This window comes from Hemiscyllium ocellatum, chromosome 38, assembly GCF_020745735.1.
Source record: "Hemiscyllium ocellatum isolate sHemOce1 chromosome 38, sHemOce1.pat.X.cur, whole genome shotgun sequence".
In the NCBI taxonomy this organism is placed as follows: Eukaryota; Metazoa; Chordata; class Chondrichthyes; order Orectolobiformes; family Hemiscylliidae; genus Hemiscyllium; species Hemiscyllium ocellatum.
The window spans coordinates 24,723,082-24,795,170 of record NC_083438.1 but is presented as its reverse complement, the minus strand read 5'-3'; the positions used below and the strand labels follow the sequence as shown (position 1 = coordinate 24,795,170).

The 72,089-nt window shown below is 44.4% G+C and overlaps 2 protein-coding genes across 2 annotated transcripts; both read left to right on the top strand.

Moving 5' to 3' along the window:
- The first annotated feature begins 15,508 nt into the window (after positions 1 to 15,508).
- On the top strand, positions 15,509 to 59,638 carry LOC132833910 (mucosal pentraxin-like). Its single transcript, XM_060852570.1, has 4 exons — positions 15,509 to 15,684; positions 55,988 to 56,100; positions 56,270 to 56,942; positions 59,578 to 59,638. The coding sequence occupies exons 1-4, from the start codon at positions 15,509 to 15,511 to the stop codon at positions 59,636 to 59,638; spliced, it is 1,023 nt and encodes a 340-aa protein (XP_060708553.1).
- A 4,042-nt stretch (positions 59,639 to 63,680) lies between these two features.
- Positions 63,681 to 67,779, top strand: LOC132833909 (C-reactive protein-like). The gene is made up of 2 exons (XM_060852569.1): positions 63,681 to 63,747; positions 67,166 to 67,779. Exons 1-2 carry the CDS (start codon positions 63,681 to 63,683, stop codon positions 67,777 to 67,779), a joined length of 681 nt encoding a protein of 226 aa, XP_060708552.1.
- Positions 67,780 to 72,089: the final 4,310 nt, after the last annotated feature.

Sequence of the window (72,089 nt, the reverse complement as noted above, 5' to 3'; positions counted from 1 at the left end):
TTTACGCAGCGGGTTGTGAGTTCATGGAATGCCCTGCCAGTAACAGTGGTGAACTCTCCCTCTTTATGGTCATTTAAGCAGGCATTGGATAGGCATATGGAAGTTATTGGGCTAGTGTAGGTTAGGTAGGATTTGGTCGGCGCAACATCGAGGGCCGAAGGGCCTGTACTGCGCTGTATTTTTCTATGTTCTATATTCTATAAAAGGAGACACTCAGCTGAAGAGAGAGAGAATGGCAGAGAGCTGCTGAAGAGATAGAAAAACAGAGAGAGGTAAAGAGATAGGAATGTGTGGGATAGGTAAAGAGGGATAGAAAGGCAATGAGACAGATAAAGATAAAAAGACAGAGATTGATAAATTGAGAGAGAAACAAACGTAGCGAGACAGGGAATGCAGAATATAAAGGGATGAACAGAGAGAGATAATGAGAAGATAAAAGCGAAAGGAGCTGAGTTGTGAAGGGATGGAGAAATTTCTCAAACTTGTTTCCCTCCTGTTTTGGAAGTGTTAAAACACTGCCCTCTGTTGGTGACTGGAGGGATGGACTCGATGGCAACGACACAAGCAGAGGGCAGCGTCACCTAGTGTTCAATCCACAATGGTACATACAATAACACAGCCTCAGGCTCAATGTGGACATTGTGAAATGAGAGGTAATTAGCCACAAAACATAATGCCAGAATCTTAACATTGTTTTTAAATATTTGCTTTTACACACGGGCCGCTTCATGCGGCTGTTTTATTTTCCTTTCAAAACAAAAAGTTTTGCTTGCGTTAAAATCTGTGATGCAAGTATGACTCGAAATCTTTGATAAATCTAAAACTCTCATTTTCTTAAAGAAGCTTAAATGTTTAAATGTTGCATTGATTATAGAAACATACAGGACAGAGGATGCTCTTTGGTTTCAGTTTTTCTATCTATCTTATCAGGGTGCCTGCCTTTATATCTCTCCTATTTAACTGTCTTTTTCTGTCTGTCTTCCTACCTATTCTTATTAGCCTCTCTGCCTTTCTAACGTTATCAATCTTTCTCAGTGCATCAGTTTCTTTACCTTTATCCCTCCTTCCATATGTGTATACCACTCAGGCTGTCCTCTCTTTCTCTCACTGCCAGATCACATCATTGAGTCTGTCATGCCAAAACTACCTACATTAGCCCCACTTCCCAGCTGAATGCCCATAGCTGGGAGCGTGGTGTCACTTCAAGTGCTCAACTAAGTGATAATTTGAAGCTAGCGAGGTTCCCCACCTCAAACCCACCCCCCCTCCCAGTCAGACACTCCTACCTTTTGGATGTCAAGGTCCAGGTCTGCAATGACCTGGTACAGCAACTGCTTTGGTATTGATGCTAAAAAAACTACAGAAGATTGTGAAGACAGCCCAGACCATCTTGGAAGCCAACCTCCCATACATGGAGTCCATTGACACTTCATGGTGCCATGGAAAGGATGCCAACATCACCAAAGATCCCTCCAAACCCAGTATCACTCTCCTGCAATGTCTTCCATCAGGCAGAATATAGAGAAGGTTGTACTCAGTTACCACCAGGTTCAGGAACAGCTTCGTCCCTGCTATTATTAGGCTGATGAATTGACTCTCTAACTTCAAATCATGTTGATCTTGCTCATGTTGATCTTGCTTTGTGAATCTCCCGTACAGTGTAACCTTGTATTCCTCGCTCTGTCTAAGCACTCTATGGTCTGTATATCCTTGTTTGCTATGATCTGCCTGTATTACAAAACAAAACTTTTCACTGTACTTAGATGCATGTGACTACGGCAAATTAAATCAAGGTATCATAGAAGATTTACACACTCTCTTTGTGCATGGGTCTGTCTTTCTCTCTTTCTGTGTCACTCAATGTCATCTGTCTCTTTCTCTCTCTGTGTGACTCACTGTCTGTCTGTCTGTCTCTCTCTTTCTCGCTCGCGCTCTCTGTAACTCACTGTCTCTCTCTCTCTCTCTCTCTGTCTCTGTGTGTAACTCACTGTCTCTCTCTCTCTGTCTCTGTGTGTAACTCACTGTCTGTCTGTCTGTTTCTCTCTCTCACTGTACAACTCACTGTCATTCTCTCTTGCCCTCTGTGAAACTCACTATTTTCTTCTCTCTCTTGCTGGGAAACTCACTGTTTGCACCTGTCTCTGTGTAAGTCACTACCTTTCCATCTCTCTGTGTGTAATTCACTATCGGCACGGTGGCACAGTGGTTAGCACTACTGCCTCGCAGGGACCTGGGTTCAATTCCCGACTCAGGCGACTGACTGTGTGGAGTTTGCACGTTCTCCCCGTGTCTGCGTGGGTTTCCTCCGGGTGCTCCGGTTTCCTCCCACAGTCCAAAGATGTGCGGGTCAGGTGAATTGGCCATGCTAAATTGCCCATAGTGTTAGGTAAGGGGTATATGCAGGGGTATGGGTGGGTTGCGCTTCGGCGGGTCGGTGTGGACTTGTTGGGCCGAAGGGCCTGTTTCCACACTGTAAGGAATCGAATCTAATCTTTCTCTCTCTCTGTAGCTCTCTGTCATTCCTTCTCTTGATGTAACTAACTCTCTTTCTCTCTCCCTCTGTGTAACTCACCATCATTCTCTCTCTCTGTAGCTCTTCTCTCTCTCTTGAACACACTGTCACTCTCTCTGTGTAACCCAGTCTTTCTCTCTTTTTCTGTGTAACTTACTGTCACTCTCTCTCTCGCTCTCTAACTCACTATCTATTTCTCTTTTTCTGTATAACTCACCATCATTCTCTCATTGTGTGTCACTCACTGTCACTCTTTCTCTGTGTAACTCACTATCTTTCCCCCTCTCTCTCTCTGTAATTCACTGTGTAATTCACGATCATTCCTCTCTGTGTAACTCACTCTTTTTCTGTCTCTCTCTCTCACCGTGTGTAACTCACTGTCACTCTGTGTGTACGTGTGTAACTCACTGTCACTGTGTGTGCGTGTGTAACTCACTGTCTTTCTCTCTCTCTCTGGACAACTCACTGTTTCTCTCAGTTTAGTCCGGAGACTTTCTTCCTAACTCATGTGTTTTCGGGAGCAGAAGTCAGGCCGTTCAGCCCATCAAGGCGGTTCCTGCCATTCCCCAGGAATCACATGTTGACCTGATGATCCTTCCATTTGCTCACAGGCACCGTGATTTATTGCTCCATCCAGGTGGCTGTCGTCATGGCGACGTGGTTGTGAATAGGGACCAGATCCCTCAGGGGCAGCAACTGTCACATCTCCAATTTTGGCAAGATTCAGCCACAGGCCCAAATAAAATAAAAACAAACGAAACAACAAACAATTTGACACTGCTCTGGCCTTTCCCCTGTTGTGAGTTTTTGTTCTATTGGGGTCACTTGGAATTGGGTCATACTCAGAATGTAAGAATGTTGTAATTAATAAATAAACCATTACAGGTTCACTTACAGTTGGGGCTTCACTGAGTAAATGGGGGTGGGCACTCACTTTGAAGGGTCGCTCCGTTTCCTGTCACCCCAAATGTTCGAAGCGTCGATGGAGACTTGTGACGGCAAATTACTGCAGATGCTGGAATCTATGCTGAAAACAAGAAATGCTGGAGGTCACAGCAACCATGGAGAGAGCGCCAGCTGATGTTTCAAGACTAGACGACTCTTCATTATAACTGAGGTAAAATGAGGAGGGGGCAGTATCTATGCTATAGTGGGGGAATGGGTCTTGGAGTGCTGGGGGAGAAAGGGGGTTGATAATTCAGATTGAGTGGTGGGAATGTGAGAATGGCACAACCCAGACTGGGATGGAGCAGACAGTCCCACTGGGATGGGGACTGAGGAGAGAGGACATGGTGACTGAGAATGTGACAAGGAAAGCTAAAAGAAAGGAAAGGGATGGGAGTGAGTTAATCAATAGAGAGGGAGTGGACAGATGATTGAAGGGTGGATTGACCAATAGAGCTTGGGAGGACTGGTGAATGTGGGTAGGCTTGACCATTGGAATGAGAGCTGAACATGTGTTGCTGGAAAAGCGCAGTAGGTCAGGCAGCATCCAAGGAGCAGGAGAATCGACGTTTCGGGTATGAGCCCTTCTTTAGGAATCAGTTTGAGGATTCCTGAAGAAGGGCTCATGCCCAAAACGTCGATTCTCCTGCTCCTTGGATGCTGCCTGACCTGCTGCGCTTTTCCACCAACACATTTTCAGCTCTAATCTCCAGCATCTGCAGTCCTCACTTTTCTCCACTGGAATAAGAGAACTGTCGACTGGGATTGGACTGATGACGGTGGGCCTGTTTAACCAATTAAAACAGCGGACTGGTGACTGAAAGCAGAAATAACCAATACATTGGGAGAGGGCCTGTGACTGAAGTCTGGATTAGAGTGGTGCTGGAAAAGCACAGCAGGTCAGGCAGTGTTGGAGGAGCAGGAAAATCGATGTTTCAGGCAAAGGTCCTTCATCAGGAATGTGAATAGCCAAGGGCTTTTACCTTTACTAGGGGAGTCCATAGCTAGAGTGCATAGGTTTGAGGTAAGAGGAGAAGGATTTGAAAGGTATATCACAGGCAACATGGGCTGTGACTGAAGGCAAATCTGACCAATAGAGTGGGAGAAGAGAGATGTCTGTGGACAACTCTGACCATTAGAGTGAGACACGTGGTGGTTGAAGGGGCAGGACTTACCAAGAGGTTGGGGAGAGTGGTGATTGAAAACAGGTCTAACCAATAGAGAGGCAGAGCTCCAGTGACTAAAGGCAGGTCCGACCATTAGAAAGCAGGTGTACAGGGGGGTGAAGGCAGGTCCAAGTATGAAGAGAGCTTACATTAGTTCGGATTATATTCACTGGAGTTTAGAAGACTCGGGGAGATTTAAGGGGAGTTATAGGAGAGGCTGAGTAGTCTGGGACATTTTTCCCTGGAACGTCGAGGCTAAGGGGTATGGATGAAGTGAATAGCCAAGGGCTTTTACCTTGGCTGGGGGAGTCCAGAGATAGGGGGCATAGGTTTAAGATGAGAGGGGAAAGAGTTGAAAGGTATCTCACAGGCAACATTTTCACATGGAGATTGGTACATGTATGGAATGAGCAGCCAGATGAAGTTGCGGAGGCTGATAAAATTACAATTTATAAAACGCAATTTTAGATTGGTATATGAATAGGAAGGATTTAGAGGGATATGGGCCAAATGCTCTTGGTAGGATTAGGATGTCTGGTTGACACAGATAGGTTGTACCGAAGAGTCTGTTTCCATGCTGTATTGCTCCATGTCATAGAAAATTCAACAGGATTAGGAAAAGTAGATGCAGGAAAGATATTTTTGCTACAACAACATAAATTGCGGGATTAAAGGGAGAAAGTAGCAAGAAGGGACTGATTTGCAAGATCAGCCGTCACCATACTGAATGGAATGGCCTCATCCTGTTCTTATATTCAATGTTTCTTCTCTGAGGAAGAGTTGAGCAGATTGGGTTTATACACACTGGCATTTAAAGAACAACGTATAAGATCTTAAGGCAGCTTGACAGTAAAGATGCTGAGAGGATGTTTCTTCCTAGAAACTAGAATGATGGGGCACAGTTAAAGACAAAGGGTCATTCATTGAAGACTTGGTCTTTCTCTGACATTGAATTACCATTGTACTTCTGTTCCCCAAAGGGCTGGACCATTACATACATTCAATTTTGAGTCAGATTTATGATTTAGGGTGGCATGGTGGCTCAGTGGTTAGCACTGCTGCATCACAGCACTTGGGACCCAGGTTCAATTCCAGCCTCAGGCTACTGTGTGGAGTTTTCACATTCTCCCTCTGTCTGGGTGGGTTTCCACTGGGTGCTCCGGTTTCCTCCCACTGCCTAAAGATGGGCAGGTTAGGTGGATTGCTCAATTGCACGTCATACCCAGGGGTGAATAGGTTAGCCATGGTAAATGTAGGGTGGGCAGGAGGGTCTGCGTGGGATGATCTTTGGAGGTTTGATGGGCTGAATGACCTCTTTCAGCACTGTCGGGATTCTCTTGATGAGAGAGTTTAGTCGATAACCAGGACCTGCTGTGATTGGATTGGGGCTGAACGGCCACCATCCTGCTCTTTCTCCTTGGACTTCTGTGCAGGGAATCCACCCCAAGCTATAAAATGGAGGCGTGATCAAATCTCCTCCGTTTCCAACGGGTTTCCCAGCTGTGACAACTGGTCAACATCACCAACAACTGGTCAACATCCAATCATCTTTCTGCTTTCAAAGAGCAACACAGAACTCTGTTCTGTCCCTACACAATACATTGTGAAGCTTGGAAGGCTCAAAACTCAACAAACCAAGACCTTCGGAGACTATGGGAACTGGCTGTCAATCCTTAAGTGGAGCAAAAGATCCTCTCAGAGCACGGACAGAGCCTTGGTTTCACTTTTCATCGTTCTCTCTTTTTCTGTCTACCTGTCTGTCCACATCAATCTCTCTGCCTTTCTACCTTCCTCTAACACTCTTTCTGCCTTTCTCTCTCACTTTTCTATCTCAGTTTATCTCTGTCTTTATCGCTCCTCCCATACATTTATCACTCGGGCTGTCGTCCCTTTCTCTGCCTCTCTAACTGCCGGAACAGACCATCAAGTCTGTCCTGACCTACATTCATCCAACTTTCCAGCACAAGACCATCGCTTTGTGCAACTTCAAGTGTGCATCCAAATGTTATTTTAAGATTGTGAGGTTTCCTGTCTCAACTGTGTATGTGGAACATTTCACAATCCCCGGCAGAGGGGATTATGCTGTGACTATCTACGTTGCAGAGTCGTGGAGAAACTTCTACAATGTGTTTCTGTCTTATTTTGGAAGTGTGGAAACGCTGCCCACTGTTGGCGACTGGATGCAACTCCACAAGTGGAGGGCAGCGTCATCTCGTGTTCTCTTCACAATGGCACGTGCAGTAACATAGCCTAGTGTGGATATTGAGAAACCTCCAGTGTATCTCCTCCACTTGCTGCACCCTACCCGTCCAACCACAACAAAGATAGAACACCCCCGATCCTCACCTTCCACTCCAACAATCTCCAGATACAACGCATTATCCTCCGCCATTTCGAACACTTACAGTCATACCCTACCATCAGAGATATATTTCCCTCCCCACCCCTTTCAGCATTCCACAGGGACAAATCCTTCCACAATGCCCTTTTAGGTCCATGCAAACCTCCCACTCCACCAATTCACCCTCCACTCCTGGCACCTTCCCTTGCCACTGTAAGAGGGGTAAAACCTGCACCCACATCTCCCCCCTCTCACCTCCACCCAAGAACCCAAAGGATCCTTCACATCCAGCAGAGATTTTCTTGCACATCCAAACATCCCATCTACTGTGTGCGTTGCTCTCGATGTGGTCACCTCGACATTGGGGAGATAGGATACCAACTTATGGAACGTTTCAGAGAACATCTCCAGAACGCATGCAACAAACAACTCCACTGCCCTGTGGTCGGTCAGTCCAACTCTCCCTCCCACTCCACCAAGGATATGCAAGTCATGGACCTCCTCCCCTGACAAACCCTAGTCATCTGATGTCTGGAGGAAGAACGCCTCATCTTCTGCCTTGGGACCTTCCAATCATTCAGCATCAAAGTCTGTTTCACCAGTTTCCTCATCTTCCCTTCCACCACCTCACCCCAGATCCAACTGTCCAACTTGGCACTGCTCTCTTGAACTGTCCTACCTGTCCATCTTCCTTCCCACCTATCTGCTCTGACCTATCACCTTCCTCCACCCTTTTATCTCTCAGCACCCCTGCCCACCCACCCATCCACATTTCCGATGCCCAAAACGTCAATTCTTCTGCTCCTCGGATGCTGCCAGATTGGCTGTGCTTTTCCAGTGCCACATCTTTTGACTCTGATTGAAAAATGAGAGGTTTATTGCCAGAATCTTAACATTGTTCTTCAACATGTGTTTTTGCAGATGGGCAGCTTCATGTAGCTGTTCTATTTTCCCTCCGGAACGAGAAGCATTGCCTGTATTCAACTGTGTGACGAAAGTCTGACTCCAAATCTTTGATAAAACCCCATTGGAAATCCCAAACTCCTATTTTATTAAAGAAGCTTAAATGTTGCAATGATTGTGGAAACATACAGTACAGAGGATGCCATTTGGTTTCTGTTTTTCTGTCTCTCTTTATGTGGATTTCTCTGCGTTTGCATCTGTCTTTCTCAGTTTGTCTGTCTCTCTATATCTGGAGGCAGTGGAGTAGGCAGTGTATGAGCTCCTCAACCTGGGGCTTGTCAATTGTCCGCCTCCTTCACCCCCCCCCCCACTTTTCTTCCTTTCTTTCTCAGATTTAAAAACTTTTTTTCTCTGCCAGGAAAACTCACCTTGGAGAGGCTGAAGGCCTGGTGTAGAGCATACTGGAGGCTTGGAGCGGAGTGTGCTGGAGGCCTGGAATGGAGTGTACTGGCAGCCTGGAATAGAGTGGGCTGGAGGCCTTGAGTGGTGTGTGTTGGAGGCCTGGAATGGAGTGTACTGGCAGCCTGGAATAGAGTGGGCTGGAGGCCTTGAGTGGTGTTGTCTGGAAGTCTGGAGTGGAGTATACTGGAGGCCTGAAATGGAGTGGGCTGGCAGTTTGGAATGCTGGAGGACTGGAGTGGAGTGGAGCAGACTAGAGGACTGGAGCGTGCAGAGCGACTGGAGGCTTTGAGTGGAACATGCTGGAAGCTTGGAGTGGGGTGTGCTGGAGGCCTGGAGTGGGGTGTGCTGGAGGCCTGGAGTGGGGTGTGCTGGAAGCTTGGAGTTGAGTGTGCTGGAAGCCTGTAATGGAGTGTGCTGGAGGCCTGGAGCGGTGTGGGCTGGATGCCTGGAGTGGGGTGAGCTGGAGGCTTGGAGTGGTGTGTGCTGGAGGCTTGGAGCGGAGTGTGCTGGAGGTCTGGAGTGGAGCGTCCTGGAGGACTGGAGCGGAGTGTGTTGGAGGCCTGGATTGAATGTGCTGGAGGCCTGGAGCAGTGTGTGCTGAAAGCCGGGAGTGGAGCGTCCTGGAGGACTGGAGCGGAGCTTGCTGGAGGACTGGAGTGGAATGTGTTCGAGGCCTGGAGTGGATTTTGCTGAAGGCCTGAGCGGAGCTGGCTGGAGGCCTGAAGCATGTGCAGTAGCTGAGAGCAGAAGTGGGACAGGAGTTGAACTGGGGTCTGCGTGGGCAATTAGTGGCTTGTGGTGAGCTACTGTAATTTCATGTTTATTTGTAATCTGTTTAACAAACTGTTTATGCCTTTAACTAAGTCTTATTTTCTAACTTTTACTGTGAATAGTAAACGTAATATAACTCAGTTTCTTGTTATTCCTCTTTTTATATCTAAGTTTTGTACCTCGGTATTCTGTACCTCAGGTGGCAGCCTGATAAGTGACACTGTACATTTTTCACTGTACTTGAGTGTACATGACAATAAAGGATATTCTAATTGGTATTTACCTCTCTTTTCCTATCTCTCCACCTTTCAATTTGTCCTTGTTAATCTCTCTGCCTTTCTATCTTGTTTCATCAGTCTTTCTGCTGCTCTCTCACTCCCTTCTGTCTCAGTTTATCAGTTGCTCTGCCTTTATTTCTCCTTCCCGATATCTACCACTCTGGCTATCCTCTCATTCTCTCTCTCTCTCTGACAGATCATCAGGTCTGTCCTGACAAAACTCCCCAGCTCCCTACATTAGTCCCACTTTCCAGCCCATTGTCTTGAATGTTTTGCCACTTCAAGTGCTCATCCAAGTGTTATTTTAAAGGTTGTGACATTTCCTGGCTCATCTCCCCTCCCAGGCCGTGCATTCCAGACCACCCGACCCCCTGACATTTGGGTGAACAAGGTTCTTGAAGCTGTCTTCCTACCTAAGCTTGGATTTAGGATTCTAAATCACATTTTCCCACAATGACATTTTACCACGTTAACTCTTAAGAAAAAATAAACACTCCAGCAACACTTTCGATTCAATAACGTTTTTGTTCCAAGTTGTTAATATACTTGTATTCAGCTCTGAGTTGGCTCCATTTCGGTGAATCCATCTTGATATCATTTCCATTCAATTGCAGCGTATTCACTGGGCTCCTGTCCCTGGGCTGGAGGGTCACGTTTGCGAGCGTTGAAAACACAGACCGCTGAAGACAGAACCTCCTCACTTTCATCTGACTTGGTCTGTGACAGAAAACTATGTGTTAGTTATGCATCTGGTGGGACAGATAGGAGTATTACCTGAATCAGGGGTGTATCTTGCTAATGCTCTGACCAACACAAGGACCGAGAAATCTCGAAGCCCCACTGCGGTCACTCACCAAAGCTCCTTTGGCAACACCTACCACCCAGAATGACAAGGGCAGCACATGCATGGGAACACCATCTCCTGCAAGTTCCCTGCCAAGCCACACACAATCCTGACTTGCAGCATCAGCATTCCTTCCTAGTGCTTCGATATAAAATCATCATCTGTCTTCAACATAGCATTGTCCCTCATTCGAAAGACTGAAATGGTTCAGGAAGACAGCACATGGCCACATTATTCAGGGCAATTAGGGATGGGCAATAAATGCCAACCGGCCAATTATGTGGTGCCCCAAAACTCATAAACAAAAGTGACAGGGCAGTACAGAATGATGCACCTACGCAGTTCAGTGAAGAACCAAAAGGACGATGGTGGGTTACAGGATAATGTACTTCAATAGGTGAATGAAGGGATTATAGGAATTTCTACCTGAAGGTGTGAGTGAGGGAAAGGCAAGAGAGATGGCGGATACCATTGGATGGTTCCATGATGCGATTGCCAGAATCACCTCATTGCCTGAAGTTTCGGATCAGCCCCAAGGAACAGCATGGGTAGTGGGAAGAAGGGCCTTCACTGACCGTTCCTTCTTGTATGTCCGGAATAACACCCACTGAGCTCGGTGCCCTCGAGATGTCTGTAGCTAGGAACAAATCATGGCCCGGCAACATGCAAGGAGCAGGAGAATCGACGTTTTGGGCATAAGCATTTTTCGGCTCTGATCTCCAGCATCTGCAGTCCTCACTTTCTCCTAACAAATCATGGCCCCTCCAATGCCAATGCTTCCGCAATTAGTTTGCAAACCAGGTTTAATAAGAGAAACATGATGGTTTTTATCAAGGTTCATCCCGATTCTGGACTTTATGTTTGACCATAAGCCCATAAGACATAGGAGTGGAAGTAAGGTCATTCAGCCCATCGAGTTCACTCCGCCATTCAATCATGGCTGATGGGCATTTCAACTCCACTTATCAGCGTTCTCCCCGTAGCCCTTAATTCCTCGAGACAACAAGAATCTATCAATCTCTGATTGTCCTTTGGCTCCCAAGGACAGACACGGCGATAAACGTCAACTGCATGTGGAGGATGATCTAGTTGGTGAGACCTGCCCTTTAAACTGCATCGACCTGATGGGTCCTTCAGTGCAAGGAGGGTTTACTCATGACAATTGCAAGCGGGTTCATTCCAAGATTCAGGAATTCCAAGCGACATCTCCTTCGAAGGATTACACACTATGAACACGAAGAGTATTGATATTTTGTGGGAGTATTTTAGAGTGGAATATGCAATATGGAAACCTTTTGAGACAAAAAAAAAATGGTGCAGCAAATTTTTGGAAGTTTCTCCAATATTTTAACAAGAAATCCCTTTCTGTTCTGCGAGATTTTGTTTTCCATCCCATCTGACTGTGCACCGAAATGGGTAGGTGGACAGTGCTTTATTTAAAAAAAAACAGTGTGGAAGAAGCCTGTTTGCAACTTGTTCAAGGCAAGTGAATCAAATCGCTGCACTTCAGAAAAAGTAGTTTGTTTTGGGAGAGTGAGTCCAGACACATTGGAGAAAGTGAGGACTGCAGATGCTGGAGAGCAGAGTGGAAGAGTGTAGTGCTGGAAAAGCACAGCCAGTCAGGCAGCATCCGAGGAGAGTTGACATTTTGAGCATAAGCTCTTCAATAAGGAATGAGGGGGTGGCCCAAGGGGCTGAGCGATAAATGGGAGGGGACGTGGGGCTGGTGGAAAGGTAGCTGGGAATCCGATAAGTAGATGAACGGTGGCACAGTGGTTAGCACTGCTGCCTCACAGCGACTGAGACCCGGGTTCAATTCCCGACTCAGGTGACTGACTGTGTGGAGTTTGCACATTCTCCCCGTGTCTGCGTGGGTTTCCTCCGGGTGCTCCGGTTTCCTCCCACAGTCCAAATATGTGCGGGTCAGGTGAATTGGCCATGCTAAATTGTCCGTAGTGTTAGGTTAGGGGTAAATGTAGGGGTGTGGGTGGGTTGCGCTTCGGTGGATCGGTGTGGACTTCGGTGTGGGCCGAAGGGCCTGTTTCCACACTGTAAGTAATCTAATGAAGATGGGGATGAATTCCTGGAATGGAGGGATTACCTTACACTGAAAGACTGGAGCGACTGGGCTTGTATACCCTTGAGTTCAGAAGACTGAGAGGGGATCTGATTGAGACATATAAGATTATGAAAGGATTGGACACTCTGGCAGCAGGAAACATGTTTCCGCTGATGGGTGAGTGCCGAACCAGAGGACACAGCTTAAAAATACGGGGTAGACCATTGAGGACAGAGATGGGGAGAAACTTCTTCACCCAGAGAGTGGTGGCTGTGTGGAATGCTCTGCCCCAGAGGGCAGTGGAGGCCCAGTCTCTGGATTCATTTAAGAAAGAGTTGGATAGAGCTCTCAAAGATAGTGGAATCAAGGGTTATGGAGATAAGGCAGGAAGCGGATACTGATTAGGAATGATCAGCCATGATCATATTGAATGGCGGTGCAGGCTCGAAGGGCTGAATGGCCTACTCCTGCACCTATTGTCTATTGTCTATTGAAGGTTATAGGTCAGAGCAGAGGATGGACTGGATAGGTGGGAAGGAAGATGGACGGGTAAGACAGTTCAAGAGGGCAGTGCTGAGTTGGGAAGTTGGATCTAGGATAAGACGGGGGTGGGGGGAGGGGAATTGAGGAAACTGGTGAAATCCACATCGACACCATGTGTTTGGAGGGGCCCAAGGTGGATGATGAGGTGTTCTTCCTCCTGGATGGCTAGAGTTTGGCAGTGGAGGAGCCATGTTCTTGGCAGAGTGGGAGGGGGAGTTAAAGTGCTCGGCCCCAGGGCGGTGGAGTTGTTCAGTGTGTGGGCCTGGGACACATGGTGAATCCAGAGACATTGGCCGCACTTGCTGTGGGTTCGGGAGAGCTGAGCGAAGGAACAGGCTACTGATTGTTCAACCTGCAGCTTAACTCAGCCCCCATGAGTGAAATGCCGAGAGAAAGCTCAGAGGGTCAGTGACAAACAGTATCTCTCTGTCACTTTTCACTGTAAGATTTCTCTCTCCTGCTCTCTGTCGAAAGAAATGGGAAAAAGATGACGACTTTCAGAGCTGCTAACAGAAATAACTCTCGAACATAATGCAAAAGGGAAGACTCCGGGTCCAACTGATCAATCAGTGAATTAAAGACGGCTCATTGCTTTGCAGACAATGTTTAATCAGTAGGAATCAAGAAAATTCTGAGAACCATTTTACTTTTGTGGTCTGAAATTATGGTTGAGAATTGTGGTTCCTATGACTATATTTCCCCCCACCAATAACATTTGTATCACACTGCTTTGTTATTCTGTTACTTGTGAACAAGTGGATCTTGGGACTAAAAGGGTTTAGCTTAAGTGTATATGTATAGCTTAAACAGACCTATGTTGTAGTTGGTCAGTAATTAGTGATCCATCTTTTTTTTATAGCAATTAGAGTGATTTGTCCTCTTTATGACGAAACAGAATGAATATTCTGTGGGGTTCTGAGTTGCAGTCAGTCAGGTAAATTGGTTTTTGTGGTATACACAGTAGAAACACATGTCACGGTTTGTGGAATAGTGGGGCTCAAAGATCAGCCCAAACTGAGTGGCGATAAGCCAGAAAACCACAACACAAGTCTCACTTGTTTTATAAGTGCTTTGAAGGGTGGCATGGTGACACAGTGGTTAGCACTGCTGCCTCACAGCGCCAGAGACCCGGGTTCATTTCCCACCTCAGGCGACTGACTGTGTGGAGTTTGCATGTTCTCCCCGTGTCTGTGTGGGTTTCCTCCCACAGTCCAAAGATGTGCGGGTCAGGTGAATTGGCCATGCTAAATTGTCTGTAGTGTTAGGTAAGGGGTAAATGTAGGGGTATGGGTCGGTGTGGACTTGTTGGGCCAGTTTCCACACTGTAAGTAATCTAATCTAATGAAGTCCTGCAGGATGTCCCAGACTGGAGTCAAAGCAATTGAGCAACATTTGCACTTTTTTGTGAGATCGAACTGGAACTATTGTAAAATGCATGATGGCATATGCTGTAAGTTTCTTTTGAAAGCTTGTAAAGAAGTTCAGTCTTTTTTTTTCTGCATGTGGAGGATACATCTATCTTTGGGCCATTTTTAAATGTGTGACTCAGAACATATCGGTGACTCATTTCCCAGAGCAATAGTTCAATGAGTCACCTCCAAGCTTTGGAGTGAGGTGGGCAGTTGTTAATGCATGAGTTCCATCAAACAGGGATTTTCCATTGAATTGGTCAGAACCAGAATCCAAAATGATGTGATAGCCACTTCTGACTTGGGTACTTTCCATGTTCTCACTTACCTCTGTGTTCAGTGGGTGCTGTGTCAAACTGGCTGCAGGAGGAGCAACTATATCTATTTATTTCCTGCTAAAAACAAAAATCATGAAAGAGTTCCAAGTAACATTCTTAAAGTAGGTAACATGGTGCACGCAAAAATCAGGAGAAGTGAGTCTGACAGGTTGCTGGGATTCTGCATGAATGGGAGAAAGTGAGGTCTGCAGATGCTGGAGATCAGAGCTGAAAATGTGTTGCTGGAAAAGCGCAGCAGGTCAGGCTGCATCCAAGGAACAGGAAATTCGACGTTTCGGGCATAAGCCCTTCTTCAGGAACCCTGAAGAAGGGCTTATGCCCGAAACGTCGAATTTCCTGTTCCTTGGATGCCGCCTGACCTGCTGCGCTTTTCCAGCAACACATTTTCAGCTTTCATTCTGCACGACTGGCCAGCCTGAACACATCAGGCAAAAGTGAGGACTGCAGATGCTGGAGGTTAGAGCGGTGCTGGAAAAGCGCAGTAGGTCAGGCAGCATCCGAGGAGCAGGAAAATCGACACCTCAGGCAGGAGCCTTTTACCCTTTCTGATGAAGGGCTCCTGCCCGAAATGTCAATTTTCCTGCTCCTCGGATGCTTCCCAGCCTGTGCACAGTGCACATTCTAACCAGGTAACAAATTGCTACCAAATATTTCTGGGTGAAGGAGGTTACCTTATGAGGAAAGATTAGACAATTTGTGCCTGAAGCAATTGGAGTTCAGGAGAACGATCAGTGATTTTATTGAAGCAGCATAAGATCCTAAGGGGTTTGACTGAGTGGACAATGGGAAGATGTAAGTTCAACCAGGTGGACCTCATAGAATAGGAGTTCCCCGATTGGGGCTGTTAACTTGGTCCAATCAGGGAGCCCTGCCTGACACATATAAACAGGAGTGTCACCCGCTAAGGAGGGGGCAGGGCAGGTCTGAGGACCACCTCATGGGTCTGCTCCTGGGCCTGGCCAAACTGGCCATAAACAGATCCAGCCAGCGGGTCGTGGAGGAGGTCATTAGGCCCAACTACCTGTCCCTCTTCCGTGGTTATATTAGAGCCCGAGTGTCTCTGGAGAAGGAGCACATGGTGTCCACCCACACGCATGAGCTGTTCAGGGAGAGGTGGGCACCGCGGGGAGTGGAGTGTATTATTTCCCCCTCTAACTCTATTTTGATTTAGCCCCTGCCCTCCCCTTCACTGTTTGATCACACAGCATTGCCCTTTGATGTGAAGAGCACTGCTTATCACTGGCCACTCGGGTGCTTTCCTATCTTCCTGGTGGTGGAAATTGAATAAAGATTTGTGCACTTCGTGTCTCTCACTGTGTCTCACACCTGCACACACACAAAAAAAGAAAAATGAAAAAACAAATAAACAAGTGTCAGGGCTTCTGCTCACCCTGAAAGCTTGCTCTGAGCTAGCTGGGTCAGTGTCATGTTCCATACACATGGAAATAAAGGGTGACCTGCTGACAGGATACTGACCTTTGTGGAGTTATTTCAGTGACCCCTTGAGGAAGAACCTAAGACAGAAGATACCGTGGACCTGTATTCATATTAAAAGTACTTCCATATGATGGACTTTTTCCTCAGTAAGAGATTAATACAATTCCCTTTTGAAGACAAGAACAGAGTCATCATCCACTGAACTCTTAATACTTTTCATCTCGGCCTCCCTGTGAACATCTACATAGTGCACTGCAGGACTTCACTAAACCTCCTCAGACCTTCCAAACACATAACTCCTTCAATCAGGACAGCAGAGACATTGGAACACGACCCCCTGCAGCTTCCCCTGCAAGCCACTTACCATCCTGATTTGGAAATATATCGCCTTTCCTTCAGAGTCACTAGGTTAAAATCCTGGAGTTCACGCGCCTAACTCCATTGGGAGTCTACCTACAGCACATGGACTACAGTGTTCCAAGAATGCAGCTCATCATCACCTTCTCAAGGGGCAATGAAATGCTGGCCCAGCCAATGGTGGCGAAATCTTGTGAATGTGCCTTTTTTTTTAAAGAAGGGCGCGACAACAACGTGGTCCTTGAGTATGGCAGTCAAAACCAACAAGATTGACTTTGCATTGAAATCTCACTCCGACTTGAGGATTCCTCCCAAAGACATTTTCAGTCATGTAATGAATTTGGAAACTGTTGTTTGGACAGATGCTTGCAATAACAGGAAGCCAACATGCATTGAGAATGGCTTGAGCAGACAGACGGTATTACACTTGACGTGCTTATTGTGAGGGCATTTGTCTCACAATTTCCCACTGCTGGGGTGCATTCTCTTGCCATTCTGCTGAAACTTGAATCAACTCTGCAGGGAATCGAACCTTGTGAAGCCAGGACAGCAATTTCTCCCTCTTGGTCCTGTGGCTGAGAGAAGTGATCGGCCAGTGGTATGCCCACCGGAGGTGGGGGAGGGTCAGAAAACTTCCGTCATCCCCCTATTTTCAGCAGTTCGGAGCATTAGCGCCTGTGGTCCAGTCACTGTCTCCCTACTACTGGACTAGAGAATTCTAGGTTCAAGTCCCATCTGTACCCAGAGTATAGACAATACACTTGAAAGTAACTTGTAACCTACAAGCCCACAAATGAGGACATCCCTTCTTTATGGGGATCATATGACTGATGTGGTAGTGTCCCTACGTTTGGTACAGAAGGCTGGAGGCTGAAGTCCCTTTTCACTCCAGAGAAGTGTGACAACAGGTTGAATTGAAACACTGAGAAATAATCTCTCCTCCATTGCCCCCCTTTTAATTCTCAACTCAGTTACAGTGTCAGGAATCTCAGAGTAAACCATTCTAACTAAGCCCTCCATATATGCAGTCATCTGGTGCTATCAGCCTGAAAGGGCGGTCTGTGATACCTGAGTTTAAACATACCGACCGAAAGGGCAGTCTATGATACCTGAGTTTAAACATACCAACCGAAAGAGCAGTCTATGATACCTGAGTTTAAACATACCATACCTAAAGGGCAGTCTGTGATACCTGAGTTTAAGCAGACCATACCTAAAGGGCATGCCAAAATAAACACATACCTCCACACCTTCACTGCAATCCAAATCAGACTGATAACGGCCAAAGCTGTTCCGACGGAGATGGAAATTATCCAGGGAAGGCTTCCTAGAAATATTCAGAAAAGGCAGTGCTCTAAGATTATGAGTTGGTAGTGACATAACATTTATCTGAATGATAAATATATGATAACATAATAAAGTTGCTGTATTCCTCAAAGGTGAGATGGCCTCGCAATCCTGAGATTGTAGACAATGTTTTGGAGATATTCGTTAAATTAGGCAGCTGATGGAATTCAAATATATATACATATTTTATTTGGGATTGAAATGTAGTCTCAATAATGCTGTGCGTGACAACCCATGTAGATCAATGGAGAAAATAAATATTAAAGTCATGAGAATGAAATCTACCGTCCCAATGCTGTCTTGCCATATGTGACTTCACATCCACAATAAAATGTTTCCCACTTGTCTCCCTTCTGAATTAGACCAATATGGGTCGCTCCCTTCAGTTTAAGGGGTTAGATTCAGGTGGGAATGGGGTAACAAGTGCTGATGTATGAAGCATAACTGGATTGCATTGGAATATAATCCCTTACACTTAGTAGAGTGGGAGAGAGAGGGATCTCACAGAAACCTATAAAAGTTTAACTGGGCTAGACAGTGCAAATGCAGGAAGGATGTTCCCCATGACAAGGGAGCCCAGAACCAGAAGGGGTCATCGTCTAAGAGTACGGGTTAGGCGACTTAGGAATAAAATGAGGAGACATGTTTTCACCTGGAGAGTGGGGAGCCTGTGGAATTTCTGTGGTCAAAACTTTAGATGTTTTGAAGAAGGAGTTAGATATCGTTCTTTGGTCGAAGGGGATCAACTGGTACGGCTGAAAAGTCCAAGGGGGCTTAGTAACTCCTTCACTCTCTTTCTCGCAATCTTTGGAACACTCTTCCCCAGCCAGCAGTGGGATGTGGCCATTGACTAAATTAAAGTGCTTGGTAAATTTCCACTCAACAAGAGAGACATGGTCTGCAGAGTGGACAGACAGAAAGGGGGAGTTCAGTCCAGAACCTGAGCGACCATGGTGTGATGAAATGGTACAGGAGAGTCGATGGGCCAAATGGCCAACTCCTGCTCTAATTCTTTAAATCAACTGAATGACAGCCAGGAACATAGTCCATAACATTGGGAAGATTTCTGGCATCAGAAAGACCCAAATTAACAGAATGATTCCTGTCGGTTTAATGGACAGAAGAGCCATCTCCCACTTCATATAAATTCATTTTGATCAAAATGAATAAAAGTTACAATTATCGCAGTCATACCTTCAGAGAAGACATTGAGCTGGGAATTATATGTGCATTAACATTATACCGAGAGAAAGCAGATGAGGCAAATGAATTGAGTGCTTTTTGTGAAGGAGAGCGATTTTGTTCTTACTGTTAAAGGGATCAGAGGGATTGGGGAGAAAGCAGGAACAAGGGATGGACTTGGATGATCAGTCGTGATCATATTGCAAGTCGGCACAGACCAGAACAGCACTTGGTCTACTCCTTCAACTATTTTCTATATTCTATGGTTCGCATTCACAGTGATAGTGGTCAGTTGGGGCTGGACACAGACACACCTGCCCCAGAGGTTGGAACAATATCTCTCAATACGTTAGTTACAAAAAATCAATACTGCATTTAATAACGGGTTCAGTAAAATATTATATATAATTTTGGTTTGCTATGCTTTGCGGAAAAGAGACTACAAATTTACTACCACAGTTGACTTTGAAACACGGTAAGCTGTTTCTAATAATTCCATGTCAGGACATTCAGAGGTGTACCTGTTGAATGGAGCTGGTACCTGCTGACACTAACACCCTCCGCATTCTCAGCCGTGCATGAGATTAGTTTTTCAAATCCAGTGGGATGAATCAGTTTGAGGGTGCTCTGAAACAGGCCACTATTCATCATCCATGAATGAACTCTAACATCTGAAGTGTTTCCCGTGATCTTACTCCCATTGAGGGTCCATGTGACGTTTCCTGGGGGATTGGCTCTGACTCTGCAGGCACAAGCGAGGCCATTCTTGGAGTTGGTGCATGTTGGACCAGAAATGATGCTGGGTCTCCCTACAGAAAAGAACAATGGTGTTCAAATTATGTGCATTTTAATCAAGGAGTTGTTTTATTTACATTGAAGACCTCTTTTTATTGACTAACTAAGGGAGACAATGACATTATGTTATCTAATCCCTACAGTGCAGCAAGAGGCCATTCGACCCATCATGTCTGCACCAACTCTCTGAAAAGCATTCCATCTACCCCCATTCTTTCCTACCCCTCCCCCAATTCCCCATGGCTAATCCACCACGCCTGCACATCCATGGACAGTTCAGGACAATTCCTATGGCCAGTCCACCTATTCTGCACATCTCCAGGAGGAAACTGGAGCAACTGGTGGAAACCACACAGACACGGGGAATTTGTACAAACACCACATAGAGAATCACTGAAGGCTGGAACCCAGGGCCCTGGCACTGGGAGGGAGCAGTGCCAACCACTGAACCACCATGCCACCCTATTAATTGATAACAAGCTATTGATTGAGGTTAGGAGTAAGTGAGGACTGCAGATGCTGGAGAGTCAGAGCTGGTAAAGCATAGCGTTGGAAAAAGCACAGGTTACTCGAGTGAAATCTCCCAAATCATTTCAGATCCATGTTGTTGAGTTATATTTGAGACCAGCTTCAGAAGCTACAGGGACAATGGATTATGTTCCCAGCTAACTCAACACAGAACATTATATTTAAATCATTCATGATGCCAGCAGTAATTACAGACTATGGAAGACAGAACCATTCATCCCTCAGAATCTCTGCTGATATTCAAATAGGTCATGCCTGTTCAGCACTTCAGCGTTGTTTCTGCCGTGACATTGGTGGTCTCCTTATGTTAAAAAAGGAATTGAATTCTGTCAAATCTCAGTTTTGAGTGGTTCATTTTTCCAGTTGAGCTCTAACTTCACTGAAATCAATGACCAAAGTTGGTAGCTCCCAGGATGGTTGAGGAGAAAGTGAGGACTGCAAATGCTGGAGATCAGAGTTGGGAGTGTGGTGCAGTAGGTCAGACAGCATCTAAGGAGCAGGAGAATCAATGTCTCAGGTATATTCCTGATGCTTATTTCCACAACATCGATTCTCCTGCTCCTCAGATACTACCTGATCTGCTGTGCTTTTAGATTTGATTAGATTTCCTACAGTGTGGAAACAGGCCCAACAAGTCCACACTGACCCTCCGAAGAGTAACCCACCCCCCTCTAACTAATGTACATAGTAACTATGGACAATTTAGCTTGGCCAATTCACCTGACCTGCACATCTTTGGAATGTGGGAGGAAACCGGAGCACCCGGAGGAAACCCACACAGACATGGGGAGAATGTGCAAACTCCGCACAGGCAGTCGCCTCAGGCTGGAATCGAACCTGGGACCCTGGTGTTATGAGGCAGCAGTGCTAACCACTGTGCCGCCCGTAAATACCACATTCTCAACCAGGATGGTTGGGTCAAGCAGAAAGCCAATACATACACAGTGTGTCCAGGCATTGTGTACTAAATGGCCATAAGCTGCTGAGATCCATTTGGCATACAAGTTTAACACTGTATGTATAGTGTAAACATACCTTCATCAAACATCTGGCAAGGTGCACTTTATGGCATTTTCTTCCATTTTCAAGGAGAAATGTCTTGTAATGCACTAATTTTATGAGCAAAATGCATGTTTGGAAAATAATATCGGTCTCAGAAGAAATGATAGACCCAATTGTCTTAGTCATGGAGTAAGCTGTCTGCAGCGTAGAATTGTGCAGCTTGGAAGCAAAATCTTTGTTCCAGCACATCCATGCCAACCAGATATCCTAAATTAATTGAGTCCCATCTACCAACATCTGGCTAATATCCCTCTAAATCCTTCCGATTCATGTCCCTATCCAAGTGCCTTTTAAACAAATTTCAGGGCATTTCTGAAGCAGTCATTGTTTAAATGCAGCAAAACATGATCAGGCAGGCTTGGACTTACAAATGGCAAGGAACCAATCATGTCACACAAATACCATGCAATGTCTATCGCCGATAGAGACAATCTAACCATTACCATAACAATAGACAGCATTACCATAATTAAATCGCTCACTGTCAACATTCCAGGGATTACCATTGAGCAGAAATTCAACTGGATTTGCCAAACAAATACAGAGGCTGCAAGGACAGTCAACAGGTTGGGAATACTGCATTGGGTAATCACCTCCTGCCTTGCCAAAGCCAGCCCACTACCTACAAGGCAAGTCATGAGTGTGATGGAATACGCCCCACTTGCCTGGATGAGCGCAGCTTCCCACAAAACTCAGTAGCCTTGAACCCATCCAGAACAAAGTATCCCACTTGATTGGCATCACACCCACTCCCTCTACTATTGACGCTCAGTAGCAGCAGTGTGCAGCATCTACAAGATTACTTGCAAGAATGCACCAAGGCTTCTTAGCCAGCACCTTCCAAACCCAATGACTATTACCATCTAGAAGGACAACTGCACAAATTCATGGGACCATACTGCCTGCAAGTCTTTCTACAACTTCCTCACTATCTTGATTTGGCGACACCATTAGTTCAGTGTTGCTGAGTCAAAGATCTAGAAATCATTCTTGAATGGAATTCAAGGTGTATTTACAGCACGGTTGTTCAAGAAGGCAGCTCATCACCACCTTCTGAAGGGCAGCTACGGATGGACAAATAAATGCTGACTCAGCCAGTGATGCCCACATAAAGAAATTAGGATGTACCTGTTGAAATGAGCTGGTATTTCCTGACACTAACGCCATTTTCGTTCTCTGCCCTGCATATAATCAGCTCGTCAGATCCATTTAGGCGAGTCAGTGTCAGAGAGCTCTGAAACAGATCATTATTCTTCATCCAGGAATAGAATGTAATATCTGAAGTGTTCCTTGCGATGTTTTTCCCACTGATGTTCCATGTGATGTTTGCTGGGGGATTGGCTCTGACAATGCAGACACAAGAAGTCTCATTCTTGGCACTTGTGCAGTTCAGATCAAAGAGTATTGTGGGTTCATCTGAAGAAATGGAGCAGATTCATATGGTCATAATTGCAATCATCCACACGTTATGTCTAGATTGTGGAGTGTATTCTATTTAACTAATTGGAGAAGTTATCAAATTTTCACTGACAACAATTTAAATGCCAAAAGATATACCAAAGGGCGTTGTTGTCAAGCCAAAATTAAGAATTGTACGATATCAGGTTTACTATAAACTGTTCTCTCACTGTTCCCAGATATAATCTCAAAAATCTTTTATGAATACCTCATTTCGGTGATCGTGTGAAACTTGAAAAGGTTCAGAAAAGATTGACAAGGATGTTGCCAGGGTTGGAGGATTTGAGCTATAGTGATGGCTGAACAGGCTGGGGCTGTTTTCCCTGGAGCGTCGGAGGCTGAGAGGTGACCTAGTAAAGGTTTACAAAATTAGGAGGGGGATGGATAGGTTAAATAGACAAAGTCTTTTCCCTGGGGTCGGGAAGTCCAGAACGAGAGGACATAGGTTTATGGTGAGAGGGGAAAGATATAAAAGAGACCTAAAAGGCAACTTTTTCACGCAGAGGGTCGTGCGTGTATGGAATGAGCTGCCAGAGGAAGTGGTGGAGGCTGGTACAATTGCGACATTTAAAATGCATTTGGATAGGTATATGAATAGGAAGGGTTTGGAGGGATATGGGTTGGGTGCTGGCAGGTGGAACTAGATTGGGTTGGGATATCTGGTTGGCATGGATGGGTTGGACCAAAGGGTCTGTTTCTATGCTGCACATCTATATGACTCTAGGACTCTATCTGTCATTAGTTGTCTACATATGAAATCCCCCATGATTATCACTGTACCTTTCTGACTAGCTCACATATTTCTTTAATTGTGCTCTAGCCTCCCATGTTCTTACAGTTAAGGTAACTGCGTAAGAATGCCATAATTGTTTTTGTGTCTTTATAATTTCTCATACATATCAAAATCCATTTCCACATTGTGATTTTCCGAACCTAGGTCATCCCTGTCTGTTGTGTTAATGGTCCTTATCCTAGATTTCAGTCATTCCTACATATCCTAAAGCTGTCAAGACTCAATTGTTCTGCACCTCTCACTCTTATTGAGATAAGTTGAAATATCCTGAACTGTGCAGACAATTGTAAATGGTGAAACTCCTGTGCCCATGCCCTCTGGCTCCTCTTACTTGCCTGATTTGTGGTCATGCTCTCCTGCCTCTCAACCATGGCCAGATCAGATGCCCCAAACCCAAGACATGTGCATGCCCCCGCTTCCAAAAGTCCAGGAAATATTTCCTCCTCCAGTGTCTTCAGTGACATGTGAGCCAAATGTTTTGGAAATTCAAATATGAATTTCAGACATGTTTTCTCCAGACAAACAGACAACCTTGAACTCTGATTATGATCCATCACCAATCCTGCTATCCTTAATGTGTTCTTATTAACCACATAATTAATTCATATATTTAGGTCTGTTGTTATACGTTTTACCAACCTTACTGCCAGTTGATGTACTATGTTGAAACTTAGGGATACAAGAAACGGTGGCACAGTGGTTAGCACTGCTGCCTCACAGCGCCAGAGACCCAGGTTCAATTCCCACCTCAGGTGACTGACTGTGTGGAGTTTGCACGTTCTCCCCGTGTCTGCGTGGGTTTCCTCCGGGTGTTCCGGTTTCCTCCCACAATCCAAAAGATGTGCGGGTCAGGTGAATTGGCCATGCTAAATTGCCCGTAGTGTTAGGTAAAGGGTAAATGCAGGGGTATGGGTGGGTTGTGCTTCGGCGGGTCGGTGTGGACTTGTTCGGCCAAAGGGCCTGTTTCCATACTGTAAGTAATCTAATCTAATCTAAACCTAGTCACTTAAAAGACGCTCAGCAAATAAGTAGCTATATCTCCTTATTAGCAGAGTAAAATGCATTCCTGAGGCTGGAAACATTTAGGTTAAAGTAAAACCAACAGAACACCTCTTTCCCTTCCTCCTCATAACTCGCTTACTCACTGAATTCCAAAAATCTATTAATGTTGTACTCGAGATTAGTGGCACTCAACTAACTGTTTCTATATGCTTCCAAGACATCTTAATAGAAAGCCAATTTTATTTGCCTCTTACTTCAGCTGTCCTTTCACTCGTTAAAATTATTATTATGGATTCACAATAAAAATCTTACATTATAGTTTTCAGTTTAAAATGTAAAGTAAAAAGAGAAATGTAGTTAGATTTGTAGAAATCAAATGTAGATTATTTTTGACCAGCAACCGAACACACTACACAATCAAATAGATAACAAATTAGTTAATTTGTCTCTTAAATGTCATGACCGGTCAGAATGCATTTGCCTGTTTCAAAATTTAAACAGAGCTTATTAATTAACTGTCAGCCAACACTAACTGGTATATTGTATAAGGCAACATCACAACCAATCAAACTCCATTTGGCAACCAATTAACACTTTCCATCAAACAGTTTAATAATGGGTACTCTCCCAAAATATGCCATTTTTGAAATTTGACCTGATTTGTGCATGATCAAATATCAGGAAAAATGTTCTGAAGAAGGGTCACTGGACAAGAAACTGAAGTCCACTTTCTCTCCACAGATGCTGACAGACCTGCTGAGTTTTCACAGCAATTTCCAGCATCCCCAGTTCTTTGGACTTCTGTTTGAACAAATGTTTTGTTTCAGCAAAACTGAAGATTTGGGCCAACAAATCAGCATGAACGAAATATTTCTTGGGAGAAAATAAATATACTCACTGGTTTACCATGAGGATTACATTTGTGTTAGGGATGGATTAACTGTCTGAAGTAATTAAAATGCAATGCATTGAGAGAGTAACTGTTGAATTGAGTTGGTATCTGCTGACACTCATGCCCTACTAGTTCCCTCTTATGCATGACATCCGTTTATCTAATCCCTGCTGGGTGAGTCAATGCCTGCGAACTCTGAAGCAGCCTATTGTTCATCGTCCAAGAATGAACTGTAACATCTGAAGTGTTCTCTATGATGTTTCTGCCACTGAGATTTCATGTGATATTTGCTGGAGGGGTGGTGGGGGGTGGGGGGGGGCGGGGGGGGGGGGTTGTTGGCTCTGACTCTACAGATACAAGATATCCCATTCTTCTCTCTGCTGCAACTTGGATTTGATACAACTCTCGGTTTATCTAAAACAAAGCAAAATACAGGATTCTATTTATCAGCATTTAATTCCTCCAGGTGCAAAGTCAGAAGTTAGTCAGTTAATGTTTGGAGGAAATGAATGGCACCACCAATATTATTCTAGTCCAGATCAAATCCCCTCAAAATATAATAAGAAGAAAGCTTTTCGTATTTGAAAAGTAAGTGCAAGAGGTTGTGTTCCAGATGCAATTTGATTGGCCAAACTACTTGACTTTAACTACAACATACTTTATCCTTACACTACAGTTAAAATACAGACAAAATAAACAAAAAGAAAGGGATTGGCGTAACTGTAAATCTATCAGAATGCTTAACAATAAAGCATATATACTAAATACTACTAATTAACCATTCCAGTACTGTAACATCCCATTAACACACCCTTGGCAAGGGCAATTCAATAAAATAGATTAATCAATGTGAGGTGTTGCATTTTGGGAAAGTAAACCTGAGCAAGACTTATACACTTAATGATAAGTTCCTATTGCTAACAAAGAGACCTTGGAGTGCAGATTCATAGCTTCTTGAAAGTAGAGGCGCAGGTAGATACGGTAGTGAAGAAGGCATTTTGTATGTTTTCCTTTACTGGTCAGAGTTAAAAGTCACACAACACCAGGTTAGTCCAACAGGTTTATTTGGAAACACTAGCATTTGGAGTGCTGCTCCTTCATCAGGTGATGGTGGAGTATAAGATCATAGGACAAAGAATTTACAGCAACATTTTTCTATATATTCTGCATCATATGATCTTATTCTCCGCAATCATCCAATGAGGGAGCAGCGCTCCAAAAGCTAGTGCTTCCAAATAAACCTGTTGGACTATAACCTGGCGTTGTGTGAGTTTTAACTTTGTACACCCGAGTATCTGAGCTGGGAGGTCATGTTACAGCTGTGCAGGACATTGGGTAGGCCACTTTTAGAATATGGCCTGCAATTCTGGTCTCCTTCTAACTGGAAGGATATTGTGAAACTTTAAAGGGTTCAGAAAAGATTAAAAGATGTTGCCAGGGTTGGAGAATTTGAACTGTAGGGAAGAGATTGAATAAGCTGGGGCTGTTTTCCCTGGAGGCTGAGGGATGACCTTATAGAGATCTATAAAATCATGAAGGAAATGGATTGGATAAATAGACAAAGTCTTTTCCCTGGGGCGGGAAGTCCAGAGCTAGAGGGCGTAGCTTTAGGGTGAGAGGGGAAAGATATAAAAGGGATTAAGGGGCAACGTTTTCATGCAAAGGGTGCTGCGTGTACAGAATGAGTTGCCAGAGAAAGTGATGGAGGTTGGTACGATTTAACATTTAAGAGGCATTTGGATGGGTATATGAATAGGAAGGGTTTGGAGGGATATGGGCCGGGTGCTGGAAGGAAGGACTAGATTGGGTTAGGGTATCTAGTCAGCATGGACGTGCTAGATTGAAGGGTCTGTTTCATGCTGTACATCTCTATGACCCTATAACTCTATGTCTCAAATGCAATTCTAGCAGCAGGAAGAGAATCCCAGCTTTTGGCTGTTACGGAGAGATGAATAATAGATTCCATGTCTATCTTCAAGATCCAGCAATAGCGGGAAGCTAAATCTAAAAATCCTGGTTCTGTGGGAGCTCGAACCCACCCGTTCAGGCCACTTCTATTGTTTCGACTTGTAAAAGAATAGGCCTCAGAGGCTGTTTACCTTATTGGCTTTGAGCATTCCACTCGGCACCTCTATCTCTCCCTTTCTCCATAAAAGAAGCAAGTAAATGTACCTCTTAAAGCCATAGGATTGTCACAATATTCATCTGTTGTGTTAATTGTGTGAAGGGTTTCAGTCAATTCAGACCCAGGTTGGACAGGAACCATATAACTCATTGAGGTCTCCAGTTCACTATTATCCCTAAGTGAACATAGAACTAGTGCGGTGGGTAATCTTACAAAATGATCAGAAGAGTCTTAAGATGCAGGTCAGTGATTATTTTTTGAGCCAACTTTGGGAGAGTCCACTTCGAAAAAATTCTGAAGTTGCACTCTAACTCAATGAGAATTCATCAGATATTTTGAGGTCATGTATCACATCGACTTTACGCCAATTCCAAAATGGGTTGTTATTGACAAGCACGTTGGGTTTTATACATTCCTAAAACAAGGTGCCTGCTACCTCAGGTCTCACCACTCCTGATCTTCCCATTTACCAGCTATCTCCTCTCTGAGGGCTGTGCTTGGTTCCCATCCTTGATTAGATCACTTTGCCTTTCTCGATGTGATTAGATTAGATTAGATTACTTTCAGTGTGGAAACAGGCCCTTCGGCCCAACAATTCCACACCGACCCGCCGAAGCACAACCCACCCATACCCCTACATTTACTCCTTACCTAACACTACGGGCAATTTAGCATGTCCAATTCACCTGACCCGCACATCTTTGGACTGTGGGAGGAAACCGGAGCACCCGGAGGAAACCCACGCAGACACGGGGAGAACGTGCAAACTCCACACAGTCAGTCGCCTGAGGCCGTAATTGAACCCGGATCTCTGGCGCTGTGAGGCAGCAGTGCTAACCACTGTGGAAGGTGCTAACCATGTGGTGGAAGGTAATCTTCCCCTTCCATTTCCAACTCATGTCTCAGGGTCAATGCTGATTTAGCCATGTCAAAATGGACAAAGAACTATTATGTTTAAGTTACTTTCTGACATCAGGTGTTAATGATGAAAGGGATAATATTTGGGGAAAAGAAAGTATAGATCCACTTCTTTACCAGTGGGAGCATACATGATCTAGTTAACAAGAAATCGCTGGCCAATGATTGATAGATTTAGGGAGAGACTGATCTTTTGCTCCTCTGATCATTATGACCATTCAATGTGTTATAGTCGTTTGTCTAATAACGTCGTTGACATACTGTCCAATTCCAGTTTGAAAAAGGTCACTTTTCCAGGAGAATTGAACAAAAGAGACAAAATCTGAAACTGATTACTGATCGAATGGTTAAGTAAAGCTGAAAAAAAAAGACAGCTACTTACATCTCACATCCAATCTAAGAGTTTCCTGACCGGTCACCACTCCATCAGCCCCTGTAAGTTCACAGACCAGGGTCCGTTCGTGATCATCAGCGGATGGAACGAAGGAGAATGTTGATAAAACAGTCCAGGAAATCTCGAAATTGTTCCTGCTTTTTATTGACTCTGATTGAATAGGAGTTAGGCTCGGCCTTTGTACCCATTTCAGCTCAAAATCACAAGTTGAACAACTATAGGTGACTGAGCAGTTCAGATGCGCTGGTTTTCCAGCAACGAACAGTCCAGAGACTGTGATTTGAGGTTTCTCTGTCAGCAGAAAGGAAAAAATAGGTAGAATTAAAGATTCCAAAGTCTATATTCAGGAGGGATGTGCAAACAATAAATAAATGCATGGCAACACTTGCTTCTGATCTCTGCTATAGCCTAAGCTTCCTCAGAGTTACAGAATTAATAAGAACATACTTGTGCTTTGTTACTAATCACATCCCCCGCCTCCCCCCACCCCTTCCCCCAATGTGCCTTGATCCTGGAGGATTATTTACAATGTTGCTCCCGCTTTAGGCTACAGAATATAACATATGCAGACAGTTCCTTGCAGGCACCGTGTGTTAATTCGTAGGGGGAAATACACACCTTGTGAGGACAATGGTCTCATTTTGACAACAATTAATTACAGGGAGAAAGTGAGGGCTGCAGATGTCACTGCAGAGTCCACAGCATGATGCTGGAAAAGCACAGCAGGTCAGGCAGCATCCAGGGAGATGAATTGCTACAGGGCATCTTGTAGGTGGAGGCACACTGCTTTCAGAGAAGGAGTGTGGAACAAGCAGGCAGATTTGTCCAGGGTGGTGAGAAGCTTTCTGAGTGATGTTGGGATCCGCATCTACGCAGGGAGGTATTTCCTTATCTCCCATCACGAGCCTTCCAGCATCAGTTTGAAGTGGCCCAATGTCTACTTTTGCCTGTCATTTGTTTCTTATGTATTGAACGAAACTTTTACTATCATTTCTAATATTGCTAACTAGCCTACCTTCATATTTGATCCTCTCCTTCCTTACTTCTCTCTTTGTTATCCTCTGTTTGTTTTTGTAGCCTTTCCCAATCTTCTGATTTCCCAGTGCTCTTGGCCACTTTATAGGATCTCTCTTTTCCTTTGATACATTTCCTGACTTCCTTTGTCAGCCATGGCTGTCTAATCCCTCCCCAGATAATCTTTCTTTTCTTGGGGATGAACCTCTGTACTGTGTCCTCAATTATACCCACAAACTCCTGCCATTTTTGTCCTATTGTCTTCCCCGCTAGGCTCTGCTTCCAGTCAATTTTTGTCAGTTCCTCTCTCATGCCCTCATAATTACCTTTATTTAACTGAAACACCATTACATCTGATTTTTCCTTCTCTCTTTCAAACTGCGGACTGAACTCTACCATATTATGATCGCTGCTTCCTAAGTGTTCCCTTACTTTAAGATCTTTTATAAAGTCTGGTTCATTACGTAGCACTAGGTCCAGAATAGCCTGCTATTATCATTGAGAATCCACCAACTACAATAACAGTTCCTTTTGAAGAATTTGAAATATGTACTGAGAATGAATAAACTCCAATGAAAGTGCAAGATATGGAATTTCCAGTGAAAGAGACTGTTCATTAATGGACTCACATACCAACCAGAAATATTTATATACTGAACCGATTCCATATTTCATAGAACATAGCCATAGAACATAGAAAAGTACAGCACAAACAGGCCCTTTGGCCCACGATGTTGTGCCCAGATTAATCCTAACGTAAAATGAAATAACTTAACCTAAGCACCCCTCAACTCACTACTCTCCATGTCCTGCAGTAGCTTAAATGTCCCCAAGGACTCTCTTCCACCACCAGCACTGACAACGCATTCCATACATTCACAACGCTCTGCTTAATGAACCTACCTCTGACGTCTTCTCTGCATCTTTCTCCTAATATCTTAAAACTATGACCCCTCCTGCCAGTCAATCCTGCCCTGGGGAAAAGTATCTGGCTATTGACTCTATCCATGCCTCTCATTACCTTGAATACCTCGATCCGGTCTCCTCTCTTCCTCCTTCTCTCCAGAGAGAAAAGTCCGAGCTTAGTCAACCTCTCTTCATAAGACAAACCCTCCAGTGCAGGCAGTATTCTGGTAAACCTTCTTTGCACCCCCTCCAAAGCCTCCTTATCTTTCGTATAATAGGGTGTCCAGAATTGGACACAATATTCCGGGTGTGGTCTTGCCTGGGACTTGTAGAGCTGCAGCAAAACCTCACGGCTCTTAAACTCGATCCCCCTGTTAATGAAAGCCAAAACACCATACGCTTTCTTAACAACCCTATCCACTTGGGTGGCCACTTTGAGGGATCTACGTACTTTGAACACCCAGATCCCTTATTTCCTCCACACTGACCCATAATTTCCAATAACAGGTTCAGACATTAGGAAGTTATTCCAAAATCCAGCAATTCTGAAGGATAATACTCAACCTTTGTCAAGTAGCAGGAAGAGAGAAAGGAACACGACAGTCTGCATCCCTGCGGAATATATCACAGATGGATTGAAGCTGAAACGTGGCTCAGGATGATTCTCCTCTCTGGTAATATATCACGTATCGATTAGAATCAAACCAGAGTATGGGGGGGGGGATCAGCTGCCGGGCACAGAGGGACTCATGTTCCCTCCAACAGTTCAGAGACCAGGGGTGACTGCTCATCCTCCCAAGCAGCTACAATCATGCTTGGGATGTGGGCGGTAAGGTTACAGGATATAACGCCAAAAACAAACCAGAGGCAAATTGGTCTTTTCCTCTCATCAATTATTCAGTCCCCTGAATTGCAGATTCAGGTACCAAAAATAACCTGACTGAAAGATTCAGCCTCAGATTTCTCGCACCTTTTATTGGCTGGCCTGTCAGTGCGTTGGAAATGTTCTGTTGCGGTTACAGAGGTGTGCTTTTCACACGTTCAGCTGTCCAGGCAGAATGCTGTGGCTGAAACGCCAGTGGTGCAGAGATATGTTTTCTTCAGTAAACAGTTTAAACCAGTCTTCCTTCTATATTTAGACACGACGTGCAGTCTTCACAGTTTCTGTTTCAACTTAAGAGACTGGGTCGGCTCATTTGATGCTAATTCGACCTGCTACAATCTGTCTTTCTTTTCTGATTTCGCTGCTCGATTGGTTTGTGTTTTATTTTCGATTCCAAGGAGAAACACTGCCGAATGAAACCGGGGAACGATCCACACACACACAAAAAAGAGGGTAATTGAGAGATCTACTACATTGTGCATGTTTTGGGGAGACTTAATAGAGACGTACAAGATAATACATGGCTTGGAAAGGGTCGACGCTAGGAAATTGTTTCCATTAGGCTAGGACCCGTGGACACAGCCTTAGAATTAGAGGGGGTCAATTCAGAACAGAAATGCGGAGACATTTCTTCAGCCAGAGAGTGGTGGGCCTGTGGAATTCATTGCCGCAGAGTGCAGTGGAGGCCGGGACGCTAAATATCTTCAAGGCAGCGATTGATAAATTCTTGATGTCACAAGGAATTAAGGGCTACGGGGAGAAGGCGAGTAAGTGGAGTTGAAATGTCCATCAGCCATGATTGAATGGCGGAGTGGACTCAATGGGCCGAATGACCTTACTTCCACTCCTATGTCTTATGGTCTTATGGTTGTAGAAACTTCTACCTGATCTGATTTACACTGCCGCTTACTGAGACACTGCATGAGTTGCAGTGGGATGGTCTGATCTGCAGTCAGTGCATTAAGGAGTTGGGACCAATCCCCACTCACTAAGGCAACTGGTGGAAATTGAATTTGAAAAACGCTAAAATTGAAAGCTCATCTCTGTGATCCCGAAACAGCATTTTCCTGCCTTTGTCATTTACATATGGATAATCAGGAAAACTCTCCCCAATATTATTTCCACCTACAGGTGACTCCAGACTCACAGTTGTGTGACTTTGAGCTGCTTTGTCGTCAATCACTCGGATTGAAAGCGATTGAAACTGGCCGCATCAGCAAATTGAAAAGTCTCTGAAATACCGCTGTTTTAACACCAACCCTCGCCTTTCCTCGCCCTTGCTGAAACGATTACATTCCCCCTTTCTCGAAGGAAGAACTGGAGAAGGAAATGAAGTTTTCTGAGTCGAAGCGCCCAATATGAGGAATGAGACCCACCAACAAACATGGGGGAGAGGAGAGTTGAGGAGGTGAGGCAATTCTCTCGTGAAAATCAGGCAGACTCGAAGCAGAAAAGGGGAATGGAACATTTGCAAATTGTGTTTCATTTTGATCAATTCACTCAGGAATGGACTGTCCTCCAATAATTCGAAATCCTCACTGTCTCACCGCTTGGCACTGTTTCAGATCCTCCACTTGTGTTTTGGTAGAGTTCGCTTCCCAAAACATTGGATTCACAGGCATCATCAACCACCTCAGTCTGTCCTCCTGCTGAGTCTAACACATGTCCCTTTGGTTAACCTCTAGTAGACCATTACATTCCTCATCTATTTTCACATCCTCTCCCCTCTGTTCCCCATCAGTCTTCATATTCAAATGAGGGTCGGGTTCAGCTTTAGTGCATCATACCCCACCCCACTCTCAGGCGGTGCATTCCACATCCTAAATGCATTGTGCCTGAATGGTTTACTCCAATCAAGCTTCTGCCTCTTTTCCTGGGATGTCAGAGCTGATGTATGAAGAGGGAATGAATCAGTTAGCACAGTGGAGAATTATGAGAGTCTAACCACATGGAGTTCTAAGAGGCCTGGAAAGGCAGGACGTTCCCCATTACCAGGGAACAAGGTCATTTAGGGCTGAGCTAAGGAGATATTTCTTCACTAGAGAGTGAGGAGCCTGTGGCATTTTCTGCCACAGAATGGCGTTGAGGTCAAAACATTGGATGGGTTCATGCCAGGTGTAAATATAGTTCTTAGGGCTAAAGGGGTCAAGGGGTATGGGAGATAACTGGGAACCGGGGACTGAGTTGTGTGAGCAGCTATTCTCATCTTGAGCTGTGGATCAGGCTCTAAGGGCTGAATGGCCTCCTCCTGTTCCTTTTTCCCATGTTTCCCAATAGTTCTAAACCTGAACCCTCTACTTCTCATTTCTTTAAGCAGTGGGAATTGATTTACCCTATTTATTCACGCTAGAACCCCCCCCCCCCCCTTCATACTGAATACCACTGCCTTCTCAAGGGGCAGTTAGGGAGAAAGATGAATGCTTACTTAGCCAGTGATGCTCATATCCCACGAGTGATTAATAATAGTGTTTAAATGAACAGATTTCACCTTTTATTCTTTCCATCTGATATCCTCCATTAAAGTGCGTGGACACATGGTCTTATAATCAATGCAAACATGGTCTCCTTATCTTCTTTTCAAAATGTTACATAGACTTGAAAATTAACTTTCCATTCTTGGATATGCTTCAGCCAGATTTCCATTATTAGAAATTATATTTTGACAACTCATATGCTCCCTGAAATCATCTACTGAATTGTAAAAACTGCATGCATTCACATCAAGTGGTCCAATTATTTTGGTATTATATTGTATTGCACTCTTAATTGATATTCCCCTTCATTTTACCAGCATTCTAATTTTATTCCCCACTTTCCTATTTCTTATTAACACATGACATTCTCTGAAATTGGGAAACTGGTTGAAAGGAAGGCAACAGCGGATTAGGATGACTGGTAGGTGCTCAGGTTGGCAGGATGTGACTGGTGCCCCACAAGGATCTCTGTAAGGGCGTCAGCTATTCACATTTCCAAATTTGCGGATTGCACAAAGTGAGGCAAGTTTGTAGACGATAGCATAAAATGTGAAAGGCATATTGACATTCGAAGTAAATTGGCAAAAATATGCTCGCTGGAGTTCAATAGCAACATTACCCTCACCAATACTTAAAATGTGAATCCAATTAGACAGCATTGAATAGGATAAATACACAAAGTCTTTCCCCTGGGATTGGAGGGTCCAGAACTAGAGGGCATAGGTTTAGGGTGAGAAGGGAAAGATATAAAAGAGACCTAAGGGGCAACGTTTTCACGCAGAGGGTGGTACGTGTATTGAATGAGCTGCCAGAGGAAGTGGTGGAGGTTAGTAAAATTGCAACATTTAAAAGGCATCTGGATGGGTATATGAATAGGAAGGGTTTGGAGGGATAGGGGCCAGCTGCTGGCAGGTGGGACTAGATTGGGTTGGGATATCTGGTTGGCATGGATGAATTGGACTGAAGGGTTTGTTTCTGTGTTGTACCCTGTGCTCTATAACCCTTTGACTGTGGCCATTAGGCTTCTGTGTGGCATATCCTATCATTTATTCACAGGTTGTGGGTGTCCCTCACAATGCCGTTATTATAATTACCCACCCCGAATTTCCCAGAGGGCAGGTAAGAGTCAATCACATTACTATGTGTCTGGAGTCACATGTAGCCAGACCAGGTAAGGATGACAGATTTCCTTTCCTGAAGGATATGAGTGAACCAGATGGGATTCCCACCCCCCACCCCGATAATCAACAGTGGTTTCACTGCATCATTAGAGTCATATTACCAGACATTTAAAAGATCTGAATTCCAACTGGTCTCTGAGAAGCCTAGGTATTCATCCATCTGTACTCTGCCTGCACTTCCCTGATGTGTGATGTGGATCTCTCCATAATAATGATATCAATGCAATTGTACCCATTGTGGATGCAGAATGGTGAATACATTTGTGGCTCCAGCCCTGACAACCAGGAACTGAAGCCTGTAAGGCCAGTCGCAGTCCCTTCATATAGATAGGACACATGCTGCATCCATGATCCCACCCCATATTGCAGGATTTAGCTGCCATGTGACCAAGCTGAACTGCTATACCAGAACTTTTAAAACAAATTACTATGACAACGGTATTGCCTAATAAGCTCACCAATCAGTTTCTTCCCCTGTGCAAAGTCAATTAGCTGCAAACTCCAACTCACTCACAGCTTTGCACTCTCTCCACCCAAAGCATTGTTCAGTTCACTCCAATCACTTTCACTGACTTGTTCCGCTAGACTTGTTTCCAATAGTTTTGACAATTGAACCTGCCAGCACAGTCTCAGATCAATGCTCTTCCTTCTTCCAAGGGACAGTGTTTCATTGGACATTACAGCATCCATCGTCCCTTGTCTTTCTGGGTCACTTCAGGTAGCAGTTCATGGTCAATCGCATTTCTCTGTGGCGAAATGGTGGACAGGCCAGTTCAGGATGACAGTACCCCGCTGCCCCTAACATACATAGGGGAAGCAGTAAGAACTTTATGAGAATTTACAGTGATCCAATGGTCAACATTAGGATAGGCATTAATTCAAGATATTGTTAATGAGTCCATGAGGGGATGCAGTCTCATTTCCCCAGAATATTAATCCAGTTCTCTGAATGAGCAGCCCAGTGATATGACCAAAAATATCCCTAGTGGAAAAAGCAAGAATTCAAACCCTGACCTGGTTATTGCAGGAATTAGGGTGAGAATGAGTTAATTTGACTTCATTTGACGCGGTCAAAGCATGACTGAACAATTGAGGTTAAGTCGAAAATGGCATCTGAACCGCGTCAAGCTGTTGACCAGAACAAAAAAACCCAACCTACAACTGACATTTCAAAGTATGGGTTTCAATCCCAACAACTAAAGGTCAGAAAGCCACTCGTGTATAGGAGCAGTTGCCCAAGTAACCACAGAATATTTGTATCGCATTGTTAGGCCACTGATAAAGATCGGTGAAATATTTGACTAAACATTGTATTTATGGTTATTTTTCTAACCCAGTCTGATGTTTACATCCTGTGCTGTAATGTAAGTCTGGGTGACTGGGTGGCCTTAGTTCTCTGTTTATGAGCTGTTGCCACACATTTGGCGTCGTAATTCTCGACAGAGAAATGCAGGAAGGAGGGTCCTGATGAATGATTAGTCCAAGGCCAGACCTTGCACACGGATTCAGATGTGGAGGAATCTCTTCACCCAGAGAGAGATGAGTCTGTGGAATTCTCTGCTGGGGCCAAAACACTAAAGAGATAGAAGAAAGATGCAGACATGATTCTTAGGACGAATGGGATCAAGAGGTATAGGGAGAAAACAGGAGCAGGGTGTTGAATTGAATGCTCAGCAGTGATCAGATTGAATGGGAAGCAGGTTCAAAGGGCTGAATGGCCTCCTCCTGCCTCTGTGTTCAATGGTTCTATCTCCAGTCACTGGAGGCCTGTGACCAGTGGAGTGCCACAAAGATCAGGGCTGTGTCTACTACTTTTTGTCATTTATATAAATAATTTGGATGTGAACATAGGAGGTATAGTTAGTAAGTTTGCAAATGACACCAAAATTGGAGGTGTAGTGGATAGCGAAGAAGGTTACCTCAGAGTACAATGGGATCTTTATCAAATAGACCAATGTGCAGAGAAGAGGCAGATGGAGTTTAATTTAGATAAATGTGAGGTGCTGCATTTTGGAAAAGCAAATCTTAACAGGACTTACAGACTGAATGGTAAGGCCCTCGGGAGTTTTGCTGAATAAAGAGACCTTGGAGTGCAGGTTCATAGCTACTTGAAAGTAGAGTTGCAGGTAGCTAGGATAGTGAAGAAAACATTTAGTATGCTTTCCTTTATTGGTCAGAGTATTGAGTATAGGAGTTGGGAGGTCATGTTGCAGCTGTACAAGATGTTGGTTAGGCCACTTTTGGAATATTGCGAGCAATGCCAGTCTCCTTCCTACCGGAAGGATGTTGTGAAACTTTAAAGGGTTCAGAAAATATTTACAAAGGTGTTGCCACGGTTGGAGGATTTGAGCTATAGGGAGAGGCTGAACAGGCTGGGGCTGTTTTCCCTGGAGATTCGGAGTCTGAGGGGTGACCTTATAGAGGTTTATATAATCATGAGGGGCATGGATAGGATAAATAGACAAAGTCTTTTCCCTGGGGTGGGGGAGTGCAAAACGAGAGGGCATTGGTTTATGGTGAGAAGGGAAAAATATAAAAGGGTCCTAAAGGGGCAGTTTTTTCACACAGTGGGTCGTGCATGCATGGAATGAGCTGCCAAAGGAAGTGGTGGAGGCTGGTACATTTGCAGCATTTAAAAGGCATCTGGATGAGTATATGAATTGGAAGTGTTTGGAGGGATATAGGCCAAGTGCTGGCTAATGGGACTAGGCTACATTCAGATGTCTGGTTGGCATGGACGAGTTGCACCAAAGTGTCTGTTTCCGTACTGTACATCTCCATGGTTTATGACACTAATCCCGTTCAGATTCATTTTGCCTTTGATTGGAAGGGTTAGCTCGCCTTCTTGTTAAAATATCTGAAGGTATTGGAGGAAAATAGGATTCCCATTTACCCAAGTGGCCAGAAGATCTTCCACCAATACTCAGATTCGATTATAATCAATGAGCAATAAATTGCCTGCAAGCAGGAGCCTAATAACCATTTGCTGTAGTCTTAAATATTGATGTAACCTTCAAACATTCCTCTGTTGTGTATTTTGTGTATAAAAGAGATTGTGACATTGTTTGATTTTCACTCCCTGTCAAAATATTTATGGATCATTACATGTCTGTAAATTGAGCAGTTTATTTTGAGCATACTACATTGGGAAGGTTAACCCACTCAGAACAGAATTTGCCCATTTGTAAACATGCATTCTAATGTGTTGAAATGACGTTTTCTTTAACTGGAGTTTGATGTTTCAATAGCAATTAGATTGGGTCTGTTTTTCTAGTGAGATATCTATTGGGGATGGTTACAGATTAATTCACAATACTTGACCAGAAAACTATGGACTCTTTAAACTGACCGATCATTGCAGAGTTGTCTTGTTAGTTTAGTCCTATTGCTTACTCAGTCTAACTACAGCTCCCCATTCTTCATGAATAGAAAATCTTGCCTGGAGATTTTTGGCAGTGGGCATTTGTAGACAAAATGTTACATCCGATTCTGTCACCAATATCAACATTCATAGAGTCATAGAGATGTACAGCATGGAAACAGAGCCTTCAGTACAATTCATCCATGCCAACCAGATATCAATCTAGTCCCGTTAGCCAGCACTGGCCCATATCCCTCCAAACCTTCCTATTCATATACCCATCCAGGTGCCTTTTTTAGATTAGATTAGATTACTTACAGTGTGGAAACAGGCCCTTTGGCCCAACAAGTCCACACTGACCCACCGAAGCGCAACCCACCCAGACCCCTACATTTGCCCCTTCACCTAACACTACGGGCAATTTAACGTGGCCAATTCACCTGGCCTGCACATCTTTGGACTGTGGGAGGAAACCGGAGCACCTGAAGGAAACCCACGCAGACACGGGGAGAATATGCAAACTCCACACAGTCAGTCGCCTGAGGTGGGAATTGAACCCGGGTCTCTGGCGCTGGGAGGCAGCAGTGCTAACCACTGTACCACTGTGCTGCCCACTGTGCCACCCTGCTTTAATTGTGCCAGCCTCCATTACTTCCTCTGGCAGCTCATTCCATACACGCACCACCCTCTGTGTGAAAAAGTTACCCCTTAGGTCTCTTTTATATCTTTCCCCTCTCACTCTAAACCTATGCCCTCTAGTTCTGGACTCCCCCATCCCAGGGAAAAGACTTTGTTTATTTATCCTACCCATGCCCCTCATGATTTTACAAATCTCTATGCGATCACCCTAAGAATGTTTTAAAGTTGTGGAAGGAATGGCAATTTCAAAAAATGATGTGATGTATTTTCTTCTTTCTATGATAAACAAAAAAATCATTCCAACAAATTTAAATGCATATTTACAAATTGGCAAATCCTATTTTGATAAGTTTAACCTTCCCAATGTAATATGCACAAAACAAACTGCTCAATTTATAGACATTTAATGAACCATGTATTGAATGAAGATGTATTTTCTTCTTTCTATGATCTCTGAGATATCGATCCAACAAAGCTTTTAAAAGAAGACTGAATTGAAGGTAACATGACATATATGGGATGATTAAAATATGGAATGTGAACATTAATTTCAGGAGAAGATCATGGGTCTGCTGTGCACCACAGATCAATGCTGGTACAGAATTCTTGACTCCTCCAATCTTTGGCGAGTAAGTTTTACATTCTCATGTCTGTTAGCTTTTTGAAAAGGCATTATATTCACTGAGGAACAATTTCTCACCAGACAAGTAACTGGTGATGGGTTCAACCTGAGAGGCATCTCTGGCAAGTAGCAACATTAAAAAGTGACTTTCATGGTAACCTTATCCAACTGTGGGAATAGAAAGTGCACTGTTGTCATCATTCAACACCACACAGCAAAAATCCAGCCAAGTGAGCTGATGTGTGGTGGCAACGAAGGCTTCGGTTAATGTCCAAGTTGATGTCCTGGACTTGTTGAATTTCTCTTTCTCTTTTAATTTCTTATTTACAGTTATTCCTGGGATGCAACTTGCATCTTCTCCAGTGAAGAAAGATGCAAATTAGCCGTTTGGCACGGACCTGCCATTTCTTTATCCTCCTTGGCCAATTCCCCAGATTTCTTTCACCCAGGTCCAACATTGACTTTGTTACTTTTAATTTCATTTTTTTAACATACACAACATTTTTTCCTTTCTTGTTTTTCTATTTTTAGCTAATTGTCTCGCACTCTAATTTTCTCACTTTTTATACCTCTGTTGTTTTATTTGTAATTTTTGTCCAGTCATCTGACTTTGCACAATTAAATGTGTTTCTTTGTGTTTAGTAGTACGTTTGAATTTTTCAGTGACGGTTGGTTCGTCCCATAGAATGTTTGTTGTGTGCTGGAATTAATCAATGCACTTTCTGGTACATCTCTTTAATGTTTGCCTTTTCATCTCTATTCTTATACCCTTAAATTAAATTGACAGTTTACTTTCACTAGTTCTGCTTTCATGCCCTCATAACTGTCCTGTTCAAATTGAACATAATCTTAGAATCATAAAGTTCTTACAGTGGGGAGGTCATCCATTTGGACTATTGAGTCCACACCAACTTTCTGGTGAGCATCCTACGTAGACCCCCCCCTTTTACTGTAACCTTTCATTTCCCATCTCTAATTCACTTAAACTGTACATTATGGGAAATATAACACAGCTCATCGACCTGACCTGCACATCTTTGGACAGCAGGAGGGTACTGGAGCACCTGCAGATAACATCCATTTATACAGGGAAAATGTATAAACTCCACACAGGCAGTCACCCAAGGCTGGAATTGAACCCAGGTCCCTGGGGCTGTGAGGTAGCAGTGCTAAGCATTCAGCCACCATGCTGTGCTAATCAGCAGGTCGATGCTTCCCTCCCTTAAACTCTATGTAAATGCAATCATATTAGGGTCACTGCCAGTGAGGGGCAGTTTCACGATAAGGTCAGTAATTAATCTGATCTCAAAACCGGCTTGCTCATTGTTAATATCATACATGCTGGTCAAAGAAATTGCCCTGAAAAAAAATCAATTAATTCTTCCTTTCGACTACTCTATCCCTTCAGTCCATATGTTGGTGGCAATCCCCCAGGATAATCTTTGCACTCTTTTGACAAGCTCCTATAATTTCCTGCTGGGTATTCTGTCCCACCTTATGGTTACAGATAGGCAGCCTGCACAAAATCTCCACAAATTGGAGATGTAGTGGACAGCAAAGGAGGTGACCTCAGAGTACAACGGGATTTTGATCAGATGGGTCAATGCGCTGAGTAGTGGCAGTTGGAGTTTAATTTAGATGAATGCAAGGTGATGCATTTTGGAAAAGCTATTCATAGCAGGACATATACACTTATTGCCCTAGGGAGCATTACTGAACAGACACCTTGCAGTGCAGGTTCATATTTTCTTGAAAGTAGAGTTGCAGATTGACAGTGTAGTGCATAAGGCGTTTGGTATGCTTTCCTTCATTGATCAGAGTATCGAGTACAGGCGTTGGGAGGTCATGTTGTGGCTGCACAGGATGTTGGTTAGGCCACTGTTGGAATATTGCTGGTCTCCTTCCTCGCAGAAGGATGTTGTGAAACCTGAAAGGGCTCAGAAAAGATTTACCTGGATGTTGGAGGATTCGTGCTATTGGGAGAGGCTGAACAGGTTGGGTCCATTTTCTCTGGAGCATTGGAGGCTGAGGGGTGACCTTATAGAGGTTTATAAAATCATGAGGGGCATGGATAGGATAAATAGACAAAGTCTTTTCCTTGGGGTGGTGGAGTCCAGAACTAGAGGGCTTAAGTTTAGGGTGAGAGAGGAAAAATATAAAAGGGACCTACGGGGCAACCTTTTCATGCAGAGGGTGGTGCGTGTATGGAATGAGCTGCTAGAGGAAGTGGTGGAGGCTGGTACAATTTCCCCATTTAAAAGGCATCTGGATGGGTATATGGGCCAGGTGCTGCTTACTTAGGATAGGATATCTGATTGGCATGGACAAGTTGGACTGAAGGGTCTGTTTAGATTAGATTACTTACAGTAGCGGAAACAGGCCCCTTGGCCCAACAAGTCCACACCAAGCCACCCCCCTACATTTACCCCTTCACCTAACACTAGGGGCAATTCACCTAACCAGCACATTTTAAGACTCTGGGAGGAAACCCATGTAGACACGGGGAGAATGTGAAAACTCCACAGTTGCCTAAGGTGGGAATTGAACCTGGGTCTCTGGTGCTGTGAGGCAGCAGTGCTAACCATTGTGCCACCATGTACATCTAATGTACATCTCTAACACTCTAAATCACCTCTTGCTTTTATCATGCCCAGTCTCGACTCGGACTGCTTCTATATCCTGCCTTTCCTCGATTTAGGTCACCCCTTTGTTGTCCTAATATGACATTCAAATAACAGTGCCAATCCTCTACAGTCTCCCAGCTTCCTGCTGTCCCTAAATGTCATATACCCAACGTTGGTTGCCCTGCAGTCAGGTCTCAGTACTTGCCAGTAGGACTGACTTATTTATCTCGATTTGTATTACTAGTTCATCCACTTTGAGTTGTTATATGAATTCAAACACAGTGCCTCAATTTTTGACTTTTTAAAATTATTTTTGGATCATCTAGCCCAGGGGTGCGGAACCTAGGGCCTTCTAGGCCACTGTGTGTAGCTTTTTGAATGAATCCAAATTTTGCAGAACAAATATTTTATTTTTTATTAATATGTTTTTCTTTGTCCATTATTATTTTTACTTTAATCTTAAAATGAATGTATTTAAAATACCAGAGAGTAAAAGAAAATTCAACGAAATAATCCTCACAGACTGACCACCACAATTAAAAAATTAGTCAGTCATGAGGGCTATTTTGACTCCTGCTATGCTCATGATTTAGTTATTTTAGTTAGTTAGTTAGATTTTTACAAAATAATGTGAATTTTGAAGAATAGATAATTGAAGTTTCTTGGTTGTGGCCTTATTAGATTACAACTAACATAATGCAGCCTTCCAACATGAAAAGGTTCCTCACCTCTGTTCTAGCGTAATCTGTTGATTTGGTTTGAGATCTATATCCTCAGTACCACCCTGTAATTGTCTGCTTATAATTTCTCATGTCAATCTTGTCCTCTGTTGCCTCTTCCTGACTCATTGACTCACCAAATCTTCGAAAACCTGGGCCATTATCATCAATATTTAGTTGAAAGTCCCACTCCACTTCCCTAGATATGAGTTTCAAAAGAACGCCATGTCAGCCTGGTTCAGGTGTAATCTGTCACAGTGGCACAGATCCCACATTCCCCAGTACTGGAGCAAATGCCCGAGTAATTGTAATTCACATCTCCCACATTAGACTTTCAGCCGTGCATTCGTCTCTGCAGCCTTGATTACGTTATGCCAACTTGAACAGTGTTAGGGAGATTTAGAGGCTGTTTATGATGTAATGGAGTTAGGGAGTGTTGTGTGGTGGTGGTCTGGTATGGTGGTTGAATTTTAAGGTTAAATTTGACAGCATAAATCACTTTGCATTAGTCCTACTCTCTTTCACGTGCTGCTACATAACAAAAGAGATACAGAAAGACAGAGAGAGAGAGAGAGAGAGAGAGAACTGTATGTGTGTGAATACTGTGCCTGTGTGTTTCCTCATTTTGTAAGGCATTAAAGGTAAAAGGTAAAGTCACCATAGTCGTGTTGGATAATGGGCTGCTCTCTCATCAAAGAAAGGCTGATGGTGGTTTCGCCTTCAGGGCACCATGTGTGATGATGTTACTCTTTTAACAAGGTAAGGCTGTACCTGACGTTTTATCAAAGAGGTCATAAATGCATAGATTCCAAAGTGTCTGAGTTTATCTACTTGAAGAAGCTTTTAAATAAATACTTGTACAATGAAAGGGAGTGGCCAGTTCTCCCAGCTTACCTTTTCTCAGGTTTGGTTTGGTTTAAGCAAGCAGTCTAGCTGGTCAGGGGCTGCTGGTCAAAGGAACAGCTACATGGAGGAAGATGTGCCAGGCTGACTCTCTGCCATCCCCCTCTCCTGTAAGGCACGGTGTTTGATATTACCTTTTTGCCAAGAGGTATTAATGGGGATTGTTGCATGAATTTGGAACAGCATCATTAAGTTGGGATCATCTGTTGGGTTTTCGGATAGGTTACCTTTTTCTGTATTCTGTTCTGTTTTGTTGGTCTTACATTCAGTACTCGGTAAATAAATCAGGCTTTGTTGAAAACCGAGGGCTTTTGACCAGGTGCATCCCCAGGAATATCCATCTTATATCTGCTCAAAACAATGAGAAAAGTTCATGTCTGGGCTACCTTCTTGAAAAGTTTTAAAGTGGTCTGTCCTGGTCCATAACATGTGCCTCAGGTGAGAGGTGGGTTTGAGAAGGACAGCTCTTCATGCTAACCCCAGCTGAATTAAACCCGTACTGTTGGCATTCCTCCTATCGCAGATAAGTCATTCATGCTGTTCAAAACTGAGCTAATCAACTCCTAATTGAGTGTGAGTGTATGCCTGTGTGTGTGCATTGCTGATATTGAACAGTGTGTGTGTACACATGTAAGAAGTCTGTGTCAGTGTTTGCCTGTGTGTGTATGTCCCCAGTAAATGAGTGTGTTTGTGTTCGAGAATGCGAGAATGCATGAGCTTAGAACATATGTGTGTGCATCAGTGAGTGTTTGAATTTGCATGTGCATATTTGTTTCTGAGGAATATGCATGTGTGTGTTTGATTATAAGCATGTGTGAGATTGATATATGTAAAATGTGAGTCCGTACGGTTGTCAGTTTCTGTGTCTGTGACTTTGTTTGGAGGGGAGTCTGTTTTCTTGTCTGCTTCTGTCTCTTTGTGCAAAGTATGTGATCAGTCTACGCGTGTTTTGAGCAAGGGTCAGTATTTATGTGTGTGCATTTGGGAGTCAGTGTGGTTCATTAATGCCCTCAGTAGCTGAGATGACCTCCACAAAGCTCTGTGGGATATCTTTGCTCTTGAATCAGCATTATTCCTGGTAGCTGCAGTGATGGCAAACCTCACATTCTCCATAGTAAAGTGCACATTACTGCTGAGCAGACATTTGGGAGCTGCACGAGGAGGTTAAACGTTTAATGTTCAAACAGATAACGAATTGTTTAAACAAGTCAAATCTCTTGCGAAAAGTGAGTTCAAGTGAATGTCTGTGTGTGTAAGGTGATTGCATTGCTGAGTCTGAACAGTGTGTGTGTACTCATGCAAGAAATGTGTGCCTGTGTTCGCCTGTGGGTGTATGTCCCAGTAAATGAGTGTGTTTGTGTAAGTGTCTAAGAATGCGAGAATGCATGAGCTTGGAACATATGTGTGTGCATCAGCGAGTGTTTGAAAGTGTATGTGCATATTTGTTTGTGTGCGTTTGTGAGGAATATGTATGTGTGTGTGTGCGATTGTAAGCATGTGTGAGATAGATATGTGTAAAATGTGAGTCTGTACGTTTGTCAGTTTCTGTGTCTGTGACTGTTTGGAGGAGAGTCCATTTTCTTGTCTGCTTCTGTCTCTTTGTGAAAAGTATGTGATCAGTCTACGCATGTTTTGAGCAAGGGTCAGTATTTATGTGTGTGCATTTGGGAGTCAGTGTGGTTCACTAATGCCCTCAATAGCTGAGATTACCTCCACAAAGCTCTGTAGGATATCTTTGCTCTTGAAGCAACGCTATTCCTGGTAGCTGCAGTGATGGCAAACCTCACATTCTCCATGGTAAAGTGCACATTACTGCTGACCAGACATTTGGGAGCTGACAGAGCTGCACGAGGAGGTTAAACATTTAATGTTCAAACAGATAACGAATTGTTTAAACAAGTCAAATCTCTTGTGAAAAGTCCAGAAGGGGAAAGTCCATTTTCTGGAAAATATGTTCTTGCTTGTTGAATCTTATCAAATTGTTCAAACTGTACAGAATCTTTGTTATCGATTGAGAAATTTCAACTTTCTCACTCTATTCAAAAAGGTGAGTACCATTCGCAGTTCATTGAGATTGAAATGAAAGCAAGAAAGAGAGACAGACAGATAAAGAGATGGAGAGAGAGAGAGAGATAGAGAGAGAGACGAAGCAGTACAGACAGTGAAAGAGAAACAGAGACAGAGAGTGTGAGATAGAAACAGAGAGACAGTGAGAAACAGTGAAACAAAGAACAGAGTAGTGAAAAATAAAACAAATAGAGAGACAGATGCAAAGAAACACAGACAGAGAGAGAAAGTGAGATTGACAGAGAGAAACAGAGGCGGAAAGAGAGAGAGAGGCAGAAAGAGGCAGATAGATTGAAGGAGACAGTGAGAAACAAAGAGATTGAGGGATACAGAGGGTGAGACAGCTAGAAAGAGAACACCTGAAATGCAAAGAAACACAGACAGAAAAAGAGAGACAGAGAGAAACACAAGCAGTGAGAAAGAGACATTGAGGATGACAGCAAAAAACTGCTAGAAAGAGAGAGGCAGAGAGAAGCACAGACAGGAACAGAGAATGAAAGAATCAAAGTAACAGACAGAAAAGAAAGACTAAGAGAGGCTGAGGGAAACACAGAGAGAGAGTGAGAGAGGCAGAGTAACTCAAAAAGAAAGAGGGCGTGAGGGAGGCAAAGAAATACAGACAGGAAGAAAGATTGAGAGAAGCGGAGAGAAACAGACAGAGAGTGAGAGAGGCAGAGTTTAATCAGACATGAAGGAGAGAGAGAGGGAAACGAAAAAAACACAGACAGGAAGAGAGATTGAGAGAAGCAGACAGGAAGAGTGAGTGAGGGTGGGAGAGAGACACAGACAGAAAGAAAGAAAGATGCAGAAAGAAACCCTGGGAGAGTGAGACATGCAGAGAGAAAAACAGAAGCAAGAGAGAGCGTGAGAGACAAAGAAACACAGACAGAAATAGAGAGACAGGGAGGCAAAGAAACGTCAACAGAAAGAGAGACAGAGAAAAACACAGATAGAAAAAGAGAGTGTGAGAGACAGAAAGACACACAGGCAGAAAGAGAGATGGAGAGACACAGAGACAAATACAGATGGAAAGGGAGAGACAGACAGACAGACAGACAGACAGAGGGAAACACAGACAGAAAGCGAGAGTGATAAAGGTAGAGAGAAACACAAACTGCCAGAGACTGGAGAGGTAGAAAGAGACAGGAAGAGAGAATGAGAGAAACCGAGTGAAACACAGAAAGAGACCATGGGAGAGACAGGGAGAACTACAGAAAGAGAGTGTGGTAGTGGCAGAGAGAAATGCAGAAAGACAGTGTGAGAGAGAGAGAGAGACATTTGCCGCTGCGATGGCCACGTGACCATTAAGATCCTGGTACAGTTTCTGCATTATCGCCTTCAGCATTTTCCACTCTCAATTTGTGTGTCATCTACAAACGACATGATCACAACCCCTATGTTATGTCAAAATCTTTGAGAGCTTTTACAGAATTAGCAATTATTTCCACATACCCTCTTTCACATGTGTGAAATGGAACATTTACAGGGTGTCACTGAACGGGTCATCTCATGTGCAAATGTGTCTCTGATCAGACTCTTAGCAGAAAGCAGAAAAGTAGAGAAGGCAAGTAAAGAAATTAAAAGTTATAGTTCTTTAGTACAATGTCGAAGAACAAAGATACACAGTTAATAGTTCTACATCCAGACTGTAAGTGCCTGGCCATGCTGGGCTGGCACTCCTCAAAAGGGCTTGACATTGCGGCAACACTGCCTCAGTTTACCTGCTCCCTCTCTGCCTGCTTCAGTCTGCCTGCTCCCTCTCTGTCTGCCTCAGTCTGCCTGTTCACTCTCTCACTGCCTCAGTCTGCCTGCTCCCTCTCTGTCTGCCTCAGTCTGCCTGTTCACTCTCTCACTGCTTCAGTCTGCCTGCTCCCTCTCTGTCTGCCTCAGTCTGCCTGTTCACTCTCTCACTGCCTCAGTCTGCCTGCTCCCTCTCTGTCTGCCTCAGTCTGCCTGTTCACTCTCTCACTGCTTCAGTCTGCCTGCTCCCTCTCTGTCTGCCTCAGTCTGCCTGTTCACTCTCTCACTGCCTCAGTCTGCCTGTTCACTCTCTCACTGCCTCAATCTGCCTGTTCCCTCTTTCACTGCCTCAGTCTGCCTGTTCCCTCTCTCCCTGCCTCAGTCTGCCTGTTCCCGCTCTCACTGCCTCGGTCTGCCTGCTCCCTCTCTCCCTGCCTCAGTCTGCCTGTTCTCTCTCTCACTGTCTCAGTTTGCCTGTTCCCTCTCTCACTGTCTCAGTTTGCCTGTTCCCTCTCTCACTGTCCCAGTCTGCCTGTTCACTCTCTCACTGCCTCAATCTGCCTGTTCCCTCTCTCACTGCCTCAGTCTGCCTGCTCCCTCTCTCCCTGCCTCAGTCTGCCTGTTCTCTCTCTGACTGCCTCAGTCTGCCTGTTCACTCTCTCACTGCCGCAGTCTGCCTGTTCTCTCTCTCACTGCCTCAGTCTGCCTGCTCCCTCTCTCCCTGCCTCAGTCTGCCTGTTCTCTCTCTCACTGTCTCAGCTGCCTGTTCCCTCTCTCACTGCCTCAGCCTGCCTGTTCTCTCTCTCTCACTGTCTCAGTCTGCCTGTTCACTCTCTCACTGACTCAGTTGGCCTGCTCTCTCTCTCACTTCCTCAGTCGGCCTGTCCTCTCTCAATGCATCAGTCCGCCTGCTCCCTCTCTGCCTGCCTCAGTCTACCTGTCTCCTCTCTCACTGCCTCAGTCTGCTTGTTCACTCTCTCACTGCCTCAGTCTGCCTGTTCCCTCTCTCACTTCCTCAGTCGACCTGTCCTTTCTCTCTGTGCCTGCCTCAGTCTGCCTACTCCCTCTCTCACTGTCTCAGTCTGCCTGCTCCCTCTCTCACTGCCTCAGTCTGCCTGCTCCATCTCTCACTGTCTCAGTCTGTCTGCTCCCTCTCTCGCTGCCTCAGTCTGCCTGCTCTCTGTCTCGATGCCCCATGCTGACTATTGCCACCCAGGCTGCTGTTTGGAATGACTGGTATTGACGTCGGATGCCTCTGTTGCCACTGATCCATATCTCACATCAGGTAAGTAGTTATGACTTGGGTAAAAAGAGTCGTGAAAGGCTGGGTAAAAAGATTGGAAAAAGCAAAAGTGGCAGGGGACAGAGCAGATGACCCTTGTGCATGCAGGAGCCTGCCGCACTGTGCTGTTAATCTGCTTCCATCATTTTGCCAAACAAGAAAGATCACATTATAAGACCTTCAATAAAACAATCCTTCCATGGTCATCGTTGCTCCAGCCAACTTAACGTCCAACTGTGCCCCTTGCTTTCGATCCCATAGACTCTTATATACTTGACCGATTCTGATATTGTGATGGAAGCAAAGTCATTGATGAAGGAGCTGAGGGTGATGGGCCGGAGGAGTCTCTATGGATAACTCCTGAACTTAAGATGGCTGATTGCCAACAACCACCACCACCTTCCATTCTTATCCAATGGGGAAGAGTAAACCAATACTGAAACTCAAAGTTTTCCACAGTTCATGACAAATCTTGAGAACTGTTTCCCTACAGTGTGGAAACAGGCCATTTGGCCCAACAAGTCTATACCGACCTCCGAAGAATACCCCAGACCTGTTCCCCTACCCAATGACATTCAATTTCTCCTGAGTAATGCACCAAACCTACACCCCACTGAACACGATGGGCAATTTAGAGTCAAGGTTAGAGTGGTACTGGAAAAGCACAGTAGGTAAGGCAGCATCTGAGGAGAAGGAGAATCAATGTTTCGGGCAGGAGCCCTTCATCAGCACTGAGGCTGGAAACCTCAGGAGTTGTATATTTTATCTCTCCACCCCCGAGGTTTCCAGCCTCATTCCGGATGAAGGGCTCCGGCCCGAACGTCAATTTTCCTGCTCCTCGGATGCTGCCTGACCTGCTGTGCTTTTCCAGCACCACTCTGATTTCCAGCATCTGCAATCCTCACTTTTGCCTTGCAATTTAGCATGGCCAATTCACCTAACCTGCCCATCTTTGGGTTGTGGAAGGAAACCGGAGCACCCAGAGGAAACCCACGCAGAATGTGCAAACTCCATACAGACAGTCGCCCCGAGGCTGGAATCGAACCTGGGCCCCTGAGGCAGCAGGGCTAATCACTGAGCCACTGTGCCGTCAATTGAGCCATCAGCTTTCCGAAATGACTGCGGCTCAGGATTACTCAAATTTGCACCAGACTTTGTTATTAACAGGACACTATTATTTATTGCAAACGCATTTCTTAATTTACAAACTGTAATGAAGAATAAAGAGCTGTTGTCTACCCTCAACGGTAAACTTCATTCTCAAATACAGACAGACTCACTTAAGAATAAGACAGATGGTTTGACAGGAAATGATGGAGAAAACATAACGATAGGGAAAAGACAAATACTGAAAACAATAGCCTAGGCCTCACTGATGGGACTGATTGCCTTTCACAGTTCTGTTCATTTTGACAATTGATGACAGGATATAATCTGATGGTCATTTTCAATTTAATACTTGAACATAGTTGCACATAGAATTTTTATTTCAAATTTCTGCGTGTTTTATTCATTTTTTCATTCCCCAAAAAAGGTCACGGTAATAGATGTTTTGTATGTTACATCTGTGGATACTTCCGGTTAACCTGCTCCCACCTGACTGCAGCAAATTGACTCGTCTAAAGAATTTAGTCTTTACCCTAAAGGCTCCTGATGACTCTGAAACTCTAATTTAGCAGTGACAAGATCAACACATTTTCTGCAGGATTTGTAGCAGTTGATATGTCCGAATTGCAAAACTCGCATGGCATTTCAGCTCTGTAATGGAGTCTGGCTTCTTTTACTGTTTGCATTTCAAAATCGAAAAATTTGTTGCCCCTCGTGTTGCTCTGTCGTACATAGCCTTGAGAAAGAGGAATCCCCAAAGAGGGAGCGAAAGCGGGAGATGGACAACAGAACGAGGAATTGACTGAGGCCTGCAGATTGACAACGAAAAAGATTAAGTGACAAAAAGAGAAAATCAGAGATAAAAGTTAACGTGGAGAATAAAGAGAGAAAGACAAGCTGAGATCAAATTAAAAGGTGAAAGTCAAAAAGCGGTGAGCGTTTCAATGCATTCTTCAGAGTAGCCTAATGTAGGCAGCATAGAGTTCACTACCAATTACAAATCCCTGCTTCAGTGTACGGCCGCAGTTTATTTTCCATAAGAAAGTTACTCATGAAACATGGGTGCCCGTTCGTCAGTCAAATAGATTACTCACCACTTATTCCCCTTCCAAAGTGTCATGATATATGAAAGGTGATGTGGTGGAAGTACAGATATTAGGCAGCAAATGACAAGACTTAAATCTAGGTATGGGTACATTTCTCGGACAATATGGAGTCCCCAGTAGTGACCCTTGGACAGCAAACTCTCACCCAATACGATCTCTGATATTGTCATACTCCCTCATTATATACCTACTGACGGTTCAGTGTTCCATTCATCTTGACTATTCGATAGTTTAGTGCTTCTTCGCTATTGATTCTCCAACAATATGCATCACTTCCTCATTACAGACCTCCCAAAAGCGCGACACACCTTCAGGACATGTCCTTAAGTACTGATATTGCGCGACTAGTTTAGAACTGTGCTTCTGACTGTGCAGGACTCCTTCATTGCAACCCATTTGGCATTGCAACATACAACTGACATTTCAGTTTTCCCTCAATGCCCCTCAATTCCCTCCGTACAGCGCTGAAATCGTTGTTTTGAAGCTTGCTCTCAGGCTGTGGAGTGAGTCTTGAACCCGCAATATTTGGACTCTGACTTGGCAACTGAGACAGAGCTGGTATGCTAACATATCTGGGTTATTTCTCAGGGCAACGTGGTGACTTTTGTGTGTTCAGTTTAACGTGTGAATTCTTGACTGCAATTCTGATATTCCATAGCAGCTGCAGATCAAGGTAACTGACTTTCTGTTCATTAACATTCGCAGACTTGAAATATGATGAAGACCTTCATTCTCCTTGCCTCTTGCCTTTTCCCGCTAGGATCTGTCAGTGGAGGTATGTCAGTTCTGATATATTACAGGCTACAGTTCGTCATCCCCCATAGCAAGCTTTATTTCCCAATAGGAGTGAGCAGCTGTGCAGAAGAGGTAGCTCCTAAATTCTAACACCAAACTGAACACAGTTAATTCCATCTCTTTGTGTGTGTGTATGTGCGTGCCTGTAACTGTATGTTTGTCTGTCTATATGTAAAACCGCGCACGTGGCACAGCAAACACCTTTGTGAGCTACAGTGACACAGAAGCAAGTTTGGGAGATGGCAGCAGAGTGGCATCATCACTACACTGGTATTCCAACGCCCAATTTTAATTCTCTGGCGATTTCGTTCAAATCCCATCCATGGCACATGGTGAAATTTAACGTGGCAAGCAATCATAAATAAGGTTTCCAATTGGATGATAGCCATCATCATACTGAAGGGACGAATGTCCAATGCCATAGTGCCATACAGAATGGAAATAGACCATTCAGTTCAACCAGTCCATTCCGAACATAATCCCAAACTGATTTAGTCTCACATGCCTTCTCCTGGCCCAATCATTCCCGTTCATTTACTTATCCAAATATCTTTTAAACATTGCACATGTATCCACGTCTCTCACTTCCTCAGGAAGTTCATTCCACATGCGAACTACTCTCTGTAACAGAAAATTTGCACATCATATCTGCTTAAAATCGCCACCTTCTCATATTAAAAAGGTGGCCCCTAGTCATCAAATCTCCCATTTCGGGACAAGAAATCTAACATTAACCCTACATTAGTTCCTTTCACAATTTTATAAACTGTGATAAGGTAGCCTCTCATGCTACTACACTCCAGTGAAAAATGTCCCAGCCTATGCAGCCTTTTTCTGTATTCTATTTTGTTATCTCTATGAGTTTGCTGCATGCCTGTTAAGGTTACTTATGTGTGAATGACTATGTAAGTATGACTGCAGATAAAATATATGGAGGGTGGGAATATAGATGTAGGTAGGCAAGGAGGTAAATGGGCTAGATCAGAAGGGAGGTCCAGTGCATCAGAAGGGGTGCAGAATTTGCAGGATTTGATGGGAGCAAGCAGATGGTGAGGACCAACATTTCCTTCAGAGCGATTCACTGAATTAAGTCGTAACACCCCAAAACGTGGCACTGAATGTACCAGCAGCGATATTGACAAAGGGTCACGGGGAACAGGATTGTGACCACTGATAAAAGGGAACCCAGAAGATCTGGGCCATGCCAACTTCCAGGTGGAGTTACTCAGGAGTTAGACATCGTGGAAGTCATGAGCAGTATACTGGAATGACCGGAAGTTAGGGAGCAGAGGTGAGTGCAGTGGAGTGTCATGGATAATATTGGATTCCCCTCCATACAAAAGACACGTTGGAGGAAACTGTAAGATCTGAAGGTGGATCGAATCTCCCAGACCCACTGAACTAAAGCCCACAGTTCTGATGGAGAGAGCTGAGAAAGTTATGGAGACTATGGTTGTGATCTTTCAGGAATTACTGGTGACAGAGAGGGTCGAAGTGGAGCTGGAAATGGCGAATGTAACACCCCTGTTTTAAAAGAGACAAAGGCAGAAAACAGGAAGATATAGGCCGGTTAGCCCGACCTTGTCATTGGCAATATTTTACAGTCAATGATTAAGGACGATATTACAGAATACTTGTTAAAACAGCTTCGACAAGGGGACATCATGCCTGACAAATCTGATAGAATTCTTTCAGGGGTAACAAGCAAGTTAGACGAAGGAAATTCAGTGAACATAAACCATTTGGATTTCCAGAAAGCTGCAGTACATAGAGGTTGCTAAATAAAAGTCCACGCTGTCAGGGGCAAGGTACTGTCATAAACAGAGTAGTTAAGATTAGAGTGTTGTTGGAAAAGCACAGCATCTGGGGAGCAGGAAAATCAACATTTCGGGCATAAGCCCTAACCAGGATAGTGGCGGACTGGCAGAAGGCAGGGAGTAGGGAATAACGGATCTTTTTCAGGATGCCATCCAAGGACTAGTGGAGTTCCGCAGGAGTCTTTGTTGGGACCACAACAACTCATGTTGTACATTAGCAAGCTGAACAAAGGAACTGAGGGCATTGTTGCTACCTATAGGTTGCGCAAAGATAGATGGAGGGACCAGTTGTGTTTAGGAAGTGGAGATGCTGCACTCAGACTTGAGGTATAGTTAGTAAGGTTGCAGATGACACCAGAATTGGAGGTGTAGTGGACAGTGAAGAAGGTTACCACAGACTACAATGGGATCTTGATCAGATGGGCCAAGGGGGTGGGAAGTGGCAGATGGAGCTTGGAGAAATGTGAGGTCCTGCATTTTGGGAAAGCAAATCTTAGCTGGACATTTACACTTGATGGTAAGGTCCTGGGGAGTGTTGCTAAACAAGGAGATCTTGGAGTGCAGGTTCATGGCTCCTTGAAAGTGGAGTCACCGGTAAATAAGATAGTGAAGAAGGTGAGTGGTATGCTTTCATTTATTGGTCAGAGACTAGACTACAGGAGTTGGAAGGTCATGTTGCAGCTGTACAACACATTGATTAGGTCAGTTTTGGAACATTATGTGCAATTCTGGTCTCCTTCCTATGGGAAAGATATTGTGAAACTTGAAAGGGTTTAGAAAAGATTTGTAAGGATGTTGCCAGGGTTGGAGAATTTGAGCTATTGGGAGAGGTTGAATCAGCTAGGGCTGTTTTCTCTGGAGCATTGGAGGTTGAGGGGTGACCTGGTAGAGGTTTATAAAATCATGAGAAGCATGGATAGGATAAATAGACAAAGACTCTTCCCCGGGGTGGGGGAATCCAGAATAAGGGGGCATAAGTTTAAGGTGAGCGGGGAAAGATATGAAAGAGACCTGAGGGGCAATGTTTTCACGCAAGGGTGGTACGTGTATGGAATGAGCTGCCAAAGGAACTGGTGGAGGCTGGTACAATTGCAACATTTAAAAGGCATCTGAATGGGTACATGAATAGGAAGGGTTTGGAAGGATATGGGTCGGGTGCTGGCTGGTGGGATGAGATTGGGTTGCGATATCTGGTCAGCATGGATGAGTTGGACTGAAGGGTCTTTTTCGGTGTTGCACATCTCTATGACTCTATGATTCTAAATAAGAGTGACAGATAGAAAGTGTGAGTTTACACACTTTGATAGGAAGAATAGAAGCATAGATTATGTTCTGCATGGCATTCATTGCAACAAGACTGGAATGCAAGAGCAGAGATGTAGTGCTGAAGCTGCATTAGAAACATTGTTCACAATTTTGGGATCCTATCTAAGGAAAAATGGGCTGGCCTTGAACAGGGTGGAGAGGAGGTTTACAGAAATGGTCCCCAAGACAAAGGGCTTGTGAAATGCGGGGAAGTTGAGGATTCTAAGTCTGTATTCAATGGACTTTAGAAGTGAGATCTGACAGAAACATACAGAACACTGAAAAGTCTCGGTAAAATATGTGTACACTTGCTCGAGAGACTGGGACCAGTGCAAAAGGACAACAGGCAAGAACTGTGGTAAGGAGGAATTTCCTCAGCCGGAAGGCGGTGCATTTGGGGAGCCCACTGTGTTTATTTAAAATAGTGAGAGATGCATCGGTTCTTGATTGTTAAGGAGTTCATCGTCTATGGGGTTGAAGCAGGAGAATGGAGTTGAGCTGTGATTGCATGGTGGGCCGAATGGTCTAATTCTGCTCCTAAATATTATAATCTTATGATATGATGATGATATGCCTAACAGTTCCCCAAAGGAAATGTCGCAGATAAGGAAATCCGAATTCTCCAATTTCTCTGGTTGCTGCTTCGAGTTAGAGAAGACTTATGAGAGTTTTGAGTGTCAGATTTCCCTGATGGGTGGGTTGTAGTTCTCAGGCAATTCTAGTGGAGTCAGTAGACCTTAGTCCTCTATGAACAGCATCTTGAATGATTTGCGCTATTGTGAGAAATTTCCCCTCCTGTTTCTATAACACTGCCGCTCCATTCCGAATTGGCTCTGGTGTGAACTCATTGTTTTATTTTAAAGGTTTCTCGGGCAAGTCGCTGGTCTTCCAGACTCAAACCGACAATTCTTACGTGAAGCTGCTTCCGGCCGGATTTTCCCAGCTCTCTGCATTCACTCTCTGCCTAAGGGCCGCCTCGGAGGCGAAGCGAGGCTACAGCCTGTTCTCCTACGCCACAGCGACTAAGGACAACGAGTTGCTGCTCTGGCACAACGAGAACACCAAGCTCTCCCTCCGCCTTGACACTGACTTGCTCGATTTTGACCTCCCAGAGCTGGACGCCCAACTGAGACACATCTGCGTGACCTGGGACTCTCTGACCGGACTCATCACCTTCTGGATCAATGGAGCCCGGAGCCTTCGCAAAGTTGGCCATCAGGGTGGCGTGGTGGCTGGAGGGGGCATGGTTATCCTGGGGCAGGAGCAGGACCAGGAAGGGGGTGGGTTTGACAGACAGCAGAGTTTTGTAGGGGAGTTGACAGATGTTAACCTCTGGGATCATGTCCTGTCCCCAACAGACATCAAGGTGTTAAATCGAGGGTGCCACCTCGCAGGGGGTAACATCATCAATTGGGCAACAGTGGAATACGAGAGCAAGGGAATAGTCAACATCCGGGACAATAAAGACTGCAAGCACCAAGCTGCCTACACTCACACAGAATCTAACTCTCACTCATTTTCATGTGCACACATAATGTCAGACGCAGCCACATCCCCATATGTGCATACACACAAACACACCCATACACACACCATATACAAATCACATGAGAACCTCTGTGCTCTTCACAAACAAAATTAGAACTTGAAAGAGTACCTGCTTTTAAGTGGGCTGGGCACTGGATTGTGAATGATCCTTTATTGGATGTTTAATACCAGGTCTTGAAATCTATTTGGTAAGATTTAGGAAGATTTGCATAATATCACGCAAATGCACAAAGTTTAAAATGTAGTGCTTGCTATCTGATCAAAATAATAAAATAGCATCAGAAATTCGAATTGTCCCTATGTTTATATTACAAAAATGTCTGTCAAATATTGCTACCCTTTTCATCTAAATCTATCGGTGTTTGAATGCCTTCCTAGTCTATCACATTCTCTGTCACTTTCTCTCAGATTCACACACACACACGCACACGCAGCGCAGCTGATATGGGGAGGACGATCCTGGCTGAAGAGGGTTGCAGAGAGAATGAGGGCTGCATGGGAGAAATGACGTCACAGGGATAGGGAGGATTGTAGGGGCCAGAGAGGTTCTCAGAGATAGGACTGTTACATGGGAGGTTTACAGGCAAGCTAGGAATGAGGGATGAGGAAGGAATTGAGACATTGTAGTAGTTGGAGGAGTTTATATGAATAGGGGAACTCAGTATGGCTTCAGGGAGTCATGGGACAACTCAACTCTATGAATTAAGTCATGAGGGGCAGGGACTGCAGAACTTGAGACATGATGAATTTTATGAAAGGTATAACGTGGGGTATCAGACACGAGTACCTTGTAGCATTTATGTCTGCATGGGCGAATGAGGAAGAAAGATGGTGCAAATGATATTGGAGTGTCACATTTGAGTAACATAGGGGCAGAGATGCAACACAGGATAATGCAACGACAGAGGTGAGGGAAGGGGAATGGCAAGGCATACTGGGTAGTAGGCTATAGGATAATTAGGACTACATCCACTGGAGTTTTGAAGAATGAAAGCGGGGGAGGAACACAAAAGCCGAAAACATTTTGACAAACTGGGTAGGGTAACAGCAGGGAGGGTGCTTCCCATGGTCAGTGATTCCAGAACAAGGGGTCACGGTTTAAAGGTACAAGGTAGCCCGGCAGTGACATTAGCTGCTACAGAAAGCACTTGAGGACAGCACTTTGAAATTTTCAATAAGAAATTATAGATTGCTCTTGGAGCTCAAATGATCAGAAGATATGGGAAGAAAGTAGGAAGAGGTACTGAGTAGGATCGTCTGCCATGATCCTATTGAATGCCGGAGTTGGCTGGAAGGACTGAATGGCCCACTCCAGCTCCAGTTTTCCAGGTTTTCCATCTACCTGCAGAATTCAGTGATTTGATGAGGGAAACATTGCCTGCACAAATGAGTGCATCCCATCCTACAGCAGAAGCAGGAAATTAGGAACCCCGATGGAACTGCGCAGAAAGACGTACGCACAGATAAACGCATGCGCAGATGGCTGCATGCCGAGCCAAGCAGACAGGGAAAAGAAACACGTATCCTTATCTTCAAAAAAACACCCGCATGTTAATGGGTTTTTAGCTCTTTAGCAATGACGTACAGATTCCGCGGAAACAGTGACAGGTTTGAGGGCATGCTCACGGGAAATATGGTTTCCTTGAGGAAAAATTTCACTCAGTTCGGAATGGAGCAATGGTGGCTGCAATGACCACCATCGACCATGACTTCCTTATAACTCTAACTCTCCAATCCTGCCAAACTTTTCTAAACCTTCACTGATCTAATCATATCCTAAGCACTAGAATCAGGCCACCAAATCTATTGAACTCATCATCAGGCCACAGGTGAACAGGAGACTGGCGGGCCTTTTTTTAACATTGGGTTTTCCTCCATTTATTTATTTTCATTTATTCTTTACCTGGGCTGCAGGCATGGATGGAATTTCGTCCATCCCTGGATTCCCTTGAGCTAAGGTGCCTTGTTGGGTCACTTCCAATTCAACCTCATTGCTGTGAGTCAAGTCACGTGTAAACCAAACCAGATAAGATGTCAGGGTTTGGAGGGATTATGGGCCGGGTGCTGGCAGGTGGGAGTAGATTGGGTTGGGATATCTGGTCGACATGGACGGGTGAAGGGTCTGTTTCCATGCTGTACATCTCTATGACTCTCTCTGAGGGTATTTAGTGAACGCAAATGTGTTCACATCAAGAGCCATCATGTCCTGCTGGCACATATTCCAGCAATATCCTGGGCTAAAATGATAGGCACTTGCGTGGGAAGCATTAACCTAGTGGTATTATCAAGAGATTATTAATCCACAAGACTGTAATAATCTTCTGGGTATTTGAGTTCAAATGTCACCATGGCAGATAGTGCAACATGATTTCAGTAAAACTGGGACAAAATAATGACCTGCTAGATAATTGGTAAAAGTCTTGAGTGGATGGCCGTATGCACACTATGAATTTAGAGAAAATGATTTATCATAAATGTCAAACGCGTTCTGTTGAACCAACATTTGCTGTTGTTGCTTTTTTTTGTATATGTGATGAAGTCCAAAATCAGCATTAAAGAAATAATCACAAGGTCTATACCCAACACATTAATAATAACCTCAAACTACACGAATTATTCTCAGGTGCAAGGCACCAGAGGACACTTTTTCAGCAAAGTTCACAGCTCACCAGTTCATTTGCTGACATTACACTCAGCAGTTCTGTCAGTTCTAGAAAATCGAAATGGAATTATGTATGTTGCAAAGGCCTAATTGAGCAATACGATTTTTTTTTCAGAAAGGATCTATATCACCCTCCTAAGTGCAATGTCTAACAGGTTCCAACCCTACGTGGCAAGTTTGCCATTGAAAATAATGAGGACACTGGAGATAACGTACACCTAGACCCTTGCCATATGATACCACTGTCCTGAGAAATAATAACAATGTTTTCTTTAAAAAAAAAGACATGCAACTTTTAAAATGTTCTTCCCACATTACTCATTAGTTCATTGTGAACTTAATGAAGTGCAATCCATTTTAAAATTTATTTTATAAAATGCGTTTGGCAGGAGTGAACAGAAAGAGAGTGTAATCACAAAGAAGCGAACTGAAATGTAGAATAAATTGCAACTTAACATTCTAAAGAATAAAAAAGGTTAGAGATTGAGAAAGCAGACGCAAACCGTACGTTTCAACCAGCAGGGCAACTTAGAGCGAGACGTCGCAGTTTTAGGATAAGGACGAGGTGGTTTCAAAGAGAGATGAAAAGAAATTATTTTCTCAATTGTTTGTGAATCTGCAAATGTTCGAACATAGAGTGCAGTGGGACATTAAGTAATTTTAATGTGGAGATTGACAAACTATAATTAATAATGGGTTGAAGACTTATGGAGAACAGAGAGGAAAATGGAGCTGAGGCCGAGGTGAGAATAACCCTAATTGCATGAAATAGCAGAGCAGGCTGGAGGGCTTGAATTGCCTCCACTTGCTCCTGTATTTATGATCTTTTGTAAAGGAATGCACAAAATAATACCCCAACTTAATATGTAAAAACGATTGTGAAACTTGCATCAAGTGGTTTGGCACCTGCTCAACAGTTAGTTCCGTTGGTTGGATGGTCAGTTTGAAATGCAGAGTGAAACTAACAGCCTGGGTTGAATTCATTGAACAAGTTGAAGTCCTGCTCAACTCTCCACTTTCCTGATACCCTCTGGTTAAACCACAGGCCACTTATCTCTCTGCAATGAGCGAGCCGCCTCTGGCACTACTGCAACTTTACTTTCCACCTGCTCAAGTACATTTTGAAGAAAAACTTACAGTCAGGTATAGCCTTGAATTGGAAAACTACAATGGAAGCAACATGTAAAGACCCTTTCCCAACCACCATCTCTGTTTCAGGTCTTCATACTATTCAGTTAATCCCATTCCCCTGCTATTTCTCCTTACCCTGGATGTATTTCCCTCAATATCTTCATTTAATTTCCACTTAAGTTCCCAACTGATTTGTTTAAACTACTTCAGGCTGTCATTTCAACCACTGCCTGAAAGGAAAATCTGTACTTGCAGCTAACTATTTTGATAATTAGTCTGCATCCTCACCCATCATTTATAGACAGCTACAGGAAGGATATTATTAAATTGGTGAGGCTTCAAAAACGATTTACCAGGATATTATCAGGACTGGAGAGTTTGAGTTATCAGGAGAGTCTAGGGCATTTTTCACTGGAGGATAGGAGGTTAAGGCATATAAAATCATAAAGGATGTAGATAAGACGAATAGCAAAGGACTTTTCACAGGGTAAGGTAGTCTAAAACCAGAGGGCATATGTTTATAGTGAGAGGGGAAAAGATACAAAAGGGACTTTTACACACAGAAGGTGGTCCATGTTTGTAATGAGCTGCCAGAGGAAATTATGGATGCACGTACAGTTACAATGTTTAAAAAGCATTTTTAGAGGGATGTGGGCCAAATGCAGACAAGTGGGACTTGGTTAGTTTGGGAAACTCGGTCGATATATGGTAAGTTGGACTGAACAGTCTGTTTCCGTATTGTACAACTCTGTGACTGTGTGGCTCGACGATGTGGTTGATCATATATTTGCCCATGGCAACTTCTTGCAGTCGCTATGATGCAAGAAGAATAAGCCTGGTATTTCCGGTCTCCACAGGAACTCAAGACCTGGCACTATTTTATGAAACATTGGCAGTGGACTCTTCAATTTAGTAACACTCATCCTCAATGCCGATATCAAGAACAGATCTAGTACAAATCTAGTTGTACTAGAGCACTCTTAGTTGCATTCCATTTTAAGTTCCAACAAAAGGCTGGAAGTGGTAGTGCCCCTACCTCTGAGCGAAGACACCGAGGATCAAGTCCCACCTGTTCCAGAGGTGTCTAATAACGCCTCTCAACAAGTTGATCAGAAAATGTACAAGCTCTGCTGAACTGCCAAGTGAATTAATTATAATAGGTGTCACTATGGGACAGTAGGTCACACCACTGAATCTTCAGCACAAGAGAGAGACTCATGACTCCAAGACTGAAGGTGCACCTTTCGATATTTGTACTGAGACACTGTGAAATGAAGTAAACTAGCCACCACAGAACACAACTATTGAGCCAATACTGATGGAATTCTACCTTTTTGTGAGGTACGCAGTGAACTAAGACCTGATCAGGATAGTCATTGTTCAATTAGATAGATTTGACACTGTCCCTCTGCATCAAGTCAAGTCAAGATCCTGGAAGAGGTTGCATAGATATCTGCATTTCAGGATTTAGAGGACTTTAGAAAGTCAGCGGGGATTGTAGAAGCTGGCTGAAATTGCAGAGTGATGGAGGGTTGTAGGAACGGGAGAAGGTGACAGAGAGAGAAATGGAGAGACTGGCGGTGTTTTCCGAATTAGCGAGGGGTGTGGGGTTGGAGGAAGTTACAGGGATAGAGATGGGTTTAGAGCTGTCAAAGGTTGTAGAGGTAGGGAGGTTTGGAGGGGTAAGCGTAAGTTACATAGATAGACGAGATTGTTGGGCCTTGTTTTGCAAAGCAACAAAAACAAATTGATTCTGCAGTTGAGATGCTGACAAAAAATGGAAAGAGTTTCAGGAGCTGCAGAAGTTGTGTGTGTTTAGGAAGGTTGTAAAGATGGGATGAGCTCATTGCTGTCATGAATATTGGCCAGGCTTGGGGAAGTCATAGAGATAAGGAAGGTTATGGGGATCAGTTCTTTAAGCTGGCCTGAGGCTGGGGATGGGGCACGGAATGAGCCTTAAATTTAAATCGAATGCACTGCATCCATGTGTATTAAGTCTAAGATAGACAGATAGAAAGTATAAGGGTGTATTCATGAGTGTATGTCTGTATCGTGTGTTTTGTGTGTGTGTGTGTCTGCGTGTTTGTATGTACACGCATGCGTGTGTCCATCCATTTCTGAATAACCTCTGTACTCTGAGTCTCTGATTTTCTGTATTTCACATCCATGTGGTTGATATATATGCGTCTGAACGTGTGCATTGAAGCTGTACATAAGACTTAAATGCTTACAAATCAAAATAACTTTATGAGGAGCACTGGCATTTAATGTTTAGTCAGCTCCTGAATTGTTTAAATAAGGAGTTCAATGGCAGTAATTCTATTGCCCAATCATCTCCTTCCTGCTTGTTCAAGCTCCTTAAATTGCTCAGTCGTACAGCACAGAGCTGCACAGACTCCTACCTGTCGGGTGAGAGAACACCGATCCCACAGTGCAACCCGAACCAGTAAGTACCAGTCACAGATGTACAGAAACTGAAGAGAGACAAAGAGAGAAAGAGCAAGGACAGTGGGGAAGAGGCATGCAAATAAATGGTCAATGAGTGGACAAAATCAGAAGGGGTGCACATCACAGAGACAGGCAGAGAGAAAGGTAAAAGCAGAGAGAGAGAGATGGAGAGATAGCGAGAGAGAGAGAGAAATTGAGAGAGACAGCAAGAGGTGGAGGAAGAAAGACGGGGAGAAACAGACACTGAGAAAAGGAAGGAGACAGAGAGAGAGAGAGAGAGACAGAAGGAGACATGCCTAAAGGAAGAGATACAGAGTCAAATAGAGAGAGAGAACGAGAGAGAGAGCAAATGATGGACAGAGAGGAGAAAGAGCCAGAGAGCGTAAGAGAGACAGATGTATCGCATTCTTTCAATCCATCTGGGCAACTTTAAGAGTACTGACATTCACACAGCTCAGGGCACCTTTAGTACTGGCTGTTGGGCCATGCGGCCCTCACTCAGTGCTGGCCTTCCGAGAGTGAAGCACAACTTCGGCATTGACCCGCCAGCAGGTTGGCACACCCTCGGTACTCGCAGTCAGAAAGTGGAGCATCCCCTCAGCACTAACCTTCTGATGTGTGGTACTCTCTCGGTGCTGACTGTCTGACATTGCAGCACTCCCTCGGTGCAGATTGTAACAGATTGCAGTGGTACCTCAGTGTTGTCTCTCCGACAGTACCGTACTCTCTCACGGTGGTAAAAACAAGGACTGCAGATGCTGGAAACCAGAGTCTAGATTAACGTGGTGCTGGAAAAACGCAGCAGGTCCGGCAGCATCCGAAGGAAAGGGCTGCTCCTGATGAAGGGTTTTTGTCCGAAACGTCGATTTTCCTGCTCCTCGGATGCTGCCAGACCTGCTGCGTTTTCCCAGCACCTCTCTCACTACAAACCCTTAGATAGTGCAGCACTCCCTCAGTACAGATCCTCCAGTAGTACAGAACTCCCTCAGTACTGACCCTAAGACAGTGCGGCACTCCCTCAGCACTGACCCTCTGACAGTGCAGCACTCATTCAACATTGACCCTCCGACAGAGCGGCACCCTCTCAGCACTGACCTCCCGACAGTGCGGCACTCCCTCAGCACCGACCCTCTGACAGTGCGGCCCTCCCTCAGCACTGACCCTCCGACAGTGCGGCTCTCCCTCAGCACTGACCCTCTGGCAGTGCCCATTCCCTCAGCACTGACCCTCCGAAAGTGCCCACTCCCTCAGCACTGACCCTCCGACAGTGCGACCCTCCCTCAGTACTAACCCTCCGACAGTGCCCACTCCCTCAGCACTGACCCTTTGACAGTGCCCACTCCATCAGCACTGACCCTCCGACAGTGCGGCACTCCCTCAGCACTGACCCTCCAACAGCGCAGCACTTCCTCAGCACTGACCCTCCGACAGTGCGGCACTCCCTCAGCACTGACCCTCCAACAGCGCAGCACTCCCTCAGCACTGACCCTCTGATAGTGCGGCACTCCCTCAGCACTGACCCTCTGACAGTGCCCACTCCCTCAGCACTGACCCTCTGACAGTGCCCACTCCCTCAGCACTGACCCTCTGACAGTGCCCACTCCCTCAGCACTGACCCTCTGACAGTGCCCACTCCCTCAGCACTGACCCTTCGACAGTGCAGCAACGCTGATATATAGCAGAGGAGATACAACTTCAATTTCTGCATGGAAGTCCCATTGAATGGGATTCTAAACAATAGCCCGTCTACACCGATGTAGGAGTGTTTGCCAGTGGAGCAAACCTGTGCATTGCCAAACCTCGGAAAGAGTTATTGGGGATATCACATTGTGTAGTGGTGTTGAGTTTTACACATCAGTGTTGGACCGCAGTGTTGTATTAAGCAGCATCAAGTCTAGGGACGTAACTCTCTGATCATTACCACTTACAGACTGATCGCAGGATGAAGAATCTCCTTCTCCTTGGGCTTGTCAGCTGCATTCTTCTCCCTGGACTGGTCCATGGAGGTATGGTGGCTTTGATCACAAACAGGCTGCTGTGTTGCAATCCTCATTCTACAATATATTTTCTAATGCCAAGAAAAAGTAGCCATGCTGAGCAGGTAGCAGGTCCCAAAAGGAAACCCAGTTCAGTCGTCAGAGCGTGTTTGTGTGTCTGTACGTGAAAGAGTCATGGAGACGTAGACATTCGGTCAGTTTTTTTTTACACAGCAGGGACAGAGGCCCTTCAATCCATCGTGCCCACGCCAGTCTACAAGCATTCCTGCCTCAGGCGACTGACTGTGTGGAGTTTACACGTTCTCCCCATGTCTGCCTGGGTTTCCTCCGGGTACTCCGGTTTCCTCCCACAGTCCAAAGATGTGCGGGTCAGGTAAATTGGCCATGCTAAATTGCCTGTAGTGTTAGATAAATGGTAAATGTAGGGGTATGGGTGGCTTGCGCTTCGGCGGGTCTGTGTGGACTTGTTGGGCCGAAGGGCCTGTTTCCACACTGTAAGTAATCTAAATCTAATCTAATCTAAATCTCAATTTACCTGTTCTATTTACCAGCACTTGACCCACAGACTTTTTATTGTAATGAATTTCTAGTGCTTATTAAATACTTCTCAAACGTCTTGTGTCTCCCAACCTCTCTAATCCTTAAGGCCTTACCTTGCAGATACACGCAACCCTCTGAATGCAATTAACTCAAATGTCTCCTTGAAACTTCTGTTCTTTATCTTAAAGCTGTTCCAGCTGGTTACTAATCCCCCTGCTAAGGTGAAAGATTTCTCACTGACTATATCACCTAGATCATTGTGCATTTCAATCAGTTCTGCCTTCAGTCTCCTCTGCTCGATAGGAAACAAGCATAGGATGCCTATTCTGTCTACAGTGTGTGCAAGCTTTTCTGTGTGCCTATGCGAATGAGTCTTAGTGTGTGTGTGTGTGTTTGTGTGTCTGTGTGTGTAGGTCTCTCTGTTCATCGATGTGAATGAGTATCACTGACTTTGACAGTTTATGGAAATGATATTTTCAATTAGAATTCTTACAGTGTGAAAACATTGGACCCAACATGTCCACACAGATCTCCAAAGAGCATCCCACCCAGACCCATTCCCTACACCTATTACTCTACATTACCCCTGACTAATGCGCTTAGCCTACATATCCCTGAACACTATGGGGCAATTTAGCATGGCCAATCCACCCTAACCTGCACATGGTTAGCATTGCTGCCTCACAGCACCAGGGACCCGGGTTCAATTCCCGCCTCGGGCAACTGTCGAGAGAGAGAGCAATCTTAGATTAGATTACCCACATAGAACATAGAAAAATACAGCGCAGTACAGGCCATTCGGCCCTCGATGTTGCCGATCCAAGCCCATCTAACCTACACTAGCCCACTTTCCTCCATATGCCTATCCAATGCCCGTAAAAATTCTACAGTGTGGAAACAGGCCCTTCGGCCCAACAAGTCCACACCGACCCGCCGAAGCGGAACCCACCCAGGCCCATTCCCCTACATTTACCCCTTACCTAACACTACGGGCAATTTAGCATGGCCAATTCACCTAACCTGCACATTCTTGGATTGTGGGAGGAAACCGGAGCACCCGGAGAAAACCCACGCAGACACGGGGAGAATGTGCGAACTCCACACAGTCTGTCGCCTGAGGCGGGAATTGAACCCGGGTGTTTGGCGCTGTGAGGCAGCCGTGCTCATCACTGGGCCACAGTGCCGCCCGTTTAAGATCACCCCCTCAGCCTCCGACGCTCAGGGAAAACAACCCCAGCCCGTTCAGCCTCTCCCTGTAGCCCAGGGTGTGCGACCGCACGACCCGGTTTGTTTGAAGGTGTGTGAGTGCGTGAACCGGTGAAGAGTAGGAGATAACCCGTCTACACCGTCCTTTCCCCATTTCTCCCTTTCCCTTTGCATCTCCCACATGTTCCTTTCCAAAGGCCCAACGCTGTCTTTTCCTTTGTTTGCAGGATTATTGGGCAAGTCGCTCGTATTCTCGACTCAAACCGACAGTATTTACGTGAAGCTGCTGCCCAATGAATTCTCCCAGCTCTCGGCGTTCACTCTCTGCCTGAGGGCTGCCTCAGAGGAGAAGCGAGCCTACAGTCTGTTGTCCTATGCCACAAATGTTACGGACAATGAGTTGCTGTTCTGGCAAGAGAGAGAGAAGCTGTCCCTGTACTTTGGCAGCGCCTCGTTCAGTTTTGCCCTCCCAGAGAACGACGCTCTGCTGAGGCACATCTGCGTGAGCTGGGACTCCTCAAAAGGAACCATCACCTTCTGGCTCAATGGAGTCCGGAGTCTTCGGAAAGTCAGGAACAGCGGTGGGGTGGTCCGAGGCGGTGGCACGTTCATCCTGGGTCAGGAACAGGACAGGGTCGAGGGCAAGTTTGAGAGCAAGCAGAGCTTCGTGGGGGAGCTGACGGATGTCCACCTGTGGGACCATGTCCTGTCGGCAAACGACATCAAGGCGCTCAGTCAAGGCTGTCACAGCGCTGGGGGTAACATCATCAACTGGAACACAGTGCCATACGAGAGCAGGGGGGATGTGAATGTGGAGGATAATCATGATTGTTGCTTCTAAAAACAAAACATTGGGGTTGGGGCATGCTGTCTCTCCTCCGGGCACTCCTGTCATCAGGCACAAGTGCAGAAACACAAGCACACCCCAACACATCCTCCTTAACACAACCCACGCCAGTACAGTGAAACATGGGTACACATGAAAATGAATGCACCACAATAGCATGCATGAACTAATCTGTAGCTCATGGATGTGCGCAACAGTTGCAAATAATCATGGACGCGTGCCAGAGGTTAGACTCCTCAAAGAGCCCCCTGAGTCAAAATCTGTCTTGAATTATGAATGTACCTTCATGCGATTGCAAGTAATTAATCCCCATATATCCCTCTGTGTTTTCATGACTATGTACGAATTAAACATTGAATAAATACAAAAAATAAAGTTATTCTTGCCATTAATTTGATAAACCTGCATACAAAACTTCACAAACCTTACAAAAGTGGTTTCTGTGATTTTATTCTGAACGTTTTCTCTCTCTATCTCTCAATCACATGCACATAGCTGTGTACACTTGTCAGTGGCAGTGTTGCTACTCTCACACCAGGAGACCCGGTTTCAAACCTTGTCTCCTGGAGACGCCTGTTACATCATCGCTCAGCAGATTGATTGGGGAGGCTATTTTTTGGGCAGCTACCAGGAATTGGGAAGTCAGTGGGTACTGGACTATGTCCGAAGGCTGGAGCAGGTCTGGAGGCTTTCTTGAGATGTATAAGGAATTGTAGAATGAGGCTGTAGGTGTGTGAACAGCATCTATAGGTGGGGTGGTGCAGTTATACACATAGGGAGGGATCTAGGGGTTCGATTCTGACTAACCCAAGATGGAGGACGGGAAAAATTTCTGGCTGTAACAGCTGCTCCTTTTTTGAGGTGTTGGAGGTGATTTCTTCGAATTCCAGGAGAAGCAACTACTATTGCATATGCTGTTGCATTGTTTTAGAACTTTGGAATGGGGATACGAATAGGAAGGGTTTGGAGGGACATTGGCTGGGTACTGGCAGGTGGGACTAGATTGGGTTGGAATATCTGGTCGGCATGGACGGGTTGGACTGAAGGGTTTGTTTCCATGCTGTACATCTCTATGACTCTATGACTACATATATATCAGGCAAACCAGACAGGTTCTTGAATAAAGACACATAGAACGAGTTGGTTACAAATAAATTTAAGTAAGAGCAAAGAGGCAAGAATCATTATTCAAACATTTCAGCCGTATGAATATACTTGCATAACCATTCTCTTCACATGTAACACACACACACACCGACATAAAACCTTCAAGTCTTGGAAACTATTACGACACTTATAGAAGTGCAAATTAACAATGCCTCAGCGAACAAGCAGTTCAGTGTGAAATAAAACATAATTCGGGTTTTTTTTGTAACTGTAGTTGAAGAATCTTTCCACTAAAGCTTTTGCGACTGGATGACTCCATGGATCAGTTATGACAGGTTAAAGTAAGATTTGTTTGTGTTAACAATGGTTAAAATATGGAATTCGTCTTTATTAAACCTCCATTTCAATGGTAAGTCCTCCCAGTGGATTTTGAATTCAGATATTGATGAGGACCTGTTCAGAGAAATACAGAGAATGGTTGAAGGCAGGTTATCTCTCTGACTACCTAGATTCAGATGCAATACATTGCTTATTATACTGACAGTGCATCATGTGAACATACCCTGAGAGGAGAGTCAGAGATTCCAGTCGCGCGCTTCATCACCTTTGCGTCACAACACGTCCCCTTTGCTTTGTCAAACACGCCTTACGTCCAATATTAAGCCAGTCAAATATATTCCAAATTGCTATTAAATATTTTTGAAGCGCCCTCCTTGATACCTACAAAATCTCCGAGAAGCCACTGTTTTGAGTATCGTGGTGCAGGGATGGCACTGCTCACAATGCTCCATACAAATCTCTAACAATTGCCAAAGTTTTGTTCTCATCACTGTCAAAGTGCGTTTCACGCTGGTCTCAGTTCAAATGCATTTACAGCGTCGAGCGTCAATGATGTTATCAAACAAGTAGTCTACTATCTGCAACAGTCGTAGACTCGCCAACTATAAGGGCTTTGAAATGGTCATTGGATAGACAAATGGACGAAAATGGAACGGTGTAGGTTAGATGGGCTTCAGATTGGGTTCCGCAGGTCGGCGCAACATCGAGGGCTGATGGGCCTGTACTGCGCTGTAATGTTCAATGTTCTGTGTTCTAAGTTATGAGCCAATCACATTGAAGAATTCTTAGAGGGCGAACAGAGAAAATGAAAGCATTGAATGTCTTTCAACTTAGAATACTCTGATTTCTGCTCGCATAACAATCCCCTCTCCATGTGAATAAATTGCTTCTTTCAGAATGAACTCTGACTTTGCATAATAACTTGTTTCCTGTGGCTCCTTAGCAAATGCTTTATGAAAATTAGGGTACAGGCTTCCATAGAACAAGATCTATCCTTTTTTTAAAAAAAATCTTTGTTGCTACCTCTGTCTTGTTCTCTAATTACTTTCTCTGATTAACCTTCCAATCACGATCTGTTCTTGATATTCCAGTCAACTGACCTAGCGATCATTTTAGCGAAATAATGTTTTTTCCTTAAGTTTGATGCTTTACTAAGCCTCTTTACTTAATCGCTCAATGGGTCCTACCCTTGGATTTTTTTAATGATAGAAATATGCGGATATCCTATAACGTCAGCCATTGCTTAGCAATTGATTTATCCGCTAGCCTGGTATCCCTGTTCACTGTAGTTCTCTCAGTTTTCACGCCCATGTTATTGCTACTGCTTATAAATTAGTCTTTAACCCAACCTGCATTTTTCAATCTGATGAGGGGCATAGATTAAGTGATTATCAAAGGTCCTTTCCCTATGGTGGAGGAATTCAGAACTAGGTGGCATACTTTTGGAGTGAGTGGAGAAAGGACATGAGGGGCAATAGTTTTACTCAGAATGTAGTTCGTGAGTGGAATGAACTGCTAGAGAAAGTGCTGGACGCAGATCAAATTAAGGCATTTAAAACACATTTGGATAAGTACATGAAGAAGAAACGTTTGGAGGAATATAAGCGAAGTACAAAAAAAGGACCCGATTAGTTTTGGATTATGGTCAGCGTGGAGTAGTTGGACTGAAGGGTTTGTTTCCACGTGTGACCCTATAACTGTATAACAATGAGACTTTTCAATATATATAAATTAAATCAGAAACTGAAAGTTGCATGCAGATGTTACATGTTAGGTTTCGTATTTCTTCTTTAGATGGAGAAATTCAGCAATCCACAAAGGCACGGTTTTAGTATTAGAGATGCAGTTATGAATAATCGTGTACACATAAATCATACTCTACACAATTTTGCTCGGCAAAGTGTATTTTTTTCTCGCTTTTTTCCAGCAACTATAAAAGAGGGCATTCACATCATCTCATTTGATTTATATTGGTCTCTTTAGGTAGGAATTCCAACAGTGAGCTACCTGCAACTTCAGTGGCTTGACACAGGAAAACTCAAGCAATCTGGTATATGCATGTTCAAACCTTTTAATGGCTACAGTCATAACACACAAGATAGGATCATTATTTATATTGTTCCAGTTCAGGTATGGACGAAACCAGGCAAATGTCAGCGAATCAATGAATTCAGCAATCTAAGAACATAAATCATATGTATAAATAACAAAACGTCCAAAGCAATTTGGTGCTCTGTCCAGGCGGATGAATTCGAAAGAGGTGAAACATGTGGACGGCACACTTCCTCGCTTGATACCACTGACTAAAGAACAAGATTGTCTTTCATTAAATTATTGCATAAATCTATTTGATGATGTAGTGGAGACGTTTTGCATGTTCAAAGGATGTCGTTGGAATTCATTTAAAAGTCATTTCCCCTTTTGTTTGATAAAGGGGTATGCTGCTTTAAGTGAGGCACCATGATCGATGTAATGATAGATAACCAGTTGAGGGCAGAAATATACAAGTTTGATCTGCCATTGTACAACAACTAGTTAAATCCAAAGGGAAACGAAAATTAAGAAGGGCAACACTTTATGAGATTAGAAACGTTTTACCTGAACGTGAGAGATCATTTGAAAACATTCACCGCTGCAGGTCTGCAATCGTAACTCAACATCCAAAGTGAGGCAACTCATAGTTGCAAAGTGACCGTTTGGTGGAACGTTTGGAAACAAATTTTCTTCCCAGGAAAATGACCACATACGGAATAAGGATTTTTTTTCGGCATCTGAATTCAAAATAAGGTGGAAAACTCAGTCAGCGCGTTTGGTGGAGGAGTGCAGGCATGGATCTCAAAGAGAGACAGAGAGCAATG

What these genes read in the sequence shown, in the direction of transcription:
- LOC132833910 (XM_060852570.1), top strand. Translation starts at nt 15,509, where the DNA reads ATGGGTCTGCTCCTGGGCCTGGCCAAACTGGCCATAAACAGATCCAGC. An exon ending in CATGAGCTGTTCAGGGAGAG is followed by an intron (nt 15,685 to 55,987) that starts GTGGGCACCGCG and finishes TATGCCTAACAG; the next exon opens with TTCCCCAAAGGAAATGTCGC. An exon ending in GTGTCAGATTTCCCTGATGG is followed by an intron (nt 56,101 to 56,269) that starts GTGGGTTGTAGT and finishes TTTATTTTAAAG; the next exon opens with GTTTCTCGGGCAAGTCGCTG.
- LOC132833909 (XM_060852569.1), top strand. Translation starts at nt 63,681, where the DNA reads ATGCGGCCCTCACTCAGTGCTGGCCTTCCGAGAGTGAAGCACAACTTC. An exon ending in CGGCATTGACCCGCCAGCAG is followed by an intron (nt 63,748 to 67,165) that starts GTTGGCACACCC and finishes CTTTGTTTGCAG; the next exon opens with GATTATTGGGCAAGTCGCTC.